Source organism: Phocoena sinus, chromosome 5, assembly GCF_008692025.1.
Source record: "Phocoena sinus isolate mPhoSin1 chromosome 5, mPhoSin1.pri, whole genome shotgun sequence".
NCBI classification, from domain to species: domain Eukaryota; kingdom Metazoa; phylum Chordata; class Mammalia; order Artiodactyla; family Phocoenidae; genus Phocoena; species Phocoena sinus.
The window spans coordinates 35361048-35433136 of record NC_045767.1 but is presented as its reverse complement, the minus strand read 5'-3'; the positions used below and the strand labels follow the sequence as shown (position 1 = coordinate 35433136).

Below are 72089 nucleotides of genomic sequence, written 5' to 3'. Positions count from 1 at the left end.
AACTAAAAGAAGAAAGTTGGTGCTGGTGATACACTACAGAGGACAGCACTACCCAGAGACCAGGGACTTGCTCCTGCCCCCAGGCTGAAGCCAGGAGCCTGTACTCACTACTGCTCTGACACTATTGGAACTGCACCACGTCTGAAGAAGGAGACTCAGGAGCATATGCTTGTCCTGATCTCTCTGGAGGTACTGCTGCTTCTGCTGTTAGAAAGGCATTACCTAAGCAGAACTTGTCCTCCCTGCTGCTAGCCACTGTGGGAGGCATCCCCTGCAGCTGGGACTGGCTAGGGGTAGGCTTCTTTCCTCCTTTTGTCTTCCAAACTCCTACTAATTCCTCCCATTGGCAGAACCTAACGAAAAGCCAGCTGATGAGGGAGTCCAGAAAAGTAGTTTGCAGGCTTTCAGCCTGCTGGGATACAAAGGAGAACAATGAAGGGTGGAAACGGAGCTGAGAGACAATAGGCAAACAAGCATCACAGTGGCTTTTCAAATAGCATTTGTTGAATGAACAATGGGGGTATATAAAATGTACAAACGTAATAGAGAAAGGACTGGTAACTCAGCCTAGAATCATGTTCAACTCCAGCGATCTCCTAATGTTTTTGGCAGCAAAACCAATATTTTTTCAAATGAAATTTTAAGAAGAAGCAATAATACACAGTAAATGACCAAAGCAGGCATGTAAATTATACGTTCACATGTATTATAATACAAATTACAAGTTACTAAAAAGTTGTTGAGAATAAATATAGCTGCTTTGGTAAATGAAAGCTTTTCGTTCTAGAGATTCTAGGTGATATTTGCAAGTCAGGATCTATAAAATTCCAAATGAATCTTAGGAGATTTCCTGAAGTACTTATGCAGAAGCCTAGAGTTTCAAGGAACATTTAAAAATTTCTGTTCTAATCAAAATACATTTGATAGATATTCCCAAATTATAACAGTCATTATAAAGTCCATAACAAGAGTCCCTTTGCCCAGAAGTGAGATTTCCTTCAGTACATTCTTACATTTAAGTAAGACTCAGAACAAACAAGCAGTCTCTTAATTTACCAGTTATTGTTTACTTGAAAATATTATGTCAGAAAAGTAAAAACAACTCCAAAATATACATTAAAGAGAAGTTAAGAGACTAAGCTAGCTTCCTTAGTAAAAGCAAAACTTGGAAGCATTTCACTTCTCTGAGATTATTGCAAGATCTGGAGCCACTGTTGTCCAACTGAGTCAAGATGATTTTTTCACATTTTTAAAGGGCTAGTATGTTCTAGAATAGGCAAGTAAATTTAGTCTTTAAAGTCACATGAAGGGTTAACTGGTCCTTGAGGGTTATTAGTAGTATTTAAAGTTTGATTCTAGTCATTTGGACTGCAAAGTGATGATGGGATTACAGGAATACATAATTAGAATGCTTTGGGATTGAACTTTTTTTTAAATAGACAAGTAGAAGATTTTGTAATTAGCTGTGCTTTAGATATCAGGTAACAAATATTAATTTTTCCATGAAGATAACACCTATTAGAACTATTCACAGATATAGTCCAATAATTATTGACTTATTAGGTCTGACAGAGTAGCTGATAAGTCACCAGCCTCTCAAGAGTTTCTCTACCTTGATTATTGACAAATCTGTTGTTCTACAGCTGACTGAAGTATGTATGTGTGGGGAGGGGGTGGGGAACTCATTCACAGTGTAATCTAAAGGAGTTAAGAGCATCTGTAGGGATAAATATCTAATGATGATACTATACAGGAAAACACAAGCCATTTTTATTCTCCTTCATCCCCTTTAACTTGAGGTTCTAAAGATGAAGTATTTGTTTGCACTATGACCTCCTGGAGTGACGTGCAGCTTGGTTCCTCTCTCACTTTTTGTTTCTGTTTAATGTGCAAATGAGTGCAGTGTGTTTGCATAAGCTAACTTAAAATGAATTTAAGTACAGTTTTCTGGAATATTTCTATTGGAATAAATTACTTAAAATTTAAAAATAACAGTATTTAACTATAGCAAATCTTAATTTTATATAAAAATATATATTGTTTTATATTTTATGTATACATACACACACACACATACCCAGGCGGTATTTAGTTGATCAAAACTTAATGACTCGGCTTCCCTGGTGGCGCAGTGGTTGAGAGTCCGCCTGCCGATGCAGGGTACACGGGTTCGTGCCCCGGTCCGGGAAGATCCCACATGCCGCGGAGCGGCTGGGCCCGTGAGCCATGGCCACTGAGCCTGCGCGTCCGGAGCCTGTGCTCTGCACAGGGAGAGGCCACAACAGTGAGAGGCCCACGTACCAAAAAAAAAAAAAATAGGTGCCCTGTTCCTCTTACCACACACGCAGCATTGGGCATGTCGTTTGATTCCATCTGTGTACAGAAAACCTGTCCAGATCTCCTTGTCTAACTGTGAACTTGGCCTCTCCACCCAACTTGGAGAGAGTTTTCTGTACAAGGCATTTCAAACTGTATGTACTGTCACTAGGAGAAATGAAATGTGGAGAAGACAACTCAGCTTATCATCTTGCAGTGACAGAGCTCGGTGCCTGGCTTCTTCTTTGTCACACTGGGTAATGCACTATATCAGCCATGCAGGAAATCTCGGAATAATTGTCAACTCATCACTGTCCTTTGTTCTATAGATCCATTTTCTTCAACTCTTGCTGTAATTATACTGATACTTCCCCAATATGGCCCTTTTTCACTATGTTTTCACTTTATCTGCTTCTTAAATGTTTCCTATTAAAATGCTCTCATCATTAGACTCTGCGTGTCCAGTTACAGTGTAACATAGAAAAATGAATGTGCTCTGGGGCCAGAAAAACCTGCATTGAAATTTCACTTTGTGGGGACCTATAGGGCAGATGATTCAACCTTGTCTGAATCACTATTTTCTCACATGCAAAATGGGAAGAGTAATGCTTACTGTGCACAATTGTTATGGAATTTGAATGACTACATATAAAATACATATGTCAAAAACTCTGAATAATCAGATGAAAACAAATGGACAAATATTTGCCCCCAAATTTAAAGGATTAATATTATATTTAAAAACGTTCTACAAACTGTTAAGAAATAAACTGAAAGTTCAGTAGAAAAATAGACAAAAGATGTCAGTTGATACCTAACAAACTAAATATGAGACTAAAATGAGGGAAAGATTTTAATCATGCTAGTAACCAGACAAATGCCAATTAAAATATCTGAGATATTATTTTATCATAAACTTAGTGAATGATACAATAATAAAACCCAGTACTGAGCTGAAGATGTATTGAACAGAGCCACTGACTGTTAGCAGTGTAATTGGTACACACTCTCTTGAAATCATTTCCCCCAATTTATCAGAGCCTTTGTTTTCCTAAAATTTTGACTTAGTAAATACCTTTCCAGAAAGCTCATACAATTGGCATTTTCAGAATTCTCCTTTCTTAGGAGAAAAAATAAAATATAGGACAATCTTTTCAAGAAATTATGATATATGAGATCATATGGCTAAAATAATTTCTTAGCTAGAGTTTTTTGAAAAGAGAACTTTTTTTTTTTTTTTCCGGTACACGGGCCTCTCACTGTTGTGGCCTCTCCTGCTGCGGAGCACAGGCTCCGGACGCGCAGGCTCAGCGGCCATGGCTCACGGGCCCGGCCGCTCCGTGGCATGTGGGTTCTTCCCAGACCGGGGCACAAACCCGTGTCTCCTGCATCGGCAGGAAGACTCTCAACCACTGTGCCACCAGGGAAGTCCGAAAAGAGAACATTTTAAACAGACACTTATTATACCTTGATCCCACTTTATGTGATAGGTTTACTATGTACAAATCAATTAGTATCTAACTGTGAGATGTTCATACATTTATATGCAAGAAACAAACTCACTTTGTTTAGCAGATAATCAAGAGAATACGGTTCAAATATGTACTTTAAGCTAGGTAACCAGATGTCCCTGATGTCTGTCCTCATACCTTTTTGCTGCAATATTCTCAAACTTTTAAGATCTAGAGTATTTACTATTCTTTTACATTTTTTAAAAAAAATCTCTCATTCAGTAATTTTAAAAATTTAAGATAATTATTTTTGAATGCATCTCATTCCCTAGGGTAGCCCCATTCTGACATTCGCCAGTTTAATCGATTGAATGTCCTCATTTTTACTACCCACAATCCCCTCATATTCTCTTTCCCTTTAACTATCTTAGATTCCGTGTTATGTCATAATCACCACATTACCTAAACGTAGCTCCCTTGTCCCTTCTATCTCTTCAGAGTTCTTTGTTGCTAAATCTAACTCTCTATTTACATTAGATTACATTCCTTTGGTGACCATAGATGGAGGAAAACTCACAGCCATGTTGACAGGTTTTACTTTTAATCAATGACCACAAACTCCAAGTGAGCCTTCACCCCAGCCTGATAAGCCTACTACTTTTCCCCAGTCAACTGATACTCCTGTTCTCCCAAACTTATCTGCATTTCCTCTCCTTTTTCTTCTTATCACCAACAGCTTCTCACTCACTGACTCTCAGATTGACTTTGTTTCCTGTTTCACTGAGGAAACAGAAGCAATTAGCAATTTGTAAAAGTGGTTCCTTATCCTCCTCCTACCAAATAAATCTGCACCTAATTTGATGATGGAGGCATTCCGTCAGATTTATTTATTCTCAGCTGAAGAATGAAGCAGGCCCATATGATGAGTCTCCTTTGATTCAATCTGTTTCTTTAAAGCTAACTTGTAAGACTTCAGCAAAATACGCAGAAATTGGCATTAGGATATGTATAAAGACTTTTCCGATGAACTTTTTTCCTTTAGTAAATCATGACTCCATCCCGTGCAAGTCAGCTGTAAATGATTGCACCACGGAATAAGAATATTCCAGTTTATGGGTCATGTTGCATAATGCAGAGCATTAACATTAATCTAAGGGCTCTTATCTGTGCATTTTCTTCACAAGGCATTTCCAATTCATAGCCTTAGATTATGATTCAGGAAACTAATATGGAAGTAAATGTGAAGCACGAACCTGGTATTAATGGCTTTTTCTGTTTCCAAATTAGTTTCAAGATCTATACCCTCTGTAATACTGAACTATAAGTGAAAATTGTGGCAGTTCTGAAAGAAGGCTATGCCAGTCTTTAGAGTCCTGGATTTTTTAACAAGGTTACAATGTGCCACATATGTGAGCTAGCAAGCAAATGCTATAGGGGCAGTCAGGGTGAGCAGAGAAAGGGTAAAGTGGGTTTAGGTTAAGAAAACTAGAGCATAAAAAAAGTTAAACAAATGAAATTTGAAGTGAACTTTCCAAAATGTAAAATAAAAAAGGTTGCGTTCCTCAAAATGATATGTTTTAAACAATGGCACGTTATAGAGTAAAGGCAGACGTTTCTATCACTAGAGCTATTTTTGATGGATCCCAAGAGTCCTTTGTCTATATTTTTTCCTATTCTTTATTCCTTGCCTTTTGTTCATAAATACAGCTAAAACAAAGCAGTAAGAAGACAATATGGTGTGCTGGAAAAGAGGTAAAAGGTTTGAATTCTAGCCTCATTTCTAGCCTCAATGTGTTGTGACTTTAGCTGAACTCTCTAAGCCAGAGTTTCTTCATTTGTGAAATTAGGAAAATAAGATGTCTACAACCTAGCTATATGGTACATCTTGAATAAGATACAGAAGAAAGTGACTATTGAAATGCTTAGCATACTCTGAATACTCTGTTTCTTTTTTTAATCATTACATAAATTTGGCCGGTACTATCCTTGTCCCTCTCTTACTACGAGAAACACCCTTCCCAGGCAATCTCAACCATTTCCACAGCGGCAGCTACATCTGTTTTTTGGTGATGCTCAAATCGATATCATTGGTCCAGAGCTCTCTTCTACACTCCAGTTTCTACATGTGAGTGTCCCACAGAAAAACTCAACCCCAAAGTGAACTGTCTTTTCTTATTATTTTATCCCCAAACGTATCCTTCCTGTGAACTACAAGTCTCCTGAATTAGTACTACCAACCACCAAGCCAGAAATCTGGGATCATCTTAGAGCTTTCTTTTTCCTTCACCTCCATTTCCAATAGATGGACAAGTTTTATTGGTTCTACCTTTTTAATATCACTTTATATTATGATTGCTTTATTCAGTCTCTTGCCTCTTCCACTGCTTCTTTGTTCTTCTCCATGTCTCCAGTCTTGTTCTCCTTCAAATGAGCTTCACTGTCACCAAAGTACTCTGTCTAAAGACAAAACTTATTTTTCTACTTTATAGGGTACAACTTATTTTTCTACTTTATAGGGCACTTTATAGGGTACAAACTTCTGGGGCTCCCCTATGACATACAGAATTAAATCCAAATTCATCAGTATGATATATTAAACCCTCTCAGATCTGCAGACTTGTCTGGACTTACATGCCCCTTCTCCCACTATAATTTCTGGCTATCATGAGTTTGAAGTTGTCTACACACAGAATGACGTCCCAGGCTTTCTTGTTTGACCAGGTCTGTTCCTTCATCTGAGAATGGCCTTTCTGCCCCAGTCCCAGCCCAATCCTTTCATCAAACCTTGATAACCGGTTCATTAGTCCAGGCATCACTCAAGCATTACTCCAAGAAGCCCTCTCTGATACCCTCTTCCTAGATGGAACAAATCACCTTCTCTTGTGTGACTTCTCTGTATGTTATATCTGCTTCTATCACATGTTCTATAACTCATAATTCACTTATGTGTTTACATGGTTGACTCTTTTTCTACAGTTCAACTTCCTTAAAGGTAACAGCTATACATAACTTCTCGTGGTGTACTCCCAAGTCTGTGTCAGTCAGTTCAGAAGACAGATGCCACACTCAGAGTTTGTAATTTGGGGGGTGTTTAATAATGAGACTCATTTCAAGGGGTGTGGTGGGAATTTGGGGGACCAATAATGGATAACTCAGGACTTGGAAGCTAACACAGAGGAAATCCATACTGAAGGGTAAGGGGAGGGAGTACTTACAGAACCCGGAGAGGGTCGTTATATGGAAAGGGCCTCCTGTGACCCAAAGCTGTGGCCTTTTCTACAGAGATGGCATCAGCCTGAAGACCCCAAAGGGAGAGAACTAAGGTAATAAATATTCCTGCTTCAGCGTCCTCCGTCTCTGCTAGTGTCTCCCATATTCTGAACCCAACCCACAAGCCAGAGGGAAGTGAACGTAGCCCACATGGTTAGCTTTTCGGGGTGGCAGTTGAGGGAAGAGCACCCTGGAACAACAAAGGAAAATGATATACTGTGCAGGGTCTAAAGGGGCTGACAGATCCTAATTGCTTAAAAGGTGTATGTTGAGTGAAAATTCACTGAAGGATTATTCATGTGCCTTGCAACTTGTACAAAATGGACAATAAAGCGTTAAACACAAATGCTCTGAAATAGCATTTCTGCCAGCTTTATACAGGATTATGTTGTGCAGCCACTTAGCTGCTTCAGCAGAGAAATGCTTTAAAGGGAAAGAACAGGAAGCATTGGAGAGAAAGGTTTTTGTCATATTTCCTGGGGGAGAGATGTATTCCTGGTGGTGTCACCCAGAAGGTGGTCCCTTCTAACAAAATGGTTATGTTTATGGAGGATAGATGCAAAAAAAAATTAGGAAGGCCTGCATACCACCACAAATAAGCAAGTAGATATAACAAGACTGATGTCTAAACAAGAATGCCAACAGCACAGGGATAAAGAGAAGTGAGCGGAGAGAAGTAGCAGCCGCATGGCTAGAAAGGAAGGAGAAAATGGAGAAATAAAGTGAGATAACAAGGATTTACTGCAAGGAAATCAAGCAGTAGTATCAGTAGGAAAATGAGATGTCTGCGGAAGGAATTTGTAAATCTCCCATGAAACTTATAACAACTGTGAGAGCCTTGGAATAGCATGTCTGCCAGCTTGGAAAGATTGTCCAAGAAATGACAGACTGCTCAGCCAGCAGGATCTGCAAGGACAATGTAGGCTCTTACGAAACACAAGGAAATAAGACCAAAAGAGGAGAAGATCTGGACCCAGGCCACCCGGATAGAAACAAATGCATTCCCAACAATTAGTTAGAGATTTCTTTCCTTAACTGTACATGCACAAATTAATTCTTTGCTAAGCTGATTATCATTTTTACACTCTGTTATAAGGAACTAGTTTCAAATGAATCATATAGTTGATTAAGGTTCTAATCATGTGGTGTCAAAATATCCTAACCAGGTACTGTTTTTGAAAGAAATGGGTGACCTCATCAATGACAACAAGGAAAAGTTATAGGAGGCAGTGTGACATCATGCTTAAGAATGTGAGCTCCGCATCAGACATATCTTTATGTCAATTCTTGCTCTACTAGCAAGCAGTTATGTTAACTTGGTTTCCATCTTAGGTTCTTCTTCTGTAAAATGAGGTTAATGCCAGTTCCTCCTTCAGAGGTTTCTTATGAGGATTAAAAGAGGTAAGACATTTTAAATTATACATAGTCAATGCATGTTAACACAATGTCTGACACGTGTTCAAATCCTAAACTACTGTTACTTCTAATGGAGGCTACTTTCTCACTTAATGTGCATGAGATTGAAAGGAACCTTTAAAAACTTATATTTTGAAGGTTATGAAATAGTGCACAAATTTATGATATCATCATTATTACATATAATTATTTATGATGTATCTGGTATGGAATTGATCTAAAAAGTAGTTTGAAAGTAGCAATTTGTAGCACATCAAAATGCCACACCTATATTGGATTGTTGGATCATCACATTGCATTATAGCGTCCCTCAGTATCCACAGAGGACTGGATCCAGGACTTGCTGCAGATACCAAAATCCAAGGATGCTCAAGTTCATAGCTGGTCCTCAGTATCCACAGTTCAGCACCCACAGATTTAACCAACCACAGATTGTGTAATACTGTAGTATTTATTGGGAATAAAACCTCACATGTTAAGTGGACCCGTGAAGTTCAAACTCGTGTTGTTCAAGGGTTAACTGTAATTATAGTGATGGATGAATGCAGAATATTATTTTATGAATTAACTATATGTTAGTCACTAAACTACAATGTCTTAAAGTGTCCCAGTTTTTTAAATTACATTTTTATTGAGTTACGTGGTTTTAACAAATAAAATAAAGCAGAGCATACTGTATTTTTAACATCTGAATCTTAGTTTCAAGAGTTATTTCACTTTACAAATAAAGCAACTACTTGTGCTTAACACATAGTGGGTTTTTCTGACCAAATAGGTAAGACTTGTTTTGATTAAAATTGTGGTATAAGTCGGGAATAAAACACATGGAAATAAAAGCTTAATGATTAAGCACTTTTAGCTAAATGAAAGTCTTTGTGAACATAATTGATGCATCTAACTGAAAACTGAACAGGCATTAAATACTGAATTAATACATTTGAGCCAAGAAAAACATTGAAACATGCTCCACATTCCCACACCACACTTCCCAACTACTTCCTCCAACAAATGAAAATTACAGGTAAGCCAAAATCCATTCTTGTATAAAGTAATATTTATCGTGTGGAATTTCTCTGCCATAACTTAAAATTTATGATTTTTGAGTCAAAACACTGATATTTTTTCTGTTCATTTCTAATTTATCTTGACTCATTGTAGAAGAATGTTCCAAACACATCTTTTCATCAGAAGAAAGCAAATAAATGGGTTGGTTATGGCATACTTACTAGAAGCCATTGAGGCTGCAGTATACCCAGAACAACTGTGCCTCCTTGGTATTTTCCTAGTTCTGGCAACAACGCAAACTGGTAAGAGAAGAGACTTGAGGTTAGATATTTCAGCTATTTTAATCTAGAACTGACTGTCTCTATTATGTATCTAGAATGTCTATAAAATAAAATTCAAAGTCGTTCTTTGGCCCCAACATCCCTGAATAAAACGTCACAGTGCACTCCCCACGTCCACTAACAGTGATTCACTAAAGCAGTGACAGTACTTCTGAAATTGGGGTGTAGAAGGGAAGCCAAATGGATCTTTGACTTTATATGACCCCTAAATGATTCTACTGAGTTTTCTAAGAGAGTGGAACATTCTTCCTACTGTGTCCCTACTGAGAATCTATGGGCAGAAAACAAGGATCTGAATAATGTTAAATGGGAACTACTTCTTACGAAAAGTTGAAAAGAAAAAGAAACTGATATTTAATCTTCATAAGCTAAAATTTATCTAGCACTTTTTAGACACTTCTTAAAATATCTTTATTGGACTATAACTGCTTTACAATGTTGTGTTCGTTTCTACTGTATAGCAAAGTGAATCAGCTATACGTATACATATATCCCCATATCTCCTCCCTCTTGCATCTCCCTCCCACCCTCCCTATCCCACCCCTCTAGGTGGTCACAAAGCACTGAGCTGATCTCCGTGTGCTATGCCCTGCTTCCCACTAGCTATCTATTTTACATTTGGTAGTGTATATATGTCCATGCCACTCTCTCACTTTGTCCCAGCTTACCCGTCTCCCTCCCCATGTCCTCAAGTCTATTCTCTACATCTGCGACTTTATTCCTGTCCTGCCCCTAGGTTCTTCAGAACCTTTTTTTTTTTTTTTTAGATTCCATATATATGTGTTAGCATACGGTATTTGTTTTTCTCTTTCTGACTTACTTCACTCTGTATGACAGACTCTAGGTCCACCCACTTCACTACAAATAACTCAATTTCGTTTCATTTTATGGCTGAGTAATATTCAATTGTATATATGTGCCACATCTTCTTTATCCATTCATCTGTTGATAGACACTTAGGTTGCTTCCATGTCCTGGCTATTGTAAATAGAGCTGCAATGAACATTGTGGTACATGACTCTTTTTGAATTATGGTCTTCTCAGGGTATATGCCCAGTAATGGGATTGCTGGGTCATATGGCAGTTCTATTTTCAGTTTTTTAAGGAACTTCCATACTGTTCTCCATCGTGGCTGTATCAATTTACATTCCCACCAACAGTGGGAAACAGCATTTATTGTTTGTAGAGTTTTTGATGATGGCCATTCTGACCAGTGTGAGGTGATATCTCATTGTAGTTTTTTTTTTTTAATAAATTTATTTATTTTTGGCTGTGTTGGGTCTTCGTTGCTGCACGCGGGCTTTCTCTAGTTGCAGAGAGTGGGGGCTATTCTTTGTTGCAGTGCGCAGGCTTCACATTGCGGTGGCTTCTCTTGCTGTGGAGCACGGGCTCTAGGTGCATGGGCTTCAGTAGTTGTAGCACGTGGGCTCAGTAGTTGTGGCTCGCGGGCTCTAGAGCACAGGCTCAGTAGCTGTGGTGCATGGGCTTAGCTGCTCCGCGGCACGTGGGATCTTCCCGGACCAGGGATCAAACTCGTGTTCCCTGCATTGGCAGGTGGATTCTTAACCACTGCACCACCAGGGGAGTCCCATCTCATTGTAGTTTTGATCTGCATTTCTCTAATGATTAGTGATGGTGTGACGGCAGAGGCTGGCGTGATGTTGTAACAGCCTGAGGCGTGCTGTGTGTTCCCCTGGGGAAGTTGTCCCTGGATCTCAGGACCTTGGCAGTGGCGGGCTGCACAGGCTGAGGGGTGTGGATAGTGACCTGTGCTTGCACACAGGATTCTTGGTGGCAGCAGCAGCACTTCATGCCTGTCTCTGGGGTCCGAGGTGATAGCTACGACTCGTGCCCATCTCTGGAGCTCGCTTAGGCAGTATTCTGCCTTCTGTGTTCATGCAGGGAAGGAATCCCCTCTCCTCGCACACCTCGTAACTATCGTCTCTTGCCTCTCCGGCAGGTCCAGACTTGTTCCCGGACTCCCTCCCGGCTAGTCGTGGCACACTAGCCGCTTCAGGCTGTGTTCATGCAGCCAACCCCAGTCCTCTCCCTGGGGTCTGACCTCCGAAGCCCGAGCCTCAGCTCTCAGCACCCTCCCGCCCCGGCCCCGGAGGGTGATCAGACAAGCATCTCGGGCTGGTGAGTGCCGGTCGGCACCAATCCTCTGTGCGGGAATCTCTCCTCTTTGCCCTCCGCACCCCTGTTGCTGTGCTCTCCTCCGTGGCTCCAAAGCTTCCCCCCTCCGCCACCCACAGTCTCCCCCCTGCGAAGGGGCTTCTAGTGTGTGGAAACCTTTCCTCTTTCACAGCTCCCTCCCACTGGTGCAGGTCCCGTTCCTATTCTTTTGTCTCTGTTTTTTCTTTTTTCTTTTGCCCTACCCAGGTACTTGGGGAGTTTCTTGTCTTTTGGGAAGTCTGAGGTCTTCTGCCAGTGTTCAGTAGGTGTTCTGTAGTTGTTGTTACACATGTAGATGTATTTCTGATGTACTTATGGGGAGGAAGGTGATCTCCACGTCTTACTCCTCTGACATCTTGAAGGTCCCCTCTCTTTTGACACTTTTGAAGGTTTTAAATATACTGTTTCATTTGAAGTTCATAACAACATTAAGAGGTCCGATTTCCAGTTTCACAGGTGGAGTGCCTAGGCACGGAGTGGATAAAATACTTAACTAAGAGTATAGAGCAAATTATAAGTGATAAAACCAAGATTTACACCTAGGCTGTCTAGCTCCAGAGTCCACACTGTAAACCATAATCTCACATTGCACAGAAAATGTATTTTTGCTAAAATATAAACCAATCTGATTTTTTTTTTTTTTACATAAAAATACATAATGTTAAAAAAAAAAATACATAATGTTGTTGCTTTTCACTGCCATGTTCTTGCTTATGTTGCCAAGTCTGTCCCTCTACTTTTTCTTTCCTTGCCTGATTGTTGTTCATCCTCTGAGACTCAGCTTGGTCACAGCCTCCTTCAAGACTTCCTTGGGAGTCTCCTCCGCAGCTCTGGACCCCATCCTCCCGCACCAGCCAAGTCCGGGGAGGCCACCAGCATGTCGCCCGCATTCCTGGTGTCCTCGCGTCCATCGGGCACCCCGAATCATTCTCCTCATCACTGAAACGTGACCGCGCCGGGGCTCTCAGTCCTGGACCACTCTCATGGGGACAGGTGCGTTTCTCCTGGGTGCCGGGGTCCGGGCCCAGCCCTACGCAGACTCCCACCGCCTGAGGCCGAGCCGCGAGGCTGGTCGGGCGCCGTCCTCAGGGCCGCCCACGGCGTCCGGCCACCCAGCTTGCGCTCGGGCTGGCCCCACAGCTGTCCGCCCAGGCACGGCCTCCTCCTCCCAGGCCCACGGATGGCCGGGCGGTCTCCGCACCCCGAGGCCAGGCGCCAGAGCAGGCCTCACCTTGATCCTCTCCACGCCGGCCTCCAGCTGGAGCTGCTCCACCAGGTGCTGCAGGGCGCTTACACTGGCCCCAGAAGACATGGCAGCGGCCTGGGCTCCGAGCGAGTGAGCCGGTGGGCGGGCGGAGACGCGAGGCCCCGAGGCCCTGCACCGCCCCGTGGTAGGGAAGCTGCTGCGCCTGCCCCACCGCCCGCCGGCCGCTCCCGGCCTCGCCTGGCAGCCGCTCCCCTCAGTGGCAGACGCAACAGATACGCCAGAAATACATCTACACGTGGAGCAACTCCTACAGAACACCTACTGAATGCTGGCAGAAGACCTCAGACCTCCCAAAAGCAGCCTCAGAAGCAGCGGATTAAAGCTCCACAATCAACATGATGTACCCTGCATCAGTGGAATACATGAATAGACAACGAATCATCCCAAACTGAGGAGACAACAAATCATCCCAAATTGAGGAGGTGGACTTTGAGAGCAAGATTTATGATTTTTTCTCCTTTTCCTCTTTTTGTGAGGGTGTATGTGTATGCTTCTGTGTGAGATTTTGTCTGTATAGCTTTGCTTCCACCATTTGTACTAAGGTTCTATCCATCCCTTTTTTTTTCTAAATAATTATTTTTAATTTAATAACTTTGTTATATTTTACTTTATTTTATTTTACTGTATCTTCTTTCTTTCTTTCTTCCTTCCTCCCTCTCTCCTTTCTTTCTTTCCTTCTTTTCTTCTTTCTTTCTTTCTTCCTTTCATCCTTCCTTCCTTCCCTCCTTTCTTCCCTCCTTTCTTTCCTTCTTTCTTTCTTTCTTCCTACTTCTACTAATTCTTTCTCTCTACTTTTTCTCCCTTTTATTCTGAGCCATGTGGATGAAAGGCTCTTGGTGCTCCAGCCAGGAGTCAGTGCTGTGCCTCTGAGGTGGGAGAGCCAACTTCAGGACACTGGTCAACAAGAGACCTCCCAGCTCCACATAATATCAAGTGGCGAAAATCTCCCAGAGATCTCCATCTCAACACCAACACCCAGCTTCACTCAACAACTAGCAAGCTACAGTGCTGCACACCATATGCCAAACAACTAGCAAAACAGGAACACAACCCCACCCATTACCAGAGAGGCTGCCTAAAATCGTAATAAGTCCACAGACACCCCAAAACACACCACCAGACGTGGACCTACCCACCCAGCCTCATCCACCAGAACACAGGCACTAGTCCCCTCCACCAAGAAGCCTACACAACCCACTGAACCAACCTGAGCCACTGGGGACAGGCACCAAAGACAACAGGAACTATGAACCTGCAGCCTGCAAAAAGGAGACCCCAAACAAAATAAGATAAGCAAAATGAGAAGACAGAAAAACACAGAGCAGATGAAGGAGCAAGATAAAAATCCCACCATACCTAACAAATGAAGATGAAATAGGCAGTCTACCTGAAAAAGAATTCAGAATAATGATAGTAAAGACGATCCAAAATCTTGGAAATAGAATAGACAAAATGCAAGAAACATTTAACAAGGACCTAGAAGAACTAAAGATGAAACAAACAATGATGAACAATACAATAAATGAAATGAAAAACACTCTAGATGGGATCAATAGTAGAATAACTGAGGCAGAAGAATGGATAAGTGACCTGGAAGATAAAATAGTGGAAATAACTACTGCAGAGCAGAATAAAGAAAAAAGAATGAAAAGAACTGAGGACAGTCTCAGAGACCTCTGGGACAACACTAAACGCACCAACATTCGAATTATAGGGGTTCCAGAAGAAGAAGAGAAAAAGAAAGGGACTGAGAAAATATTTGAAGAGGTTATAGTTGAAAACTTCCCTAATATGGGAAATGAAATAGTTATTCAAGTCCAGGAAGCACAGAGAGTCCCATACAGGATAGATCCAAGGAGAAATACGCCAAGACACATATTAATCAAACTGTCAAAAATTAAATACAAAGAAAGCATATTAAAAGCATCAAGGGAAAAACAACAAATAACACACAAGGGAATCCCCATAAGGTTAACAGCTGATCTCTCAGCAGAAACTCTGCAAGCCAGAAGGGAGTGGCAGGACATACTGAAAGTGATGAAGGAGAAAAACCTGCAACCAAGATTACTCTACCCAGCAAGGATCTCATTCAGATTTGATGGAGAAATTAAAACATTTACAGACAAGCAAAAGCTGAGAGTTCAGCACCACCAAACCAGCTTTACAACAAATGCTAAAGGAACTTCTCTAGGCAAGAAACACAAGAGAAGGAAAAGACCTATAATAACGAACCCAAAACAATTTAGAAAATGGGAATAGGAACATACATATCGATAATTACCTTAAATGTAAATGGACTAAATGCTCCCACCAAAAGACACAGATTGGCTGAATGGATACAAAAACAAGATCCATCTATATGCTGTCTACAAGAGACCCACTTCAGACCTAGAGACACATACAGACTGAAAGTAAGGGGATGGAAAAAGATATTCCATGCAAATGGAAACCAAAAGAAAGCTGGAGTAGCAATTCTCATATCAGACAAAATAGACTTTAAAATAAAGACTATTAGAAGAGACAAAGAAGGTCACTACATAATGATCAAGGGATCGATCCAAGAAGAACATATAACAATTGTAAATATTTATGCACCCGATATGGGAGCACCTCAATACATAAGGCAAATACTAACAGCCATGAAAGGGGAAGTCGACAGCAACACATTCATAGTAGGGGACTTTAACACCCCGCTTTCACCACTGGACAGATCATCCAAAATGAAAATAAATAAGGAAACACAAGCTTTAAATGACACATTAAACAAGATGGACTTAATTGATATTTATAGGACACTCCATCCAAAAACAACAGAATACACATTTTTCTCAAGCGCTCATGGAACATTCTCCAGGATAGATCATATCTTGGGTCACAAATCAAGCCTTGATAAATTTAAGAAAATTGAAATTGTATCAAGTATCTTCCGACCACAATGCCATGAGACTAGATATCAATTACAGGAAAAGATCTGTAAAAACTACAAACACATGGAGGCTAAACAATACACTACTTAATAACGAAGTGATCACTGAAGAAATCAAAGAGGAAATTTTTTAAAATGCCTAGAAACAAATGACAATGGAGACACGATGACCCAAAACCTATGGGATGCAGCAAAAGCAGTTATAAGAGGGAAGTTTATAGCAGTACAAGCTCACCTGAAGAAACAGGAAACATCTCAAATAAACAACCTAACCTTGCACCTAAAGCAATTAGATAAAGAAGAACAAAAAACCCCCAAAGTTAGCAGAAGGAAAGAAATCATAAAAATCAGATCAGAAATAAATGAAAAAGAAATGAAGGAAACAATAGCAAAGATCAATAAAACTAAAAGCTGGTTCTTTGAGAAGATAAACAAAATTGATAAACCATTAGCCAGACTCATCAAGAAAAAAAGGGAGAAGACTCAAATCAATAGAATTAGAAATGAAAAAGGAGAAGTAACAACTGACACTGCAGAAATACAAAAGATCATGAGCGATTACTACAAGCAACTCTATGCCAATAAAATGGACAACCTGGAAGAAATGGACAAATTCTTAGAAAGGCACAACCTGCCAAGACTGAATCAAGTATAAATAGAAAATATGAACAGACCAATCACAAGCACTGAAATTGAAACTGTGATTAAAAATCTTCCAACAAACAAAAGCCCAGGACCAGAAGGCTTCACAGGCGAATTCTATCAAACACTTAGAGGAGAGCTAACACACATCCTTCTCAAACTCTTCCGAAATATAGCAGAGGGAGGAACACTCCTAAATTCCTTCTATGAGGCCAACATCACCTTGATACCAAAACCAGACAAGGATGTCACAAAGAAAGAAAACTACAGGCCAATATCACTGATGAACATAGATGCAAAAATCCTCAACAAAATACTAGCAAACAGAATCCAACAGCACATTAAAAGGATCATACACCATGATCAAGTGGGGTTTATTCCAGGAATGCAAGGATTCTTCAGTGTACGCAAATCTGTCAATGTCAATGTGATAAACCATATTAACAAATTGAAGGAGAAAAACCATATGATTATCTCAATAGATGCAGAGAAAGCTTTTGACAAAATTCAACACCAATTTATGATAAAAACCCTGCAGAAAGTAGGCATAGAGGGAACTTTCCTCAACATAATAAAGGCCATATATGACAAACCCACAGCCAGCATCATCCTCAATGATGAAAAACTGAAAGCATTTCCACTAAGATCAGGAACAAGACAAGGTTGCCCACTCTCACCACTCTTATTCAATATAGTTTTGGAAGTTGTAGCCACAGCAATCAGAGAAGAAAAGGAAATAAAAGGAATCCAAATCAGAAAAGAAGAAGTAAAGCTGTCACTGTTTGCAGATGACATGATACTATACATACAGAATCCTAAAGATGCTACCAGAAAAATACTAAAGCTAATCAATGAATTTGGTAAAGTTGCAGGATACAAAATTAATGCACAGAAATCTCTTGCATTCCTATACACTAATGATGAAAAATCTGAAAGTGAAATCAAGAAAACATTCCCATTTATCATTGCAACAAAAAGAATAAAATATCTAGGAATAAACCTACCTAAGGAGACAAAAGACCTGTATGCAGAAAATTATAAGACACTGATGAAAGAAATTAAAGGTGATACAAACAGATGGAGAGATATACCATGATCTTTGATTGGAAGAATCGACATTGTGAAAATGACTATACTACCCAAAGCAATCTACAGATTCAATACAATCCCTATCAAACTACCACTGGTATTTTTCACAGAACTAGAATAAAAAATTTCACAATTTGTATGGAAACACAAAAGACCCCGAATAGCCAAAGCAATCTTGAGAATGAAAAATGGAGCTGGAGGAATCAGGCTCCCTGACTTCAGACTATACTACAAAGCTACAGTAATCAAGACAGTATGGTACTGGCACAAAAACAGAAAGATAGATCAATGGAACAGGATAGAAAGCCCAGAGATAAGCCCACGCACATATGGTCACCTTATCTTTGATAAAGGAGGCAGGAATGTACAGTGGAGAAAGGACAGCCTCTTCAATAAGTGGTGCTGGGAAAACTGGACAGGTACATGTAAAAGTATGAGATTAGATCACTCCCTAACATCATACACAAAAATAAGCTCAAAATGGATTAAAGACCTAAATGTAAGGCCAGAAACTATCAAACTCTTAGAGGAAAAAATAGGCAGAACACTCTATGATGAAAATCACAGCAAGATCCTTTTTGACCCACCTCCTAGAGAAATGGAAATAAAAACAAAAATAAAAAAATGGGACCTAATGAAACTTCAAAGCTTTTGCACAGCAAAGGAAACCATAAACAAGACCAAAAGACAACCCTCAGAATGGGAGAAAATATTTGCAAATGAAGCAACTGACAAAGGATTAATTTCCAAAATTTACAAGCAGCTCATACAGCTCAATAACAAAAAAAACAAACAACCCAATCCAAAAATGTGCAGAAGATCTAAATAGACATTTCTCCAAAGAAGATATACAGACTGCCAACAAGCACATGAAAGAATGCTCAACATCATTAATCATTAGAGAAATGCAAATCAAACTACAATGAGATATCATCTCATACCGGTCAGAATGGCCAGCATCAAAAAATCTAGAAACAATAAATGCTGGAGTGGGTGTGGAGGAAAGGGAACACTCTTGCACTGCTGGTGGGAATGTGAATTGGTACAGCCACTGTGGAGAACAGTATGGAGGTTCCTTAAAAAACTACAAATAGAACTCCCATATGACCCAGCAATCCCACGACTGCGCATATACCCTGAGAAAACCATAATTCAAAAACAGACATGTACCAAAATATTCATTGAAGCTCTATTTACAATAGCCTGGAGATGGAAACAACCTAAGTGCCCATCATCGGATGAATGGATAAAGAAGATGTGGCACATATATACAATGGAATATTACTCAGCCATAAAAAGAAACGAAATTGAGCTATTTGTAATGGGGTGGATGGACCTAGAGTCTGTCATACAGAGTGAAGTAAGTCAGAAAGAGAAAGACAAATACTGTATGCTAACACATATATATGGAATTTAAGAAAAAAAATAAATGTCATGAAGAACCTAGGGGTAAGACAGGAATAAAGACACAAACCTCCTGGAGAACAGACTTGAGGATATGGGGAGGGGGAAGGGTGAGCTGTGACAAAGCGAGAGAGAGGCATGGACATATATACACTACCAAACGTAGGGTAGATAGCTAGTGGGAAGCAGCCACAGAGCACAGGGAGATCAGCTCGGTGCTTTGTGACCGCCTGGAGGGGTGGGATAGGGAGGGTGGGAGGGAGGGAGACGCAAGAGGGAAGAGATATGGGAACATATGTACATGTATAACTGATTCACTTTGTTATAAAGCAGAAACTAACACACCATTGTAAAGCAATTATACCCCAATAAAGATGTTAAAAAAAAAAAAAAAAAGACTTCCTTGGGATGAACAAAAGTTATCTGCTGTGTGCTCCCAAGTAAACCCATGCCTAACTCCATCAGTTTTGTATTCATTCCCTCTCCAATAACGTTCTCAGAGCTACCATGTGTCAGGTTCTGTGCTAGGTATATGTGTCATTTAAATGTCTTGTTTTGAGAACCTCTTTGATGGCAAGTCTTATTTAATTTTTCATCTCCTGAGTCTGGTAAAATGGCTGGCACATAGTGCACTTAATATTTTTTTTAACTGAAATACAGATGAATACGTTATATCTAGTTTTGTTAGGGAACTCTTGACAAAAACCGCCTGCCTTGGCCAATCACGATAACAACCACTCGCCTGAGTTGTCTAAGAACAGGAGATCCTGAACACGGTGCTGCTGAGAAAAACTAACAGGGGGCATTCCGGAGGGGCCAAAAGGAGGGAGGAGACGCCAGCCCATAATATGTCTTCTAAGCTAATGGAGAAGAATTTGGGAGGGGCCAATAAGAGGAGGGAGGAGACACCGGCCCACCTATCCTGCCGACCTCCCAGAAACGCTCACACTGGAATCGATCTTGGCTGAGAGATGGGCCTGCCACCAGGAAGGACCCTGAGGTCAGACCAAATATGGGCCGAGCAAGATGATTGGCCAGAGACAACCCAGAACGCTAACCCCATTACCATAAAACCTGCGACTGGGAGTCAAGTGGCAGAGCAGTTCTCCTGGGTTCCTTCTCCCGGGTTCGCTCTCTGAGCGCCCCTTTCCAATGAAGTCTTTTGCTTTGTCAGCACGTGTCTCCTCGGACAGTTCGTTTCCCTGTGTAGACGAGACTCCACTCTGGGGCCCTGAAAGGGGTCCCCCTTCCTGCAACAGTTATATAGGTATCAATGATCCATAGCACGTAGGCCTGTTCAAAAGACCAAGAAAACATAGGTAGAGATTCAGGCAGGAATGTAAGCCCTTGCTATAAAAGCTTCTAATAATTTGTTTAATTGTATTAACATTTTTAAGTAGTTCTATGTGTCAAGCCCTATGTTAGGTACTAAAGAGAGTATAGGTATAAAAAATGAATAGGGTTTATTCCCAGATCACAAGTAGCACATAGTATAGTGGGGAAAATAGAGTATGTACCAGCCCATTTCAAATGTATGTGACAACGACTGCATTAATAAAATTATAAAAAGACAGCACTTTGGACTGGAGTGATTAAAGAGTGCTTCCAAGAAGAGAAGGCATCCAAATTGCAACTTGAATATATAGGATTCTAATTGGTAACAAAAAGGAATTTCAAGAACAGAGAGGAGCCTAAATAGAAACATTGTAGAGGAATAATATTTTGAGATATTAACTGAGATTTGCCTCTTGTAATGTGTTTCCTTTTACTCTTTGCCCTGTATTCCTCCTCTCTCATTAGGGGAAAGACAGAATATCACTATATACAAAGAAAAACCTTTTGATTTTCAAAAACTAAAGCTTTTAAATCTCAAAAGGCAAGGCTTTTGCAGTGAAAGAAACTAAGCCCTGAACCATTCAAGGTATAAAGTTTATGCCATAAACAAGGAATAAAGAACCATACCTCCCCATTCAGATTACATAAATATTCCACAGACTGAAAAAAAATGGAAGATAACCCAGGAGGAAGCTAGGGCTTAGATATTGTTAGATTCCTGAAAAGGACCCTGCCCTCTGCCCTACCTTAACTTTGGAAGGTATAATTAAACCTTTAGGCTTGAGATACCAAAAAACAGGATGGGACTAATTCAAACCCAAAAATAAGAACAATAAGGGCCAGCCTTGATCAAGCAGTTAATAGGGCCAGGCACTATTCTCACCAAATTTTGAGTCATAACCAGATAATGAGGGACTGACCATTATAGTATTCCCATTTTATAGATGATACAAGTAGGTTACAGAGAGGTTAAGTAATTTATCCAAAGTCATTCCATTAGAAATGGCAGAGTTGGTATTTAAATCTGTAGTCTGATTCTAAATAGGGCTCATAATCATTTTGTGCTATCTAAAGAAGACATACTGTGCTACCTAAGACTTAGATTCTAACCCCAGCTAGGTTTAGGGATCAACATGAAAACAAGTGCAGTTGTAGAAAAAGAAACTTACATTTTTTTGCATGACTGAATTGTGGACATAATCTCCATAATAATGAGAGCTTTTATGTGAATGATCTCCTTCAAATCTTCCAATAGCTCTATGAGCACAACTATAATTATAAATTTAAATATGAAAACCTGGAAGATCATATATATTAACTTGGCCAAGCTACCAGAGTAGGTGGCCCAGTTGTCTTTGAACTCAGGCAATCTGACTCCCAAATCCATGTTCCCAGTCACTATGCCATCCTTTTACAGGAAATGGCAACTGTGGTGTCCATGCTAATGCACTGCTTACATCTCCTGTGGGCAACATGATTGACTGATGCCCCAACATGACTACTGTCCTGTTAGGCCCACCTCTGCATTCATTTTAATGCTACACTTCTTACTAGTTGCTCCCATGAAATGACTGAGCATGGCAAGGCTACACATGGAGCTCCTCCAGTGGGGCTTTGGCTCAAGGATTCCCATTGGCCTAACCGAATCTTCATGTGAACTGTGTTACAGTCTGAGACTCTACTTAATTCCCCTTCCTTGCCTCTACCACAGCTGTCAAACCTATGTCGTGATCTGAACCTTGCCCTCACCTTCTGTTGCTTCTTCCCCCGATAAACCTCTTCCATGTCTAACCCTCTTTTGACATTTGCTTTTCTGTGAGCCCCAACTAAGGCACGTGGTACAAAGTACGGTCTGAGAAAACAAGTGGTAATATGGAAATTTGGTTATGTCTCACTAACCACCCATTCTGAGTAGGAGTGTTGCAGAAAGTCCCTGGCACAAGGCCCAAGTGCTAAAGATTTCACTGTGGATGATGATTTGCCTTTCAACTATAATGGTTCAGACATTTAAAATAGGGTGGAGTTGGCTGATTACTGCTAAATTGTACTGATATTGACACCCTACAGAGAGTGAGACACTAAGAGCCATTATAAGTAGTTAATAAGTATAAGAACTAGAGGGACTCTTAGTAACCTACAAAAAGACTTTGTCTCCTAGAATGGAAGAGCAGATAAGCTAAGTAGCAGACCAAAGATCTGTTAAGTCACAGAGTTCCACGGACTTTAGAATGCTCAGAAGAGGAAGAGCTGTTACACTAAACTCAGGACTCTTTGGGAAACCTGGGATCTTGAAATACGTGATACGGACATGCAGACAGTTGCCGCTGAGGATGTTTGCTCTGCACTGACCCCTCAGAACTTGCAAAGGTGGCCTACAGCTTCACTCCCTCCACCCCATGTTAGAAGATGCTGCAGAGACCACAATTCTGCATGGAAATGGGTATCCCCTAAAGGACCTACCCCTACCTCCTCTCCTGGCTTCCAGGACCTTAACTAAAGTTCAATCCCAGAATTATCCAGCTGGGTGTTTCTGGGCTTGATAAGGGAGCACAGAGATTATATTTCAATGTATTTGTAAGAATTAGCTAGCCTGTACCAGCAAGAGCCTGGAAAGTAGCCCTGGGGTTGCATCTAGAAAGTGCTTAATCAAGAGCGCCAGAATGTAAGACTGGATAAGGAAGAATTCATTGACTTGGAGGGAAGGGGCACTTTCTACAGATTCAACCTTCTCCAGGTTTAGCATCCTGACACAGGCCCTCAGGGAATGGGCAAATTCACTGCTTGCATGGATCAGCTTAAGCAGATCTTTCTTGAAACTGTGCTACATGCCAATACTCATGCTACCCAGTTTTTAATCCTGCAGTTTCCTTATACAAGTCACACATCCCTTGTGTTCTAAAGGTTCTCCCCACCTTCTCCTGATCCTTCCCGGAATAAATTTCTTGTGCTTCTCATCCTGTATTATTGTGTGCTTCTAGGTGAACCTATACTAACACAAAAAGTAAACACAGTCAGCCAAAGGTTTTATAGGAGCAAAAATAGGAAATGAGGCTGGAAACTAAGGCCCAGATCTGGTCATTCACCTTAAAAGCATGTCTTCACCCCTCAGTGATGTGTTTTAGTGAGAACTGGTTATTTATAGCAAGTGTTTAACATAAAGGTTGCTGGGAATACAATAATTGAGGAGTCAGGGTGAGAAAAGAAAAAGGGATTAGGGATCAGACATTTGAAAATCATATAAACTTTTTCAAAACTTGAAGTAGTAATGCATATACCTTGGCATAGATAAGTAATATAGTTATGTTTAAATGACTGACTAACCAGTGGGAAATAATAGGAGGTCAGTAATCCCCTTTTTCAATTTGCCTTGGAGCGGTCGCCAGACCCCAAGGTCCAGTTAGGAGGCCCTTTCATTCACCCTTAGCAGAGCTCTGATGAAGTAAGAGATGGGGCAGCATCCATTTGAGAAAGTATACCTGATTGTATATGAAAGGTTAATACATTTAAGAATGAATTATTTCATTTAAAAGTTAATCACCACACATGTGTTGATGTCTGATAGAAAAAAAATCATTAAGTAGTAATTAAGACAGGACTATTTGTCATTGGATGAAAGAGGGTTTTCAGGGCTGAAGGTGGGGTAGGAGAGAGACCTCAACAGAGGCAGCTTCTTTTAAAGTTGCTAAAGTTTGTTTAGTGATTTTTTTCAGTACTTTCCATTTCTTGAAATATGTTCTTGATTACAAAATAGAAAATGATATAGAAAGATATCAATCATTCCTTTAAAAAAGTAAAATAAACTAAAATTAATGTCATGCTGATATGGACATCAAATGTAGATGAGGCTTATTAAAATGTATGTCTGTTTGGTATCTAGTTTAACTGTATACTTGTTTTAGTGGAAGCTTTTGAGAAATATAATATTCATGTAATTATATAAGTTCGTGAGCTATTTGTGACATTAACTCTAAGAAGCTACCTTTTTAGGACTGAACAGAGCACTGGATCCACTTAGTTGACTTCCTCATCCTGAAGAAGAGACATGCAAATAAGTAATTGAACAATAACTTGTGTGAAACATTACAGAGAAATAAAAGTAGCAGTAATTATATACGAATTGTCTAATATCAAATTATATAAGAATTCTTTATGTCAACTATCATTTAAGCTTTTATATATGTGAATTTATCAATGTTATCAATGTTATAAGCATAAATGTCTTGTTTTTAGAATGACTACCATCTGCTTTTTAAAAATCACTGTTAATACGTATGTGTATACATTCTACTAATGACTCAGGAATGACAAATAAATTGAAAATTCATAAATATGGATAGAGAGTCATTATGAAGTCTAACCATTTATTTTAAATAAGGTATTCCAATTCGATTGAAAGCATTCATTGTCATAAATAAAAGCAAGCATTTTCTTATGAGCACAATTAAACTTCCTATAAGCATACTTAAATGTCATACTTCTTAGATTTCACAGCAGTGTCCCTGGATCAGACTTTTCATGTTGATATCTGTAATAAAGGTCTATTTCAATCAAAAAGTTGTCTCTTACTATTCAAATATAAAGAGAATCTTAACTCCGGATTTTACAAATTATTCTTTCTTAGCATTACCCATTTTAGGTGTTTTACTTTTATACATATGTATTTTAATCTGGTTTGGCTTGTACTCATCCCTGAATCACTGGTCCACACATTTATTGATCTAAATGGGCTCGTGGGCTCCCTCCTCCCCCTTAATGTTAAGGGTGTGAAATCAGTCTACCTGAACCACAGGGACAGAGAGGAGAGAAGGGTCTCTCTCATGTTGGCCCCAAATTGAGTACAGATTCAAACACTTGGGAATACTACCATGTCTCTCCAACAATATCCCAGGCCCCACTTCTTCTTTCTTCTCTAGCTAAGAGATTTAAATGCTGGCAATGATGAGGGTGTCCATTTCCCTATGCACTGGACAGTTACTGCGTTTGCCTGCACTGCATTTACTCCCCCTTACCGTGGTTTTTGACTCCTCTTTTCCTCCTACACTGATCCTCCACTCCCCTCAGTACAGTTGAGAGTGATACATTTTCTAGCTCTTTATATTTCTAAGTGGAAGTCCAGTGTACAGGAATTAGACTTTCCTTTTCAACAAACATACTAAGCATCACTACCACCCATGGTTCAGCTTCTTCAATTGTGCCATCTTTGTCTTCAGAGTAATGTTGTTATAATCATTTAAGTATTTTATTACATGTAGTTTTATTATTTGATAAGATAATACCATAAAGTGGGAAATATGACTTTGCTGTTCCTAAAAATAACAAATAAGAATTTTCTCGTGAGCATAAAGTAATTGAGTCCAAGATGAAAACATTAAGTGTGCTGAAACTAGTAAACCTTTGGCTTCAGTCCTTCTCATTGGGTCCAATCCAGTGAAATGAAGGTTCAACAATGAGGCAGCAAATACAACTTGAAGAATCTGTGCAAAACGCACGTTAGAGTTGGTGGCAAAAATCTGGATCGTATTTTGAAATTTTGTGATCTTGTCTTAGTTCTCTGAAACAAATCCTCTCATGTATAATCCTATAGCTAATCTTCTGCATGATCAACATTTGTACCCTATTTGTACATTTGTACATTTGTACATTTATTTCTATAAAGTAATGGGGTAATTATAAGGAATGGAATTTTGCTGGTAAGTCTATCAAACTCATTGTAAAGTGTCTTCTTTACCCCAGGAGCAGTGTTGTGCTCACGTAGATCCAATCAGAGACATGATGGTATTGTGTGCACCTGTGTGTTGTGTGTGTGTTTACGCATCTACATGACTAATTAATAAAAATGGACCTTTCAAGTTAACCAAATAGAGTTATCATACAATTACACAGAAATTAATTATCCTATTGGAATTCCAGTGAAGATGTTTCTGTCTCCTCCCTCCTGCTGCTTCCTAGCTCATTAACCCTTCAATAAAACATAGTGTAGTAGGTATTTATCGTCAGATCCCCTTCCTTCTTTCTTCCCTCTTCCCTCCTTCTCTCTCTCTCTCCCTCCCTTCTTCCCTCTCTTCCTTCCTTCCTTCTCTTATCCCTCCTTTCTCTCTCTTACTTTCTCTCCTTCTTCTCTTTTCCCTTCTTCAATCCTTTCTTGCTTCTTTTCCTTCCTGTCATTCTTTTTTTTTCCTGCCCAGTATCAATTTCCTTTTTTGATTCTATCATATCCTGATTTTCCCTGGATTACTATTCTTTCATTCTCAGTAAATGTGGTAGGGAGAGGCTTATCTCCACCCCGATTTTAAGGGTAGGTTAAGATTAAACAAAATTTTGCATTTTGCATTTGTATAAGATAAACCAAAGCTTCCCTCTTTACACTGACTAGTTAATGTGTTGGGCACATAATCCAATATAGGCCAAGGATTTGTTCTGTGATTTTTGCTGAACTTGTCAGGAAAGAAAAATTTTCCCTATAAAAGCATTCCTAGCAACGGAAAATAAATATTTAGAGGCGCTAGTGGCCACAACATAAACAAATAAGGCCTCAGAATAAAGCCAACTGAAAGTACTATAGAGACAGAGAGAATAACATAAAATAGTGTGATCCTTGCTTTAGTCTTTCCTCAGGACTTTTCAGTTATCTGAAATAATAAATTCCTTTCATTGTTTACACCATTGTGAGTAGTTACACTTTTTACCTTCTTTAAGGTGTGAATGACTTAGTGACATAAAAAGTTCTGACTAGAGCCATTTTTATAGAAACCAGCACTTCATTTACTCTTCTAGAAAACAGGAATACTAATGATATTGAATCTAACCATCTGATCTGTGGTTCCAACTTAGCAACTCAGAAAAAGCCTGAGAAAGTTGGGACACACTAGATTTTTTATATTATCTGATATTTATTTTTTCATCCTTTCTCTATACAACTCTGCTGTAAGTCCTAATTTGACTACAAGCATAAAGTAAGGAGTGACACACTTTACTTCCTTCTAAATGCTTTAGGACTTCTAGTGAAATGCCTTTTTCAAACTATAACCCATCATTTAAAAACCTGTTTACCCATTAGTCTCTGAATAAACCAGTAAGTAGTCTGTTAAATGAGGCTCACCTAGAAGTCGTTGTTTACTTAATTCTCTTTTCAAAAGTAAGTAGATGAGAGAGTCACCTACAATATAAGGATCAAAAGAGCTATTCAGAGATACTCCAGAGGCAGTGAATAGCCTCACTGTTTCAAAGTTCACAAAGTAAGACATATTAACTTTATGTCATGAATAAAATGCAAATTTATCTTCCAATTACAATTGATATTTTAGAGTTTACTATTGGTGGCAGCTGTAGGGACAATTAAAGAATTCTAATTAAAGCTACTTAAAGTGGATAAAGCCTATGCCAGATTCCTCCATCTAATGCAGTTTCTGTCTTTTAAAGACAGAAAAGGATCCACAGTGATTTTTAATCTAAGTCTAGAACAGGTTTATTTACCTATTACATGTTACTTCCACTAATAACATAAGGAATGCATACATACATTATGTAATAGAGGATATAAATGTTCAACATTGGCAGCGTGTGTGATGATTACCGACAAGAATTAATCAGCATTCCTCAGGCCATACACAATGCAGTTAGAATAGAAACAGCAAATCTGTTCAAGTAATGCAAACATGCTGCATAAAAGGCTAAACAAGTAAAAGTATATCATCAGCCGTGACTCAAATTACATCTTTAACTTGTGTGCCAGCTTCCTTTAAATTAGCCATTTAAGAAAGTCTCTGCCAGAATTTATAAAACTGGAAAGTACTACATCTTCTCAGGTTCACAATTTTGTCATGGTGTGAGAATGCATTTAATAATTCAGTGTGTAAATTAACCCTTCCTTGATGCAACAGATAGAGTACAGTGGATGCTTACGTGATGTTTTTCTTAATGATTAATCTGTTGATAAACTTCAGAAGTTCTATAGCCATCCATGGGGACAATGTGCCCAAGTTCCCAAAGAACGTGTAGATTGTAGTTTTATTGCTAAATTCTTTTCAACTCAATTTTTTTATTCTTGACATTTCATAAGAGTCTCAACATTTTCTATCAAACTGTGAAATCAAGCATTTCAGTTTTTGTTGTAGTCACTGCTTGTTTTCTTGTTCTGGATATATTGCGGGTCCTTGGGATTTTAATGGACTGAAATAATTACCATTTATTTCTTTCAGATTTGGAACTACTCATTGTTTAGTCCTCAGAACTCTGGTGGTAAGGACTCAATGGGGGAACTTGTGGTATGTAGAGATTTCTGTCAAATGGTAGGTTTGAAACTGAAACTCGGGTCTCAGGAAATTCTGGTACAAAATGCTTTCTCTTGTATGCAATAATGAAGAAACACTTCTAACCATGCTCTCTGGAATGCATTTAGGCTATTAATGAAAATGCGCATGGCTATCTCTGTAAAGAATCAAGTGTAAAGAAGAAAAACAATAAATATTAAGAAATTTGTACTCTCATATTTTTATAGTCGTGAGTCAACTTGTTCCTCATGAAGGAAAGTTTAGACAAATCTGAAAACCTTATTATTCCTTTTGTGACTGGGAGTCAACTAAACAATCTCAATTCTTGATTTGCAATTTTAACATCTATCCATTTTCTGCTCAAACATTTCAGTTCCCAGAGATGTTAAATAAGAGAGAATGATTTTATCTCCTTTGATGAAATTGCTCACAAAGAATATAAAAATGGACAGATACATTGTGTTATAGCAGGTACAGAATTATGCTTAATATTTTTAGTGCACTAATTCTGGTCAGCATCAAACTTTGAACTTAATGTATTTATATTTGTGTTAGGAGAAAAGATTGCCATATGTAATTGCTGCATTAGAATGTTTATGATAAACATAAATAATAAGTGTAAGTTTTTGCATGCAATGAAGATGGGATAAATTGAGGGGGATGAATAGTCAATCACCTGTGGATGAAAGGTAGGGGCTGGGGTAAATAAAGGCCAAAAAGAATATGGGTCACTGGGAAGAGGGGAAAATGGAAGAATTCACCTGTAAAAGTTTTGCTTGGGTTTCCATTTCTTCTTTACCCTGGTCAGTGTGGGAGATGGGTACTAATCAAATAATGCTTAGAATGAAGGTGAAAATACAACTGTTGTAGATGAGTCCCAGATCTCAGTCCTTGCCCTTCCTCTCCTTTATCTATCCACACTCACTCTTTTGGTAATCTCATCCAGGCTCGTTTAAAAAAAATACAATGTATATCCCCAGCCTATAAATCTCCCTTGAACTCCAAGTCCATATACCCAATTGTGTGCTTGACATCTTCACTTGAATGTCTGAGAAGCAGCTTAAACTTAGTACATCTAAACCCAAAATTCAGTCTTCCCTTTCTCAGTTAAGGAAAGGACAACTTCACTTCTCCAGTTATTCACATCAAAGGCCCTGGGGTTATTATTAATTTCTCTCTTTCTTACATACCTAAAGCCCTACCTATCCATGCAAATTCTGTTTCCTTTATTTCCAACTATGTGCTGAATTCAACCTCTTTTTTTTTTTAACTTCTTTATTGGAGTATAATTGCTTTACAATGGTGTGTTAGTTTTTGCTTTACAACAAAATGAATCAGTTATACATATATATATGTTCCCATATCTCTTCCCTCTTGCATCTCCCTCCCTCCCACCCTCCCTATCCCACCCCTCCAGGCGGTCACAAAGCACCGAGCTGACCTCCCTGTGCTATGCAGCCGCTTCCCACTAGCTATCTACCTTATGTTTGGTAGTGTATATATGTCCATGCCTCTCTCTCGCAACCTCCACTGCTACCATTCTGTTTCCACCATCTTCTTTCATTTGGATATGGCAATGGCCTCCCCAGACTGGTCTCCCTTCCTCCATTGTTGACTTTCTGTAGTCTTTTCTCAACACGGTAGCCAAAGTAGTCCTTTTATAATATAAGTTGGATCATGTCCCCCTCCAGTCAAACACTCCAAATATTTCCCTTCTCACTCTGAGTAAAGGTCAAAGTCCTTAACATGACATGGCACAGTCGTATCTCTCTTCCTTCTCTAACCATATTGCCTACTCTTCTCTCTCTTACCCGTTGCTCTCCAGACACAGTGGGCTTCCTGCTGGTCCTTGAAAACTGCAGACCCACTCTTGTCACAAGGTCTTTGTACTTGCTCCCTTTGCCAGGTAGGCTGGTTCCAACATAGCCACATCGCTTACTTACTTGCCTCCTTCAGGCCATACCTCAAATGTTACCTTCTCCGTCAGGCTTTCCCTAAATACCCATTTAAAATTCCAACTCTTTTCCTCATCCTCTCACCCCACTTGGCATTTGTAATCTCATTTTCCCTCCTTCATTTTACCCATATTATATATTACCATGTGACATTTTTATTTATTTACTTCTTTGTTTATGACTTTTTTCTTTCCCCTAGAATGTGAACTGTATGAGGGCAGGGATTTTTGTCTTATTTGCTTGTGAATATATTCTGGTTGCCTAGATGAATGAAGAGCACATGATAAACGTGTAACATCTTTTTATTGAATAAATTAATTCATTAATAAATGCTATGAAGAGGTACAAGTTACTCTGAGAGCCCATAATAGGTGAATTTGACAAAGTTGTAGAAGTCCTTTAAAATGTGAAGCATTAGCTAAGTTCTGAAGAATAAAGAGGAATTTTCCAAGAAAATAGAGAAGGCAAGAAGATTCCAAGTATTAATAGCAAAATGAACAAGATGTCCTAAGGTGAGAGGCAAAACCCATCCTGCAAGTGTAAGGACTGGAAGAAAGTCTAAAAGTGGCTGGAGCAGAGAGAAAGGGATGACATGATATGAGATGGGACTGTAGAGCCAGACCACAAGATCCTCGTAACCACATTTAGGGTTTTATTCTAAGAGTGATGGGAAAACACTGACAATAAGCATGGAATCACATGAGCTTTGTGTGTGTGTGTGTGTGTGTTTTAAAAGAACTGCTCAGGCTGCAGCATAGAAAATGTTTGAAGATAGATAGGAATGGATGGAAAGAGAATACTGTGGTAGCTAAAGTGACTCCCATGAGAAATGACAGCAACTTGGACTAGGGTGGTGGCATGTCTCAGGTCTTTTGAACCTTCCTGTTTTTCTCTTCTGCCATTCCAGTCTTTTTGGTTCACTACTTTACCCTCAGATTTTACAACCCAGGGGTGCAAGAGTCTTGCCCTCTTCTCTCAGCTGGGAAGACGTTGACATTAAAGAGCTTCACTCAACCATCTCTTGCCACTCCTTCACATGATGCCTGCTCCATTCACAACAAACATTTTCCACTGTTTTTATTTATTTGTGTATTTATTTCAACTACTTGATTGAGTTCCATGGTGATGGTAAATGTGTCAGGAACAATGTTTTATTCATTTTGATATCCCCAGCAGTTGGCACATTGAAAATAACAATAATACTTATTGAATAAATGAGAAATTAAAGCAATTGCTGGTTTGCCAACACAAGTTATTCATGATGTTCTTCCTGCTGCTGCTCTGTAGACATCACAAATTTTGGAGAGATAAAGGCCTTTTCCATATGGTCAAAGTATATAAGCTATAGATCAAGTCATCTATTAGTGCTTGGATGTACACTTGAAGCTCAAATATACATACGTATAAATAGACATCTCAATAATATGTAAATATAGCTAAAATGTTCAAATTATATGAAGAAAATTAATACATTTGGGGAGCAAATTGTATGCATAATTTTCAAAACAGTCCTTTAAATGACTGCAAGTAAGACAGAGTGAAGTGTTATTAACTTATTAAAAGAGCCCCTAAAATGCTCAAAAGATTCCATGTAGCTTCCCCAAATTCCCTGATTCCCAGAGAAGAGGTTAAGTATTAGAAGATGCTGAGTCACTAAATTCAATTGCAACTGTACAATGGTGGCAGAATCTTTTACATGAAAGATGTTTAATAACCTACAGTGATCCTTAGCTACTGGGGGCATGAATTAAACTCTATCAACTAAAAGCAACACACACATATGCACACACAGGTTAATCTATCTGTCTCCACCCCCCCCACATGTTTATTCAATATTAATAGAATTATAAATATAAAAAAAATTATAAATAAAATTATATGGTAATTCATGGAAAGGTGAGAAAAGTTCTTGAAGGCTACAATGAATAAGAATTTTCAGCTACATATGTTTTATGATGGCATCAAAGGTTAAACAGAGCCATTTAAATGTTCTTTGCCAACCTCCCTTCCAACTGTGCAGTTTTCCTGAAGCCATATAATTTTAAATAGAAGATCGTTTTTCAGAAAAGTCATAAGCAGAAGATCATAATTCAAAGCAGGCAACCAGATTCTCCTAACTTCTAACTATCAAAGAAGTCAGTAACTCAGTCCTGTATTAAAAATGCTTTACATGTAGTCTTTACCTGATTAGAATAGCTTTTAAAAGTGTTGTTCTTGGAAAGAGACATGGACACTACTTCCAATTTGTGAAATTACAACACCTGTTGACCAGAATGATTTTTGTCATAAGGAACATACTATAAACAAAGCACAGACTTAGACTTAAAAGATAGTTGACATTTCATTTTATATAAATACATGGAAAATAAGAAATATTGACTTAAAAACTGGCCCAAAAAACTGAATTGCATAGGTCACAAAGATAGATCTTAAGCCAAGATATTAGAATAAAAGATTAGAAACAAAATTTCCAAATAAGCAAAAATGTCCTACATAGCTATGATACTTATGGAGTGTACACAAATAAAACCTTCAATTTGTGTTCACTGTGTTTACTGCAAATAACATTTTTTCTCCATTAAAAAAAGAGTGGAAACAAAATGGGGAATAACCTCTGCATAAAACATGTCAACTAAAACAACTGCTACCAATAAACATACTTGAAAAAAATGCATGATTTTCCAGAAACCATATGAAATTATTATCTGGTTCAATGTCTAAATAAGTTATAGAACTCCCCTCTCCTCCCTTTTTGGTTAATTCAAACTATTTTGAAGAATTATTCTCTTATCATTACATATAAACCTCCAAGTATTTGTGTCCTTGAAGATGTCAAGTAAGGAAAGTATTATCTTTGAAAATCCAGTTTTATATTTTTGCCATATTGTTGTTTACACCAAAATATAACAAAGAAGCATAGCAACTCACCTGCAAAATTGCTGAGTATCCAGGAACTCTCAAGTTTCAAGTTTCCTAATTCATCTTTCTCACACTATGTAATCCAATTCTGTTGCCATGGCCAAGATATTTTATATTAGTGATATTATTCTGACAGAGCACATCCTGAAATTTATAAAATTTACAAAAATCTTCTAATGTGGTCTTTTTTCTGTGAACACGAACTCTTTCAATTGTTTAATGTTCCATGTTTGCAACCATATTAATGATTTCCAAGATATAATACTGTGTTCTATGTTTCCTGTAGTTTATGAAGCATCAAAAAAGTGTTAATAAGCAGCATGGGTGGACCGCAATATTCCACAATAAAAAAAAGTAACAATCTCAGAGTATTTCTGGGAGTGTCTGAAGATAGAATTCCAGTGTTGCACATTTCTTCATGCGTCTTAATGCTTTCAAGTATTATCACCAGGACTTTTCATTCACAGCACAAGGAATTCATGGGATGCTTTCTCCTGGCACGCTTATGAAGAAGGAAGGAAAAAAGTTTAGATACGTTCATTTCTTCTTCTATTAAGGGGACTTTTTAAAGCTTTCAACAAAAATATATCATTTAGAAATATGAAAAGCATCATGTTCTTTTTTTCCTTTTTTAAAAATATATAAGAAAGACAAAATATATAAAGAAAAAAGATGAACAAAACCGGACTATTTTATGAAAAATTTATATACAGTATTCATTCTGCTGACATAAGGGCAAGTGTAGAATTAAAAATGGTTTTATCATAAAAAAATTAGACTTTCAGGATCTCAGGATCAAATGCCGATTACTTAAAATCTCACAAATAAAAATTTGTTCATGGAAAAAGAGATCTTTTGAATACTAAAGTCCTTTATTCAACAACACAGAAATTTCACAAAAACAACTTTACTGGGCAAATTGAATGTGTTTTTTTTTTTTAAGTTTTTTTTTTTTTTTTTTACAGTTTTGTACATGCCCCGTAAGTAATTTTCTTTAATAAATACACTGTTTTCCAAAACTGCTTTTTTAATAATTGCACAAGCATACATACACCTTACACAAATATCTATTAGAAAATTTAATAGATAACTGCACAGTTCAGAATAGGAGAACACTGTGAAAGGAGTACATTTTGTGGCCCATGTTCCTGAAATATCTGACTTCCTCACAGTTGTGAAAATGGAATCCCTCCTAACAAAGTAGCTGTCTTTTATTCACTAGGAATACAGATCTCAGTGTGAAACTGCCGAATTTAATAAAAACAAAATCTGAAACATTTAGCTGTACATGAGAACCAACTGTTTGATATCACTGTGAATCTAGCCATGATCAAAGACCCACTACAGCTTTTTGCTGAACATATTTGACCCTGAATAGTGTGCTCATTTAACTGCTTTCCTTTTTTCATTATTTGATTACAGATACTACCAGCTTAAAGACTTTATTTGCTTTAGTATTAATTATATAACTTACATGCCAGGGGTTCTGAATGAAAGGAAGGGAATATTCCTTTCTTTTAGTGATTGCTTAATATTAATTCATAGGAAGCCTACCATCTCTTGCTCCCTATAAATGTATTTAGAAGAAGAAATTTGGGTGTTGCGAATTAAGCAACCAGGAGACATTTTTATACACTCTTACCCTGGGGGAAGACTATTACTGTTTTTTCTCCCAAGGATGGACACATTTCTACTTGTAAATATGCCTCTACTTATGCACAGACAGGCAGAATCCATCAGAAAGCCACTTTGGGTTGAAGGCCTGGAAGGAGAAAGATTTGCACTCTGATGTTCTTGTGATGTTAGGGTGCTGAGTGACAGCTGACAAAGGAATGGGTCCACTGTACTACCTGCCAACACCCCAAATACTTTCCATGGTCTCCCCAAATCCTGATAGAATATGGCATCTCCTCATCTACACCCAGAGAAGGCAAGACTCCTGTGTACACAGATAGACCTCTCGTACATAGTTTTTTTATTTGGCTTATCTGATATGTAATTGGTAAGATGTAATTTTTAATCAGATCTACATCTGATTGCTATCTTCTGAATTTTCTTGATACTGAATATGAAACATATAGTGAGGAACTTTTAAAAGTTACATTTCATTGGTATTTTAGAATCATGAAAAATGTAAATCTTTCAATCCCTCAGGGCTGTAATGATACGCTTTACAAGTTCTCGATACATTGACTTACAGGGGAGATAACTGAGGGGAGGCTGGAAGAGTAATATCTTTCAACATCACCAAAGAGAACCATATATGCATCCTACGTTATATAAATACAGTTTAACCAAAAGCATAAAAAAATGGGCGGTTTAAAAAAGAACAATGTCAAGAATAAAAACACATAAGAGAATTCAAGAAAAGCTGCACTTCTCCATATCAATACTCAACAGATTTTCTTTCATTAAAAAATTGAATTGACACGTAAAAACACGACATTTTACAATATACAGATTCATTAATTCTTTAAGAAAACAAACAAAAACACATCAGACATGCAATACTAGCATGTATTTTAGACTCACAGTACATTGCTATGAGACCTTTATATGTTACCGTATGCCTAATGCAGCCTGAATAAAAGCTTGTTTCAATTCTGTAATAACAATCATCATTTTCCAAAAAGCCAGGCAACCTTACCATTCAAATGTGAAAGTAAGTTTCCACTTACTTGCAATTCATTAGCAAATTGGTTAAAAAAAAAAGTCAAATAAAATAAAACATGGAACAAGAAAGAACTCATACAGCTCTCATTGGTCCCACAGCAGAAATAGAAATTCCAACTAGAACCTTCAAAGGAATATACATCAGGTAGAAAGCTATCTCAAAATTAATATACATCACGTTTTAATTTGTGATAATTCTCTTATCTAAACATGGATAAGTGTAATACATAATGAATTTTCTTCAACAAGTCTACTTGACAGTAACTGTAGACCTTGCATTCAGATCGTAGGCAAGTTAAGTCACATTGTTTTTCACACTGGCGTTTGTAAGTGCCTTCTCCACACCCAACGATGAAGTGCTCTTTCTGAGTTTAAAAAAGTCTCCTCTGTCCGTATTATTTCCCATTCAAAACTACAACTAGCCTTTTAAAATTATTCATCTGTTAGTTTTTCTAAAACTTTACAGTCCTTTTCATCACCCTTTCTCTTCTCAAGTTATTTTTCTTCACATAATCCATGTTGCTAACTTTTCAGCAGGTTTATGGATGTCACGGGCTACAATAGCTGGCTAGTGACTAGAGGACAAAAGTTACAGTAACATGGTAACTTGGATACTCTATGTGTTTTTGCTAAACTCCGTTTTATTCCTGACGCTGAAAATAGTCTTTCTAATCTGGCAGAAGCAAAAAAAAAAAAGAACGAAAGGAAGAAAGCTCTTAGGGATCATGTCATCACAAACATTTGTCCTAATGGGACAGCCTTAAGAACCCTGACTGCCAGAAGAAAACCAAATGCTACCTGAAAAGGTAGCACGGGTCCTATGAAGCATTAGCTCCTTTTGTTTAGGGGCTGTTTGCATTTATGGAATTCCACAGACTGTGGTCCTGCCTTCTCAGGAATGAAAGCATCCAGTGACAAAAATGGGAATGGAAGCAATGGAACATTCCACTGAGGGCCTAGGGGAAGGCCACCACTGCAACCAGGAGGCTGTGAGAAAGGAAGATAAAAAGAGATTTAAAAGCCTCACTTTCATGAATGTATTTCATTCTTTTGAATTTAAAAATGTACCTAGCCATGCCTCAGGCAGGAGGCCTTTACGTATTCAAATTTTAAAACAAAACTACCCTTTTAATATCATACATGGAATTTAAACATTTGGGTACATTTTATTAAGTGTTTATTTATTTTCTACCAAAAAAAAAAAAAGAGCAAAAAATAGACAAACAAAAAAATACATACAACCCATGTTGGGCTGGGGAAAAATAAAGTCAGTCATAAATTTCTCCCCTAAGATATGATACTTTATCCTGTATCCTAGAAAACAGTTTAAAGAAAAAAAAAATTATACAACTGATTCTGCATGTTCCAACTACTCTGAGTACTCCGCCTTACAGTGCCACCCGAGACAAGTCAACTACACTAAGGATTTGGGAGGTATACCCTTCTGTACAGCTCGTTTGTAAGCAATGCAAGTGCATAACCACTACTCTAATATAGTGCTCAAAAGATTAATTGAAACTTTCCTAACATCTTCCCCTCTTAGAACAATACAACTGAAGGTAATTGCTGGATGCATCATCATCTTTTAGTCTTATAAAACTTGGCATCAAGTCTCTACGGAAAGATGCATGGCAAAACATGCCACTGCTGTTGCTGCTCCTAGAAACAACTGGCAAAAAATATTTAAAGCTAAAATTTATTGCTCCAGATTTAACTCGCAGAACCAGACTGTTGTGTACAAACTGTTAATCTCCATAGATGCTCAGAGATGATTGTCTCCTTGTGTCTAAACACACAAAATACAAGCTGCTATCTGTACAGTTTACAGTACTGAAACACATATATTTGAAAATGAAGTATAGATATGTACTTTGCAAAGATACATGATTTTACAGCAGGGGCTTACCCAAACTTATTTTTTACAGCCACTTTCAAAATAGACAACAACTTCACTAGGATAGCTAAATTACATCAAAGAAAGAATCAGGGTATTGAAAGTAAATAGACTGGCCAATTCCCCAAGCTCCCAGATTATTTTTATATGTCTTTTTTCTTTTCTTTTCCTTTTTTTTTTTGAAGAAACCCCTATACATAAAATGAAAATAATATCTGGATATTTTCTTCAGTGGTGGACTAAGCAGTTTCTTAAAACAAGACATTTAGTTTGCCTTTCACTTCCAAATGCCTTGAAAATAAGATATACTACTGCTTTAAAAGAACCATCGGAATGCTTCAGCGCTGGGAACAGGTGTTCTCTATAAAAAAAGAGCAAGAAAACAAGTTAAGCTTTCTTTCTATGTCAATATAAAATTAGATTTTTCTCCTTTACACTTCAGTAATATTTTCAGTCAGCTATACACAACATAATGACTTGTATATTTCAACATTTAATAAAAAACAAATGTTTAATCTTAGAATATTACAAAAATTAGAATATTGACTTTAATGATAATTTACTAAATATAGTGATTAAAACATATTGGTCTAAAAAATATAGGACACACAGCCTAGAACATGGATGGCAATCAGAAGAAAGGGGGAGGTTCAAACTATTAGCCAATAGTAGGAAGACCAGATACAGTATATACTTACATCAGCCTTACATAGGCTGCATTTTAAGTATGCTTGCTAGAGCCAGCAAGCATACTTAAAATCTGTATCTGCTACATACATATGCAGCCTATGTAAGGCTGATGTTCAGAATTCAGTGAAGTAATTTCTTTATTCTGGAGAGTTTCTTTTACGACAGGACAACAAATATAACATCAATATTACGTCTGTATTTAATAACTACTAATGCTAAACATTCCTACATATAATGGAATGAGAACTATACGGACAAAATATACCACTATTTTAAAATGTCTGCATTTGCAACAAATTAATGTCATATATATGAGACAAACTTATAACTAACCAATGATACTCAATGGAGCATAACGATCCTTTTGCACCAGAAAAATACTATAGTTTTCCAAAGGAGTAATAAGCCAGCACTAAATGTATGAGCAATCCTTTTAACGAGAAGCTTACAGTTACTGTGGGGTTTTTCGCTGGATAACAGTAGTTAAGCTATCAAATTTTCCTTTATTTATTAACGTTACAGTAATTCATCATGCCATACTCCTCTTTATAAAACAGAATCACATGAGTACATATTGATGATACATGAGGAAAAACAAGCTAAGAGTAAATTTTCCCGTAGGGCAAAAAGCAGTTGATTTTCTTCCTTAGACCTGTCCAACAAGCCTGTGTAGCCTATAAGACAGCTGCTATAGACTAGTAAGTATGTAAATTGGTATGTTGAATATTACCAAAACACTGAGTAGGTATAAAAGAACACACACACACACACACACACACACACACACACACACACAAAACCCTTGTAAACACATCTTAAGACAGTGTTAACAGCACTTGAATTTTCTGAAAATACATGAAAAATTCTACTACAAACACTCTTTAATAATTGAGCTTAGCTTTTATTTACTTTCTCATATATGACTTATTTGGTTGACAAAGTCCTACCGCAGCAATGTCATCTAAAAATAAAACTGTGTTAATTGAGATGTCAAACGAAATTTAAATGAATAAAATAACCATTTTGGCTTATCTGTATTAAATAGAAGTTTAAAAAAACTGTGCTCATAGTCAACATGATATATTTCACAATGAACGTGTTAAGAACAAACTAACGCTGTCTAATTCAAGTTTACATACAGGTATACAAAAAATATTAAAACTTGTGAATATTTTCTAAAATCACAAACAGAAAGGTCCATTATTCCCAGAAAAATAGTACTGACTAACATTGTACTCCCTACTCCTCATGGGTTAATCTGTCTTCTTCTCGCCAGTTCACTACGCATACCTGGATCCCCATCATTTGACTTGGTTGGTGAGAAAAACCCCTTTACTACTTTTAAAAAAGTAACTTTTAAATGATATATGTAATTATATATGCTCATTACACTTATTTAATCATTATTAAAAGTACTGTATGAAATAATAAGAAAATACATTCATTCATCTTAATATTCGTGCTTTACACACACACATATATATATAAGCAGTAAATGAAAACCTAGTTTACACCAGATGCTAACTTGCTGCCTGATGCCAACTAAGAATAAATTTTATATAAGTATGCATACTTATATAAATGTAGTCATTTTTAACAAGATAAGTTAGATCTAAGCATATCCATGCATTGCAGAATCACACATGAAAAATAAACATGTGCATATATATCCATATATATTCACATTTATGTGTACAGTATGTGACAAAGAGATGCCAACTTACTCTCAGATGCCAACTGGAAATAAGACTGTAAGTATATACTTATATATCTTGTATCCTGATAAACATATATGTTTATGAAGATAAACAGAAGAAATATATGGAGCACATTTTTTAAATGAGATGAACTCCTTATGTCTTAGTTTCATTTTTAAATCTCTCTTCCAATTCTTGGCTCTTCCTGTGCCCCTTTCCACCACTCAATTTCATCTGCAATATTTAGGAAAAGCAAGCTTTATAAAATGCCACCCGAGATCAAAGGTCATTGTTGTGAGGAAAAAGATAATCGCTTCTCAGTGCTTGTTAGCACTAAATAGTAATTAGATAATGCCGATATGAGAAAAGCAGAGAGCTAGTTTTCTTTACTGACATGACCTGTCACAAAATTGCACTGTGATGTGTACATATTAGTATGTATACAATTTTGAGACCAGTATGTATCTCCAAAAATAAGGATACAGACAATTCATTGCTACAGGGAAAGGGAGAAGGTAAGCAGGGATGCACCTATTAAAAATTATTTCTCCCTTATATTAAGATCTTTGAGGTTGAACCCTAAAAATGATTAGTTGGGAAATCACCTAAAATATGTGAGAAAATTTAGGAAAACCACTGGTGCATTAATTGGAACAAATCTTCAAGGCATTCACCAGAAACTTGAAGTGAGGATTCTCTAAGTTCTGTTTCAGGGTTAAAAAAAAAAAACAAAACTCTTCAGCATCCCACAGGCCACACAAAACAGATGTATATCCAATCTCCTGCCCAATTTTCACTGGGCTCACTGGAAATTTCCTTAAGGCCTGGATTGATTCTTTTAAGCCAGAATGGGGGTAGCAACATTGTTTTCATATGTAAACCATTGGGTTAAATTATGGGTTCTAATTAAGTCTGTCCTAATTTGGGGACATATCTTCTCTAATGAGGTCGTCTTTGTAAGAGGACTTCTATTTTAAATGGTTGGGGGGCTTCACCACACCAATGTGGTGGATTAAGCACCCTAACCAGATACTTTCAGGTTATATAAATTCAAGAGTCCCAGCTGGGGAATCACATTCTTGATGAGATTACAGTGACTTTCTGGATCTCAGTGATGCTTGCAGGAAATTGTTATCCTGAGTGACAGGGAAGCCAGATTCTCCAGGAAGAGAAAGGGGTGGGGAGGTAAAGAATAGAATTGAGTTGATCAGCATTGTTTAAGGCAGTCTTCACCGCTCACACCGGTGCAAACACTGGCAAACAGCAGCCTTGCTCCCAGGAGGCCTGGGGAGAAACCTGCAGCCCCCAGTTCTCCTTCTGGTACTGCTGTAAAGTATGGTGTTCCAGGGAATTCACCCCTACAAGAGCCAGACCCAGAATGACCTTCAAGTTTAAAGGAATGCCTTCTGTTTTCCTCCTAAATAACTTTAAAAGGCAAATTATTGAATAAAATAATTATATAATCCAAACCTAAGTACGTTTTACATTTACTTCTTTAAAAAAATGAATACAAAAATTATCAATATGTCTCTGGCAGAAATGTATTTCAGCTTGATTTTCATTAAATCAGCAATGAAGAAATAATTAAATGACCTAAAATCAGTAAACATCCCCAAATCCACTACCTTAAGAATTTGAGCATAACTTTCTCTTTTGGTGCTTGGTAGGCAGTCACGTGAACTGTGGTATCTTTAGGTCGGGCATGCACCTACATACTCTTGTTTAAAATATGTCAAGCCTAATAAAAACTCATCTCCTAAAAACTGAAATTGGGTATCTATACTTTCCTACATATGAATTTATATGGGATTGGCTATTCACGTCTAGCTAGATACAATATGTAAAATGTTGCAGTATTCAGTTGCAGTATTCAGTATTCATTTTTAATAAAGCTAGACATGAGTTTTTAAAGAGCAAATAAAAGACAACTCGATGCTGAAATTCACTTCAGAATGCATAAACGTTATAAATTGAGATAATAATTAAGACATTAGCAAATTCTGTAACTAAAGTTAACTATATCTTTCCAATATTTATTCATGTAGTTTCTAATCCAAAAGTCTCAGTGATTCACATAGGCCTTCAGAATTCTATTGTAAAACAGGATGGCTCTAATACAATACTTCCCAAGCTGAAGTCAGTATTTTGGGGTACCATTATTCTTAGATTAATCAAAAAATAATTTCCTGTTTCCCCATTTATTATTAATTAAAGAAACATAAACACCCAATCATTTTCCGATCCCCATATAATTATGGGAAGTATGCTTTTTCCAACCAAAAGCAAAGCAATTTCGAATTGTAGTTAGCCAATACAGCTTCTTATAAACTCTTTTGTAATACATACATTTCAAATAAAAACTTTTGTTTTCACTGTGAGAAGCTCCACTATAAGTTTCTTAGACTTCTGAGCATCTAAGTCCTTGAAATTGGAACCCCTCACCGCATTTGATTTACCTCTTTGCACTAGAACTTGAAAACCTTAATGAATCACTGAAATTCTGCAACAGGAAGTACATGAATAAATATGACAAAAAAAGAATAGCAGGAATCATTGTTTGCCTTTAGACATTTGATTACATTTTGTTTTGGCTTCATATGAAACTTTCAAACTTTGGGGCATTGTACCTGAACAAAAGGAAAAGGATTCCTCATGGTTAAAAAAGAAACTACTTTTTTTCTGATTTGATTCACAAAAAATGCTAAAATATCAAGTTATATAGGTTCTTAATTTTTGTACCAACAAAATTTCAAAACCTAATTGGAGAAATGGAAAATTGTATTACATATACTGTACAATACTGTGAATGTGAAGACACACACACATGCACATTATTACAAATTTGGATGATCAGTAGTTATGGTCTAAAATGATACCTAGTAAATGTTAGAGACTCCCCAAGATGTTTTAAGCAAAAATATTTTTCTATATCCTATTTACAAATAGTATATTTTAAAAACCATAATCCAATAACTATAGTAGAATTATTAGCAAGCACAGGTATAGCATAGTTCAGTAAGTTTGAGAGAACAATTAATTTATGATAAATGATAAACTCACAGCCCAATAATTTACTGTTATTATAATAAAAAATAACTTTATATTTTAACAATTCCAATATTTTAAAATATATGGATTAATGTAAGTATACACTGTTTCCCCTTTTCAAAGTACACCTAACTTACTTTCTCATTCTGTCCTGTTGTAATTTACATGTATCATATATGTGCTGTCTACCAGATTAATTCTTCTCATAATTCAGATTCATTCATCATATAACTGTACAAGTCTTTGGTATGCTCACACCTTATTTTGGCCGTGATCCAGATGTAAACTTAAAACACCTATCAAATACCACTAATGGGAATATTAGACCCCTCTTTTAAAGGGAGAAAGCACCAAATAAGTAACTGCATAACTTTTATGACTCACATTTTTGGAGGTCTTAAATATGATTATAAGGAGCATTCCACTTTTCTGGTTTCCAAACTGACATTTGGGGCCAGGATTTCTCTGATTAATGGTGGAACTAGAGATGGCTTTTTCATTAGGATTGATTCCCTGTGGGCTATTGCTCCTGCTACTTCTTCTGCCTTGCAAATATGAGGGCTCTTCCTCTTCCGCCCTCCTATGAGAACACCACCACCCTCCCCATCACCACTGTGACGGCATGACTTTAAACTTAACTAACTTTTGTAAATGGAAAGATGAGATTATATACTATGTTGGAAAGGTGCTAAATCAAGTCAATATGGTGGTAGAGCCAGTAAGGAAAACAACTGTCCAAAGGTGTGTGTGTGTGTATATAGGGAAGGAGTGGGTTGGTAGGAAGAGAAGTAACAGTTTGACACCAAGGTTCCCACTGGCCCAGAAGTGGCCAAAAAAGGCACCCACTTTTGGCCTCAGTATCTAATGTAACTACTTGATTTAGGCAAGTGTCTTGATTAATGCTATATAGGACTATATTTCAATTGCTTTTGGTAAAAACACTTCAAACCACATCCTTCCAACAATAAGCAAATTTATTGTGTTACACATGGGTAGTTTAGTGATTAAAATATTCTTGGATTTATAAAAATAAACTATAATAGGGATGGTACCAGGATAAGCAGAAAGAGAAAAAATTTTCAACAATCCATAAATTTAAAAGATGCTTTTGAAAAAATATTTTATATATTATTTTTAACCTATGTATAAGAGGAAGTGTGAAAGGAAATTAAAAGTAAAATTGATATTAAAAAAGCAAAAATCAGGTTAATAAAATCAATACTGTCAAGAATGATTAAAATATCTAGAGTTAATTTTATTTATATATGCCAATATGTTTAAATCTTTATGAAAAAATATATGGTTATATGATAATGAATCTGAATAGACATACGTATATATGAATGTATGAATTCATATATATATGAATGTTAAATAATTAAATAATTCTATCTCCCCTCAAAGTCACTCTACTGATTCCTGTTGACTACAACAATACCTTTAGGTGAGATCATTGCTAATTAGCTATTGAAAACACCACCAGCATTCTTTTCATGACCAAGTTGTTGGACAATTTTTTAAAATTTTGGTTATTTTTTTAAAGCAGACAGTGAACTGTCACCTTTTATTGAAGAGAAGAAATATTCACATAAAATGTGAAGAAATGGGAGGTCAGTTAAAAAACTTGAGGTAATTTTTAAAAAAATTTTTTTGAGGTGATTTTTAAAACCATCAAAGCCATGATTTGGACAGCCTCTAACTTCTATTCAAATAAAATACAATAGTTACACCTAATCTCTATAAGAAATTCAAATTATGGTGCTTCTTTTTGATTATTAGAGATGTGGGAATTTGAGAAATATTCATTTTTTTCTATATTACATAAAAAGTGAAAATAAGTTTAATAGAAAATTCCTCTTGGGCTGAGTTCTATAATATTTTGAATGTAGTCACTGAACTTCATTTGGTTCAGTACCTTCTATGACAAAAAGCCAACCACTGAGATAGACCCAGTCTAGAAACCAAAGCATGTTTTATGTCCATTAATTGCTTGGAGGAATTTAGAGAAAATTCCAAGCATTTCACAGTCATTAGATATTATCAGCAAAATAATGTACTTGATTAAAACTATACTTCTGAGAATCACATGTTGCTTGGAGTATTTCTTTAAAAACAAAAAACTTTTTAATAACCGCAATTGCCAATACACTGAATGTTTAAATTCACAGTCATGCTGACTTCTTGGTTTCTTCCCTTAATTTTCTGTTTAAATAATAAAATTAAAAGGTATATAGTCAACAATTTTAATTTAATCAAGTTATTACATGTTACTTGGCTCTTTAGAAATGTATTTTGGTTAATCTCCCTCATTAAGAGGGCATACACTCTGAAGCAGTCTACATTAACATGGTATCACCATATCTTGTTCTAGAGCAAGTCCTTAATTTAAGAGTCAAATTTCTCCTCAGGGAATTTCCATGTACTACTTCTTTTTCTATGTGTATCATGTACTCCATCTTCATGCAAACAGAGTCACAATCGCATAGTTAACTAACTAGTAGAGTAAATTAATAAGCCTAACCTTTTTCAGGCACAGGATTTATAAGCTGTAGTGATTAATATTCTTTTCATCATTTTTCTGGACTCTTTTCTATATGTGCAATTCTGTATTTTCCAGGAAATTCTCTGTATAATCCCTTAAAAATTACATTGATATTTTTGAACAGTTAGTTGTTTATAGATGCTGATGGCCTCTATCTCCCTAAACACCATCATCAATTTTTAGCATCAGTTTTCCCATCTTGGCATTTCTATGTTTCTAATTACAGACTTGAGCAAATTACTCTTAAAGAGAAATTAGGAGGAAAAAAAATCTAGTTAGTTTACATGAAACTATTTTATCCACTATGGTAAATGAAAAGAAAAAATGCTGAGTGGTTCTAGTGAATCTAAACCCAGACTCATGGCATCTTTAAAATAAAATTTGAGGCATTAACCATTTCTACTAATTTCTTATTTAAACCAGACTCAAAACGATGACCTTGAACATGACAATCCTTTCTGCCAACATGCTCCTTTCTCATTTCTCTTTAATCTATAACACTACAGTCTGCCTGTCTTCCCTCTCTCCCTCCCTCCCTTTCTTCTTTTCTTCCTTCCTTTATTTCTTTCTTTCAATATAGCTCTTTCTCTTATTCAGGTCATACAAGGGTTTCCAGTACTCTGTAAAATATGCTTGATATAACAAGACATACTGTAGATTCTCAGTATGTTCAAGGCAAGAATTCCTTTTTCTTTTCTTATTCCTTGAAAAATTCTGGAGTACTAATAGAAAACTTAATACTACACAACATAACCACATGAGGTAGCCAAGTAGAAACCACAGATAGCAGTATGTGTTTCTTATCTAGATCTGGGAACAACTAGGCCAAGGATGAATTAAGGAATCCCAAGGCTTTTAAATAGGTGTGAGATTGCTTTCAGAGTTTTCTAAAGTTACAATTATATCACTCGAAATGCGTCCATTATTTGGGGCTGAGAATTAAGAATGTAAGTAGGGAGCTAATTATCTTGGATGAAAGATTAAGATGTAGAATTAGGGAATGACATAGGTATTTTAAAAAGGCAGTTAGGAATAAAGAAAAGTTTGAGTTCCTTAAGCGAAGATGTGTGTATGTGTATGTGTATGTATCCACAGCACTTACTACAAATCTCAGAAAATAACAGTTCCTACCTAAAGATATGTTGAATTGAATTGAATTTATCAAGGGTTTGCCATGTGTTTAGTATATACCATGAATTCATGAATATACCTTATAGGTACAGACCTGCCTAGGAGAAGTAAAGACACACTGCTTATAGAAACACATTTACATTTTACTTTTTATCTTGGTAACATTGTTCCATTTACAAATGTAATTTCTTTCCTCACTACAGATTTGTTCAATAGTGTTGTGGCTGTCACTAAACTAGTGTTTTTCAAGCTTTTTTGACTGCAATCAACAGTTGGAAATACATTCTACATAGCAGCCTAGTACATGCATACACATACATTTATGTGTACATACATAACTGAAACAAAAGTTTAACAATATGTACTCTTACTACATGTGATACACATATATTTTCTGCTCCATTCCATTCTATTCTATGTTCTAAAAATCCTAGCGATAAGCCAACACATTGGTTTTCATGGACCACTAATGTGTTGTCACCTGTAGTTTGCAAAACACAGCTTCACACCATACAAATAACATGTACATGTGAAAAGCATCACATGAGGAAAATCCAAAACCACTCCACTTCATAACGCATTTAACTCTATGGATAGCAGCCTTACATAGAAGAACCAATATGTATATCCTTTGGCATTTTAAAGGCTAGTGTTCTCTATTTTGTTTTTCATGACTGACAATTAGAGCACACTGAGTGTTTCTGAGAAGATGCCACATCTCACTTTGCATTCATCTACATACAACTGAGAATTTTATCTCTTTTCCTTATTCTCAACTCCATTAAAACCGTCCTTGATCTCATTTAACCTATAAACAAGAACATTTCCCATAGAGAAGTCTTTGCCCAGCAGTTATTTTTCTGCCACTGATTCACCATCACTCATAATCATCATTTCCAACTAAATCTATATAGTCTATTATCTTTTAAAAATTTACTTCATCTCTTTTCACTCTGTAAAGTTTTAAAGAAAATACATCTTCTCCAGAATTTGCCAGATTTGCTGAAATACAGAAATGCCCATGACTCTTCCTGCTCTATAAACATTTATCCCTTTCTTCTCTCATCCTACTTGATCTCTATCCTTTTGATACTATCAATCATCCACAGGCTTTTTTTAAGTCCTTGAGCAAGAAGCAGCACTTTCACCACAGTTTCCCCCATAGTTTGACACTTTTCTTCACTTGCTCCAGAACGTCCTCTGAAATATGAGTTTAGATGAATATGACACCTAAATGGAATCCCATCTTCCACCCATCTTGGAAGTATTCAGCTACACTCGGGAGTTATTCTACCAAATGTTTCAAAGGCATAAGTAAACATAATAACATCAGCTAAAACACAATCTGTTTTTCCTTGTCTCTAATTCAGCGGCCACTCCACTGAACTTTAGACTCAGCTCTGACTCCCTAACCAAATGTATTGAGTCAAGCATGAAAACATTATCTCCCCCCTTTATTGTTTCCATTCTCTGCAAAACTTCTATAACTGCTTCAGCAGTTATAGTCAGCAAAGCAGACTTCCATACCCTATCCTGACAGAACTTCTTCTAGATACTGCATTGCACCCTGGCTTGAATATCTCTTTCTCCTTCGTTTTTAAAGCTTTCTTGGTTAGTATTCCAAATCTTTTAGGGCTTATCACTATTTTCTCCCAGAAAACCAACAGCATTTTCTATTATTGCTCACTAACTTTCTTCATTTCATAAATACTCTCTACTTATTAAAAAGAAAAAAGAAAAAGCTCTGCATAGTCACTTCACTTTTTAATCTCAAAATGTGTATCTACCTGTTTAACTTCCTACACACTCACTCACACACACACACACCCCATCTTCAAAAACAAGAGTAACTCTACAGTTTTCCAGTGTTTATAAATATGTTCTCCAACCAGAATCTGTGACAAGCATTTAATCATTTCTTACAATGATTTTCTAAAACTCACAAATGCACATTTAGAACAACTCCTGTGTCTGTCCAAATAAAGGAAATAGTAGCCAAAAAAAGGTATTGAGTTGAAACGCACATACACACACACACACACACACACACACACACACACACAAAATCTATTAAAAGATACAGAAATTTATGGTAGTGGTGTGCCTTTGGTGAGGAAGGAGGATTTGTTTATCAGGTTTATCTCTTTCCAAGTGAAATCATGCCAGATCTTTGGTGAACTGGATGATTAAGACAAATATTCAGAAAACTCAAAGCCACAAAATAGTCTACATGGGCTTTAATTTCTGATAACTATAAGTAACTTGTTGGTATACTGAATTATCTGTAAATGTAATTGTCTTCTCCTCTACTTTTTATTGATGACTTTAAATTAGGAACGAGAAATCGTATAGCATCTTTCAGTATACAAAGAACATGAACCTACACACAATATTAAAAGTTGTAGTGAAGGTTGGTATTACTATGTCCATTTCACAGTTGAGGAAATAAAGTTCAGAGAAGTAATGCTGATGTAGCTAATATTGTTCAACTGGTAAGTTACTTGAAACGAGTGGCTCTTCCCACAATCTATCACCTAAATGTAGCCACAAGGGCCCAAATATTATTTTTAATTATAAAATAAGTGAAAAGCCAAGAAACTAGTAGTTTATTTTTTCTAAATATAATTTATATTTGGTTTTATATCAGCCAAAGAAATGCATCTTTAGCTATTAGTTCTTTGGAAAAGCAGTTGTTTGCTTTGCCACTGTCTTCTGAGTAAGAAATGTAACGTGATATTGATAGGTTAAAGATCAAAAAAATAGAAAAACAAAAAAATTTCACAGGTTCGCTCTCATACCTGGCTATGGATTCTTATGCTCTTGAAATAAATTAAGAGAAAGCCTTGAAGTTTCACAGAGAAAAAAATATTTCTCATAATGTTTTAGAGTAGAAGTTAACAAGCCTGCTGGGATCCTTTTAGCCCCTGCAGAGCTAAGTCTTCAACATTATTAAATGTCTGTCGCATCTGAAGTATGCTGCAACATAACTCAATAAACAACAGAAAACATGTGATGCTGAATAGAGGGAGGCTTTTCGATTACCCTGCAGAATAATTCAATTTCAGGACAGGTGTTTGCATGTGATGGAACAAGATATGACTGAAGGATAAAACCACCTGTGTGTCCCTCCCTCAATATTTTGAAACTACTAAGGATAATAGCATAAATGCTAGATGAAAAAGTATGTTAAGAATGAGCAGAAGCATTGCAGCACAAATGAAGGAATACAATTATGCACAAAATCCTCAAAATTTACACTGATCCCACCAAAGAAAGTACTGTCTTGAAAACAGGTTTTTGTTAAAAAAAAAAAAAAAAAAGATATTATCTAGAGTGCTCTACTTCCCCAGCCAAGATCATCTGATGTTCTAATTGGTAACTGAAAAATCACACTTATAAAGGTGAAAGATTTTACCATTATTTTGGGCTCATTTTTGCTTTTAAAAAACTAATCCAAAAATAAGAGGAAGGGCTTCCCTGGTGGCGCAGTGGCTGAGAGTCCGCCTGCCGATGCAGGGAACACGGGTTCATGCCCCGGTCCGGGAAGATCCCACATGCCGCGGAGCGGCTGGGCCCGTGAGCCATGGCCGCTGAGCCTGCGCGTCCGGAGCCTGTGCTCCACAGTGGGAGAGGCCACAACAGTGAGAGGCCCGCGTACCGCAAAAAAATAAAAATATAAAAAAATAAAAAATAAAATAAAATAAAGAGGAAAACTGAAAGAGTAGTCCTTTCTCCAACTTGCATATTTACATGGGCCTTTCAATAAATCTTGAATTTAACCTACTAATTTAAGTAGATATTTTTATATGATGAATGAGCTCATTTTTAATATTTGTAAAATATGAATAAAAATAAATGTAAGAGACTGAAGCATATCCAGGCTTGTGAAACTTATTGGATAGTAGGACATTTTGTTACATTTTTCAAAAGCAAAATTAAAAAGTGAATTGTTTTCTGGTAAAAGTAAACTACATATTCAATCTGACCAATTGAGATTGAACAGTAAGTTCTAAGAGCACCAACTACTTCAGATGAGTTTTTTTTTAAGATACACTTCAACCTGTTCCTGGGGAACACTCCAGTAGTTTTTTGGTTTACGTTTATATCCAGAGGGAATATTCTACCAGTGTCTCCAGGATCACCCTGACATAGTTCTTCAGTCTCCAACCTTGTACTCTAGAACAAATATGGATGAAATGCCCATGTCTTTTTACACACCTTTCAGTTTTTAGTCTTACAGACTATTTTACTAAATTGTCCTGTATTTGTCAATCTGTAAGTCTGCACTGTGCAAAATTCTTAATTATTCACCCAGGAGAACAGTTGACTAAAACTAACGAAAATATGCAGCAATGCTTCAGTAATCAATTCATTAAAAAGTTTAAAAATCAAGTAACTTTTGTTTCCTTCATCACTAGATATACTTTCCATTCTCACTTAAAATATCCAAATACTTTTATATGATTAAAGTCTAAAGTTTGTTGTTGTTATTGGCTTTTTGATTATTTTTATTTTGTTTAATGACAGCTGAACTTCAAACAAACATTCTTATAGGATAATTTACAAATGCTTTTAATTGCTTTTATTCTACTATTCTTAATTGCCATCCAAAAGATTGGTTAGAATTTGCATGATGTTTGGATGAGAAGGGGTATGATTTTCATTTAGGAATTATTTTAAAATGTGTGGTTCTTTTAAAAACAACTTTGACTAACTTGTATTAAATCTAGTGATGGAAAGAATCTCACTGGACTTGCATTACACTTTGATGTCTTGGCAACAAGTCAAAGCTGAACTTTTCTGAGCTTTTTTCCTTAGCATTTATGAAATTCAGACTCTTTTCCCTATGTTATTTCTATATTATATTCTAGTGTTAATCTACTATCATTTGGTTTGAATTTCTTGAAAAGTTTCCTCTTTCCTTTTGATTAAAACAAAAATGTGTATTTTTATACCGGGATGTTTTTGATTCTTAAAACTGAAAACTGAAAACCCATTTTTGAACTATGATATAAAATGACAAACTGTTGTATGTTGCAGTTTAAGATACGAAACATTTGTATTTTACCTGTAGGTTTTTTTTGTCACAAACTTCCAAATCTTATATGACATGTTCAATTGTTGACCGGTTTTGTTATTTAACCATACAGAGTCTGAGTTTGAGTGACACACCTATTTTATGTGTGGTCTACAAATGAAAAGGTGGGGAAGCAGGTGCCACCTTCCTGCAAAAATCGCAGACAATGCTCTGTCCAGAATTTTACAATTGCCATTTGTGTGGTTGAAGCTCTTAGAACTTAACGTCGTATATAGGAAATGTGTCCCTCCTCCCTTAGAACACTCTTCGAAATCCAGTTACCAAGCATGGGGCAATATCTGGATGCTTTCCACGAGACCTCTTAGGACCTCAACCTAACTTGCGGAAAATTATTTGGGGCCCGTTCATTCAGCAGATAAATTTTTAAAAGAGAGAAAAGAAAAGAAAGAAGATGAGATTATCCTTTTTCCTGACTTTCCAGTTTCTCAGTCTCTTTACTCTAATGTTCTTCCAACTCCTGCCTCTAGCTCACAGAAAGCCTGGGTGGCAGCGGTATGTACACTCAGCAGAGAGCCAAGAGCGGGGGCAGGGAAGTCTCCTGAGGCACTGCTTACTAATGTAATTCCATAAATCAGCTAATGGGAGAGAAACCAGATCTGTGTGGTCTCTAATGCTGTCCCACAGAGATCAATCATGTCACCTGAACAATGTTCAGGGACTACGAGGCTGGGGTTACCCACGGGACAATTTTCTCCCTTGTCATATCAGGTTGGGAGATTTAAAAAAAGTTAGATCTTAGTATCAGAAATGTAACTGCTGTGAATATAAAAACTACAGGATTCCCTTTGTATGAGATTACCTTTGTGTGAGACAAAGGTCGGTCATATAATGTATTATCATACTATGTAATCACGTTTCTTAAAATATATGGGAACTTAATATTGATCATTGAGGATACAAGTTTTTAAGATAAGTTTTGCTGCACAGGGGCATACAAAATTTGTAATGACTGCTTTGAATAATCAGTGATAATTTTTTTAGTAGAGTAATTGACTAAATGAATAGTCTTATATGCAACTATACAGTGCACAGTATCATAGGAAAACTAAGTTTGTTTTATGTGCATTGTTATATGGAATACTATAAAGTGGTGATTTTATTAATATATTTTAAAGGAGTTAAGATGCTCTTAACATGAGGCTAAGCAGGAAAACGTGGAAATAAGTAAAGCAGTTTTAAAAGGAACGCCAGAGGGGAGGCTTTAAAAAATGTGGGCAAGAATCCCAACACATCTATGTGAATCTGTCTTAATTTCAGTTTACTGACCCTGAGAATCTGATTACGCCTCCAGTATTTGGCATGAGAATAAGTCAAAGGGAAAGAAGAGCACATGGGGCTTGAAGTGATAAATAAGAATAGTAGTGATGACTATAATCCAGATATTAATTGATGTCCATAATTTAAAGTCAACAAATATTAGCTACTGAACTTACACCTGAAATCCACAGGTAATATCCATAATGAATCCCCAAATCACCATCCTTAGCCAGGGAGGCTACCTGACATCTAAAACATCTCCACAGATGATGATAAGTTACAGAAACCAAATTAGAGAGGGAAGCAGGTCATCAGGGGTACTTTTCACCATCCCACAACCACTGCTCCAGCTTTGGTTCTGTCATGTAAACCCTGTCACTCTGACATGCATCCAGCTGGTTTCCTACAACCATAACTGTGTGGTTACACATGTGCTTAAGGCAATCATGCTGCCTTTGCCGCTTTAAAATGACCTAGTAGAATGTTAGCCAATTAAAATTTTTAAAAAAACAAAACTTTTTCTTTCTTTCTGCCAAATTGCATTCCATTAAGAATCTCAGCTTTGAACCAAGATCAATTCTCTGGTAGGAAGGGGTGTATAGCTAGGAGAACATCTTCAGAGAGCTCTACAAAGAGAGAAATGTGTTTCCCCTCCCATCCACACCCCAGTTTCTGAAGATCAACAGAATTTTAAAAGAGAAGAAAAAGTAATACTATGGAATTTTGTGATCAAAAAGCCTAAGAAACTTAAGGATCATGATAAGTTTGTGGGAAAACTATCAAAAGGAAGAAAAAAGGAAACTTATGAAATTTGTTTAGACTAATAAATCAGCATAGAAACTCGTGCAGAAAACCTCTTGGTACTCACATTAAACTCGTTCAGAGAGGTTACTTACTAAATAAATGAGAATTATTCAGTGGTCCTATCTACTACATACCCTAAATTGGGATGAAGGCAGAGCATGAGTCTAGCAAAAGATGAAGGCCACTTAGCAACACCAAATCTATAATTCTAGATTTTATAATCCTAGATACTATAGTTCGAGAGGAAAAAAAGAAAAAGCTATGTAGTGCTATCAACTGGGCAATAACAGGAGGCTTTAGTATGAACTGAATTTTAACTGCCCATGGGCCTTAGAGACCTAGAGAAGTTATATTAATCCAGAGAAGATCATTGAAAGCTAAAAACTAATTTTTGCCACCTAAGAAAACACATGGACCTACGCCTTTATAATTGCTATTATCTTTGCTTAAGCAGAGTTGCCAAAGGAAATGTAATAAACCACCCTGGAGTAAAGTCAAACTTTCAACAGAGATGGGTTCTTTTATAAAGAGGAATCAATGCAATATTTTGATGGAATTGATCATAATCAATAATGATATCAATATAAATTGATTTTGAGGGAATTCCAAAGTGTTATTTGTTTTGACTTATATTAATAAAACTTAAAAAAAAAACTGTATCTTACTTGTGTTCAAACATGCAAAGATCTTTAACTGTTTTCCCTTCTCCTTTTAAAGACCAGTCCTTCTTGGAGAAAACTCCTTTAAGCCATGTCCACAATTTTTTAAAAAAATGTGCAGATTTCCCTCTGATGATAACTTGTGAGTACCACTCTCAGCCTACAATCCAGCCCATTGAATATTCCCTAATGCTAAATCCACCACCTATATATGAACACTTAGCCATCTACTCTGTAAATTATATCAAGAGGCTAAATATGATTACCTGTTCATATTTCTTTACTAAATATGCCACCAAACCCATTTACCTCTGATTTTCCATTTTTTCCCCTTTTGTTTTGATCAGGTCACCATATGAAATTTCCACCAAACACATCAATCTTTGTATTTAACATAATTAAAAGCCTAATTTAACAAGTAATTTAGTGATAATCTGTACGTTGTCTGTTTTAAGGGCATATAGGAAAAAGAAACTATTATTGACCAAATAGGGTGTCCAACAAAACAGTGCTTGGTGTATAGAACAATTTTGTGACTACAAAATGGTTAATCTGCTAAATGCAGAACCTCAAATTTATATTTTTTGTAACTGAGTTTTAGGAATCATTCGTTTCTAAGCTATGTAAGACATTCTTAAATAAAATTACCATCACTTGCTACAAATTGTATCTATTCTAAGTCATCTCTCCTTAAAAACTGCAAATGGTGTTCAGCTTTCTATACTATATCCACTTTCCGGAAAAATACCAAGTATGCAGAAAATAAAATGAGGAAACAAACATTTTGTCATGGTAAGGAGAAAAATTATCCTAGAAGAGGGTAGAAAATCCCCTTTTGAATTAATGTATTTCCGTTTCAATGATTACTGTGTGTGTGTGTGTGTGTGTGTGTGTGTGTTAATGGGAATGTAGGCTTGTGTGCCACAAACTGTGTCCTCACTATTACAACTGGGCCACTAATAAGTCTCGCCCAATAAAAGTATATAGAATGTTATGTGTCCCACCCTTTGGGCAGAGATGCTTTTAAAAATAATAATAAGGGGGGAGGGGTCATTTTGAACCACCAAGGGAAATTTCTGACCATATTGAATGTGAAACTTCTGATTTTTCAAACCAATTACATTAGTTTTCCTCCCGGAGCTAAAAAGGAGGGGCGCCCTCCCCATATGGAGGGCGGTTCCAGGCGAAGTGCAGCTGGGGAGGGTGGCGGAGAGGCCATGACCTCCGCAAACCACCTACAACCGTATCTTTCAACCTGAATGAAGCTTAAGGAAAGGGGTACTGCATCTTGAAGCCAGACACGAAGCCCTGAAGGGGTGAGGACAGGGGAGTGAGGAGGGAGGGGGGGAGACTGGGAAACAAGAAATCATCTCCTCTGACCTCTAGCGAAGTGCCAGGTTTTTTCTTTAGCTCTTCACATTTTCTAAATTTGCAGATCTGGTGTCCCGTTTTGCGGTTCCTGCAACTGCTGCAGACGCCACAGTTGATGAGCCTCTTGCAGGGCACGCAGACCCCACACCTTTTCCTCTTCTTCTTGGCCGGGTTGGTTCCGCCAGCTCCCCCCGAGGAGGACGAAGAGGAGGAGGAATGATTCTGCGGGCAGTCTGCCAGATTGGCAATTTGAAACGCACTGTCTGTGACGGCTGCTGAGGCTGCAGCGGGGGAGTGAAGGGCTGTCATGACGATGACCCCTGGAGGTAATGAGATGCCCCCTAAAGCCGGGATAGCGGAAAAAGTCCCCACGCGCTCGGGGAGATTCATTATCTCTGCTTCAGCAGCGCCGCATTTGAGCTTGTTCATGCATTCCCCCGCCAAAGGTCTGCAGTGTTCGGGGGATAAGGTGGAGAGGAAATTAGTATTTGCCATTTGCAACGACGGCTCTGGCGGGCAGCCAGCTTTCCCCAGCCTCTGGGAGTCGTTTCGGTGGTGCATGCTGGTCCTGCTGCTGCTGCCGCCGCCGCCGCCGCCGCCGCCGCCGCCGCCGCCGCCGCCGCCGCCGCCGCCGCCCCGCCGCCGCCGCCGCCGCCGCCGCCACCGCCGGTGGGGAGGATCGCCGAGGAGGCGGCGGAGGAGGAGGCGGCGGCGGCGGAGGATTTCCTGCTGCCCCCGCCGCCCCCGCCGCCGCCCCCGCCGCCGCCGCCTCCGCCTCCGCCGCCCCCGCCACTGCCCCAGAGCATGGCGGTGGCGGCGGCGGCGGTGGCCGCGTTGTCGCAGTTCCAGGGGGACATGCCGATGCGCGCGGCGGCCGCGGCGGCGGCGGCGCTGCTGGGGAAGATGGGGGTGGTGATGCGCGCGATCTTGGCCGCCTGCGGGAAGGCGCCCCCGTTGGTCTTGTAGAAGGAGGTGGCAAAGGAGCGGTAGCGCTCCATCTCCGAGTTGTAATCCACAAGGCTGTTCAGGGCCCCCTCGGGCAGGTGGCTTTCCTTGGGCAAGCCCGGGGCCTCCGGGCTCGGCCCGGGCTCCACGCAGACATTGGTGTTCATGGTACAGGGGGGGAAGAAGGGGTGCAGGGTGGAAGTGGGGACCGTCTGGTCCGACACCTGGGTGGGAAAGGGGGAAAGGTGGGGGGGAGGGAAGGGGGTGATGGTGGTGCCGGGGTGGGGGCCGAGGCGGGAGGGGAAAGTGGGTCCGGGTGGGGAGAGCAAGGTGAGGACTGCTTTATTCCTCTCTGGGGCGCATTTCCACAGACGGTGAATTCCCAGGTAGCGTCTTCCTTTGCATTATCCTCCAACTGTTACAACTAAAATAAAGAAAGTCATTCCAACAAGCATCACGAGGAAAAAGATGGACAAATAAATAAACAGCCTCCCTCACTACCCCACCGCAGACGCTGAAAGCTCCCACATTCTTCGTCAGGTCGTTTGCATAACAATCATCAAGACGTGACCCCCCCCCCCCATTCCCATCCTTCCCCCACGCTCCCAGGCCCGCTCTCTCCCTCCCCACAGCACACCACGGCTCCTCCCCCCATTCTTATAACCCTCCTGAGAAAATGTATTAATAGCCAGGATACCCAGGGAAAGAGGAAAGACAGGGGTGACAAATGCCGAGGGAAAAGGGCAATTGGAGTGCTTAAAGACATGCAAATCAGGGGTGGGAGGGCGATACTACCTATAAGCAGAGGGCATTTAAACATTTTGAAATGTATGAACAAGTGCTGCCTGGGCATGCAAATGCTCTGAACAGGAAATTAGCAAATGAAGTACTGAGAAAGTCTGCAATACATCCGAGTATAAACTGTAAGCAAACACAATACAACTGAGAGCTAAGAGACTGCCCACATACAATCTGAACTAAAGAGGCAGGGAGAAAAGAACTACCAGCTGCCACAGTGTCCTTGTGTGTCTGCGGTCATTAGTTTGAATCCCAGCACAGCTGGCTCTGTTAGGGTCTTAATTCAATGGACCAAGGACGGGTCTCAATTGTACAAGCCATTTGGTGGTGGGGCTTGGAGGGGGTAAGAGGGTGGTGTTCTACTTGTTTAAAAGAAAGAAAAGAAAGATGGACTAGACTAAAAAAAATTTTTAATAATACAAAAAAATGTCAAAGGTTTTAAACCAAGTGCCTGCAGTCTCTGTAAGAATATTCCCAATAATTCCTAATGGAGACTCCAGTCTATTCCCAAGACAAGAGGAAAGCATGGACTTTTTGAGGATCTCTCACAGTCACTGATTTTTTTACATTGAGTAAAAGTAGGGGGGAATCATTTAAGGTGTTCCATGAAGAAATAATCATTAAAATGATTTTTTTTCTTTTGCTCTGTTTTACAGGAAAGTTTAATGTTAACTGGGTATTTGCATTCATCTCTTTGCTTACAGGCCATTATTATGCTTAGGAAGAGGTATTTTAGTTGTTTATCACAGAGGGAGAGGTACATCACAGCCTTTTGAGAAGTAAAGCAAAAACATAAAGTGTATATTAACCTAAAAAACCAGTTTCTTTGTTTCCAGATTTTTTTGGGGGGGGCAGAATATCTTTTTGTGACATCTTCTGAAGCCCACATATTGGTCTAGAATGTGGAGTTCAGGGAATTTTAAATGGGGGCCCAGTAGTCTGTCTCAAATATTCAGTTCAAAATGGATAGCAATTATAGCAATTATGCTTATAATTAGATTAATGAACCATTTATGCCCAAACTCCAAGTGCAAAAACTTCAAGACCTGATGATGAGGTGCCCTAAAAAGAGGGGTTTATGTAAACAAATCCCTATTAAGCAAAGTAAATCAAGATAAGGAACCTCACCCCAGGCTGGATTAGAAGCTAGCAGGCATCTTTCAATCACAGCCAGTCCCTAATCATTCAGGAACCACCTCTGTGGTTTCGCATTAGGGAAAACTGCTCCCTTCAGAGGTCTGAAGGCAATACAAAGGGTGCCCCCAAAATGCTCCTGGCTAAATATTCTTGATGCTGGGAAGGGGGTGGGGGAAGACACAGCAAGAATATGCATATAGCTTCAGTTTCTGTGAATCACATTGTAACTGCAAGACCATAATAACTACTACTCAGTAAAAACTAGTTATGCCAACCATGCATTAGATACCAGCACACTGAGTGGAGGGAAAAATGTCAACATTTTAGTCTTTTGACCTTGCTCCAAATAAAGAAATAATTTAATGTCCCTTTTTCCGAGTATCAGAGTGGTGTCTCCAAAAAGAAGCTTTCCTTATTACCATCACCTCCCCCTTCCCTCCTCAAGGTTTAATGCCACCAGAAACTGTAGAAAATGATTGTGCCCAGCATCCAGGTCATTATTGTTTAATCAATGCATCTTGGAGCATGAAAAAGGTACCTAAACCACAGCTATTGTTTGGATTTTCTTTAAAAAACGAAATAAAACACACACAAATAACTATAGTCCTATTCCAAAGCTAAATTAGACATCCATACTTCATGATCCTGTTTTGCCTTTAAACAATGTGACTGTACATGCCTAATATTGTATGTCTGGTCTACCAGAGACATAGAGATCAAAGGTCGTATTTAACATTCAGGAGGAGGGGCGGGTGCAGATTAATTAATAAATTAATACAGCGACGCCTTTTATCGCTGGAGTCCAGCATTAATAATCTACTTTTACAATCCCAACGGACAGCAAACATTTAAGAGCAAAAAGCCAGAGAAAGAGAAAGAACAATCACTTACCAGTCTCTTTTTATTTGGGGAGCCTTAGAATTTGCAGACGCTGCCAGTCTGCCTTTAATTAGTTGCACATCACCCCCTAACACAAAGAAACACAAATCCAGATGTGTCTTGGCAGCTCCCAATTACAACTTTAATACTTGTAAACAAACTGTTGGGGACGGGGGAATAAATAAATATGCGGATCAAAAAAAAAATACCTGTAAATGGCTTTTTTTTTTCTTGTTGCAGAGAGAAGGAGGAGGAGATGGTGTTAGTGGTGGGGGTGGAAGGAGGAGGAGGTGGGGGGAGAGGAAAGAGCCGAGTGTGAGTGTATGTGTGAGAGCGCGGGGCTGTTCTCGGTGGTCTCTCCTCTCCCAGCGCGTTGCTCTCCGTCCGTCTCCAGTCGCTGTGTGCGAGGGTGGGAGGGAGCCGGGGAGTCTCTCCTCTCTCTCTCTCTCCCCCTCTCCTCTCCTCTCTCTCTCGGTCTCTTCTCTCTCCCTCTGCCCCCCTTCTCTCTCTCTCTCTCTCTCTCTCTCTCTCTCTCTCTGTTTGTGTGTGTGCGTGTGTGCGGCTGCGGGGGGAGGGGAGCGGGAGAGACAGAAAGGCGAGGGAGGAGGTGGGAGGCTGGGGGCGGGGGCGGGGGCGGGTGGGTGATCGGCGCCGAGGTGAGGAGGACGCAGCGACGCGGACACCTACTGATGATTGGCTGCAAATTACACGGGGAACAAGAGGCGCACGCGGGCCGGCGCTCCCCTTCACAAATCCTCTCCTCGCCGGAGGAGCCACGTTTCCCGGCTCGCCTGCCGATCGCCCTCCCTCCTGGCGCCCCGCTCTACGGCTCAGCCGACCAGCCCAGCGCAGAGGGCTGTTGATTATTTTCTTTTGCTCTCGGAGATAATTGTTTGGAAGGGATGGAAAGAGGGCGTTTCCGCCTCTCTCTCTCTCTCTCTCTTTACGTGTGGGGTGTGTGTGTGTGTGCGTGTGCGGGTGTGTGTGTAAATAAACTTGTCTGGGTTTTTTGGCTGGGTTGAGAAGAGCAGTACAAGAAACAGAAAAGGTCGTGTTTGTTTGAAGAATACTCCTATTTCACACCCTACCGCATGGCTTTTTAGTAATACTCCTGATGTACCCAGGAAGACTTTTAAAAATTATGATCATTTAGATCTTTAAAGTAAGGGAAAACGGATTGGTGTTCTGCTTGTCCGGATCTTTTAAATATTATTATGCCAGAATGCAAAAAAAATTGGTGATGTGTGTAGCCTGACCGATCTCAAAATCATTCTCTCTCCTCTCTCTCCTCCCCCTGCTTCCCCAACCCCATTCTTTTACTATTCCATCTGGTAGTTCCAATGATTAAATATTATTTTTAACTTACTACCCTGTTTTTAATTACAAACTTACTTAAACAAAAACTACTTTTATAGCTACATTAATCTATTTTATACTAGTATGACTTCTTGACACTTGGGAAAAATAGTTTCATAATTGAAAGATAAATCTTTTTACCACAGGTCAAAAATAAATAAAACTCACTCATAAATGCAGCTATGAATTAACTTCTTCACTGCTGCCTTAAAGAAAATGAGATATTCCTGGCTACATGCTATCCTACTATTGAAATGAAGTGTGCTCATATTTATCTGAAATATTTAAAAATATGAATCTTTTGGATAATTTTAAAGAAAAAAACTGATTCATAATAAGCTACAGAAGTAGGAAGGAAAAAAATTCAGATTGTTTAAATTGATCTTATAAAGCAAAGTAAAAGTTCTGTATTAAAATTAAAATTGTACTCTAGAATAATACAATAATATAGTTTCAGAGAGGGAAGAAAAGTATAATAATGAGTTGTTTCTTTTATAATAAGAACATGCTGAAAAGACATTTTGAATCATTTTGTTTTTGAATTTTCAAAAGACCGACCTTGACCATATCAAGATTCTGCCAACTCTGGAGGACTGATTATTGATAAGATGTTAGGAACTGTGGTGTGCATAAATGCAGGTGCTGTACCAAGAGTGGGCAACTATTGAAATAGGGGGCAAATTGTTTTGTGACTCATTGATTAAGATGCATGTTTTGTAATTTAAAAAAATAGAATAAGTTGGTTATAAAATCAATCAAATCAGTTATTTGGCATTTATAGCCAAAAATCTGGGTGGTTAATAATTACTTAAGTTCATTGGTAAGATATGTTTATACTTTTGTCAATGCTTTGTGAAAACAAAGAAAGGAATTTTCTATTGGATTTTTTTTTTTTGAGCTGAACGTCATAAGAAATTTATCAGCAAAATGTAGGCACCTTTTAATGAGTGCCTACACTCATTATACTGGAAAGATGGTAGATTCTAAAACATCTTTTCAAAATATTTGAAGTAGTCCAAGTTAGAGGTTTTGAATTTGTAAATAAACAATTTTTAAAATCAAATAAAAATATCATGATTTCTTATGCCAAACTTTCTTTTCTTTTCAGAATGCTTCAAGCTCACTTTCAAGATGAAACTTTAAACAAATGAGAGAAAATAAGCTCTAAATTCCAAAGAATTTTATTTTCCAGTTGATAAAGGGAAAACTCAGAACACTCAGTCTTAATGATTAATAAGAGCAACTATGAATGACCCATCTGTGTCAGATACTGTAGTAAGTAATTTGCAGGTAGTTTATTTTGTCCTTGAAATAACCCTATGAAGTAGTTAGTACTATTTCCACTGGAAATAATAGGTCCATAGATATCAGATAACTTAGATGGGTCAAAAAGTTAGTATGTAATAGGGCTGAAGTCTGTACCCAATCCAGTATCTCCAAAACTTTATGCTTATAACCTCTACTCTAGTCTTACTATCAACAATTAATTAATCAATAAACCTCTCTGCATACTAGAACCTTAGCTTTAATTATGATCATAAGCCCCTCATTTATATGACATACAGAATATATTTTAGACAATATACTGCATACCTCGGATATAATGTCCATTGCCTTTCTGCTAGGGAGTTGATTACATCCTTAGCCAAATGTGATAAAGGGAAACATCTCTCTTCTGGTCTGGGATACCTCATATCCTTAATTTTTTTATATATACTAGTTTTACCACTTGCATATCTACCATGTCTCACATTACTCCACGTTCTCCATTGTGTCCTCCAGAATGATGTGTCAGGTTGTTTAGGTAAATCGTTGAGGACACTTAGTCCTGTATTAACTCTACTTCGGAATTCGTAGTTCTATAAAGTACTAAAACTTAAGGTTCATTCTCTTTGCAAAATGCCTGCTACGGCTTCCAGTTCCCTGGAAGTGGTTTGTGCTTTACTCTGTATATTTTGTGACCTGAAGTAGGAGCACAGGGGCTTCATTGATATCTTCATGGGAAAGATCAACTTGAGTATCACTTGAAGAAGTGTCCCTACTCTGCAGAAATTTTGTGTTGTGCTGTGAAATATCTCTAAAGCATGGCTGCTTTCATCATGATCATGATCAATATTGTCATCATTATCCAGAATCTCTAAAAAGGTAGTTTATCTGTTGTAACAGATAGACTTCAAAATGTGTCAGTGCAAAAAATAGAAGTATATTTGCTGTTCATGTCACAGTCCAGGGTGGGAATTTCAGATCAGAAGATGGCTCTCCTCTATGAGTGATTCATGGATCCATTTTGGGACCTTGCCATCCCTGAGGGACTGCTCATCAACTACATCAAATGACCAGAAGGGCATGAATGGGGCATGATCCCTTCTTAATGACTTGGTCTTGAAGTGACCCACAGCACCACGGCTCACTGACAATTGTCAAGAACCAGTCATGTGCCATGACTAGCTGCAAAGATGGCGGGGCAGTTACTTCCTAGATGCAAACTCTACTACTGTGGAGTAGTAGAGAGTTTTGGTGGACAGCTGGTATTTTCCCCCAAGAGTAACACTGGAAGGAGAATAACCTGCTGGAGAGGTTAAGTTGGCCCACACAGCCATGAATCGACTGTAAGAGTCCTCTTCCCTTGAGAACACTTTTGCTGATTACCACCCTTAGAGATTACCACTAAAAGCAGTCTTAATGACTTTGGGGAAAGTTTGGCAACTCTGAACAAACTATGTTTCCTTAAATACCTGTAGGACAGCCAAGCTATGGATAAAATAGTCAAACAAGAATTTACTAAAGAATAAAGAAAGCAGAAGTAACACAAGCAGAGGAAATACCGTAAATCTAAAATAAACTGACTTAGAGATAAATCTTAGGCATTAGCAGCTTGTCTGCTGGTGTTTTCAAAACCCAGAGGTAAGCTTTAATCCCTCCACCAATAATGTGTACCCTGTTAGTCATAAAAACTACTCACTGTCCAGGTTAGGAAAGGTGTGTGAAGCTCTCTCACCTAACATCCTAGAATCCAGCTTCCCAATTCCTGTTCACAGCATCTGAGGACTGCCTCTTTCCATAGTAATTCATGCTGTAGATAATAATACAATAACCACCCTCTTCGCAGGAGGAATATGCCAATAAGACAAATGCAGAATAATGTCTTCAATTCTTCGCTAACTATAGCTCTCTGGGATTTTTTATTTGTCTTCTTTACCAGAACTGGAGATCCTTGATATCAGGGATTGTGTCTTATTCAGCTTCGTGTCCCACCTCATACATTGCCTGACACATGGAAGGTTCTAACATTCTGTGCCATGCTTATTGAAGAAGGTAGCATACACAAAATGTAGAAGTAAGTTCCCCATTGTCCCTAAGATAAAAATGGAAAATTCGTAAAATGTCATTCAAAGCTCTTCTCCAATTGGCCCCATGTTTTGAATCTCGTCTCCTATTACACCTGGCAAGAACTCTACTCCAGCATATCCACTTTATCGAGAAAATGTCCATCACCTTACCATCACCAGATAAAAAAAAAACTAATTAATAAAGAACCATAAGCTAAGATGAAGGTATTATTATTTACATAAAAGAGACTTTTTGCTTATAATGAATTATTCTTTTATAATGTAATAATATTTTTAAATCCCTTAAGTGAACATTTTAGGGAAATTTTCAGAGATTTTCTTAGTGACTCAACAAAGTGAAATTAGATTAAATTAGTCCTTAAAATCAGTATTCTTCACACCCGTTATTTTCTTTCACTTTTAATTAAATATCGATACATCATTATCACAGTGTTGACCTTCATATTTGAAGCTGGTACTCTTAACCTGCCAACAGCAGGTCATGTGCTTTGAGCTGTTTTCTAGCAAAAACAAATTTGTCTTAAGCTATGTACACTCTCTTGCCTTGACTTTCTAATGACTACCAGCATGCGTTTATGGAATGGCTGACCACTCTTAGGGATAAAATCTGTAACTGTTGAGGATAATGAAAATAATAGGTTCACAGGGTTAAACCCATTACCTTGGCCTCATTAGCACCATATTCAAATCAACTACGCTCATCAAGTACATACATTCATCTGTTTTTACATACAATTTGGACACTAGACCAAATGCTAACCTGAACATTAATTTTTAGAATTGTTCTTTGGAAGATCTAATTTGGTCTAGGCCATTTCTTATTTCTTCACGGCACTCCTTCTTATTATACAAATTCTCATTTCTATAAAATTACATCTTTAATACTCCATGGCAGTATAATAGGAGTTGTCCCCAAATGCGGAAATCCATACAAATGAAATAACAACAGGCTAGAAATGAAAAGTCTCCAGAAGAACACTTCTTCTATAGGCTCCCTAATTTGGCTTGATTTTGATAAGATATGGGATTCCTTGTATTTTACCATAAATATTCGATATATTTTGTTCATTGGATTATTAGGAAACCCAAGCAATAACATTCCAGATTTCTTTCAAAGTATTTACTCATGAAGGAAATAATGCGCCAATTTTGGTCAAAACAAAACAAAACAAAACCACCAAGTCACGGTGAGTAGCTTCCAGACACTCACAGATATAAACACAAATTTGCAGTTTGAGCTCCAAGTTCCTTTCGGTCTCTCTTTCCTCTGCCTGGCAGTATCAAGGCACCCTTCATTGACCTTTCTCACAGGAAAATTTGCCTTAGGCATATAATCACCTGTATGCTTTCTTGAAAGTATATCTCTTAAGATAGATCAATAATGATAAAGTAATACAAAGCTTGGGAATCTTATGAAATTGACAATTAAGAGCTGACCAGAAAACACTTCCTATAGCTCTGTCAACATGCATTCAGTGTCACAGCATCCCTGTTTCCAAGAGAGCAGTCCAGAATGTGGCAGCATCATTCCTTGTGCTTTCAGCCATTCTTCCTGCACACAAGTTGTATCTGACAGGATTTACAGAGCACTGGAAAGCGAGTGACAGAGTCTCCCCTCTCAATCCCTCTCCTTATTTTCAGTCAAAACTTCAAACCCAGTAACTCAAGTAACTAATGTTCTCCTTAGCTCAAAGGTGGAAACTGAATCTATATGCAGAAACTGGACATTTTATAAATAGGCTACTGAATCTTCAAATTACCGGATAGGACTTGCCCAATTATTCAAAACAAACAAACAAAAAAACTCAAAGAATTTTAATAATAAAGTTATTTCTAAAATTTACTTTTTAGAGACATAAAATTTGTCTTATAAAAGTCATACTTTTTAAGCTCTGTCAAACAACTCTGAAATTAAATTTACCATAAACTATTTTCTATTAAATAATGTTAATTGAAATTTTTTGATTTGCCATTTTAAATACAAGAAAGATTTTTCATAAAATGTTTGTGATTTTTATTTTTTTCTCCTGTGCTTAGATTTTGATTTCCAAAGTAACCAGGATGCCCCTATTTGCAAAAGCACAGTTTTCTAATATTACTCCCAAGATTTCAAATCAAAGCCAATTTTTTATGCTTGATTTTTAAAAATGTAGGTTACCATTGTTTGGTTTATCTTCAATTAACCGTTCTCAGTATAAAAGATTATTATCTTTCTCTATTGGGAGGAAAAATTCAGGATAATATCCCTCAGTAGTTAACGTTCAATCCAGGAAGGTGTTTTTTTTTTTTTTTTAATTTTCCCCAGTGCTGACCTTTGTTATGCTGTAGTTATAGCAACAAGAAGAGTTCCTTCTGTCTGTCTGTTATGTTCTCTTTTCAAACTAATGACAGTCTTTTCTAAACTGTTGTATAGTATAAAGAAAGCTTTACATGCACTGATTTCTTGATTTATTGATACATTTAGCTAAACCAGCAATTTAAATGGAAATATTTTAAATAAATGTAATTAATTGGAATTTGCATATTATAAATGTTTAGAACTATGGATTGTTCGTTTAGCTATATTTCCATATTGTCTTTAAGCTCCCCTAATTAACTTGCAGTTTAACTTCTCAGTGATCAATTTATTTATCCTATCATTATATCTTCTTAATCTAAACATGGAGAGAGAGAGATTGAAAGAGAGAGCTAGAAAAGCTCTCTCCAGAGGAGTAATACATTGTAAGAACATGTAGTTTGTCTGCCAAACTAGGCCACACAATCTTGGCTATGACCTTGGGCACTCTAAATTTCATTGTACGGATCCAGAATATCAGTTTAATTATAGTCATTACCTATCTCAAGGGTTTGTGAGGTTTAATTAATGTTAGCAAAATGTTGGAGCTATTTAGTAGCATAGTACTATAAAAGGCAAACTACCTGAAAATCACAACTTCCTCCTCCCTACATAGTACTTAATTTTATACACTCCTTTTCTTTCTTCTTCAGTTAATATCACATTTATTACCTTTTCCCCTGCCCTCCATATCTATATCTATGGTCTCTCATACTTGAGACTTACCTTGGAAGACAAATGGCTTCTGCCCCACATCCCTCACTTGCACCATCACCTCCAGGAGCTCAAACATTCCTGAGCCCAACAGGATCAGGATAAACATGGTATCTGAGTAAGCAGCTATGGCTTTGCACTTCCTTTAAGCCCGAGTCACAAGCATCCAGTCCACAATTTAAATTTGGGCCTCACACTCCTTTTGCTTGTGTCCATGGTGTTAAATAAAGTGCATTAGACTTCCAGCCTCTTTCAAAAATTGGGAGATGTGAAAACACTGTGTCTACATTCCCTCCTGAAAACAGTAGCTGGAGCCATGATTAGATGGGGTCTCTAGCTTGCCCATTCTCAGCGCTCCCTATTATCTAACGCTTGTCCACCTAAACACTGGAATTTGCAACCCAGGGCCTCTGAGTACATTTGTGCTGGCTGTTCACAACAAAACAATGCCTGGCCAAATGGACAAGAAGGGGCTGGAATCCAGCCTATTGCTCTGCTTGCCAAGCCATGTTCTGGTGGGTCTCATTTGCATAAAGGCATTCTAGGGACCAAAAATGGCCTGGTCGGTATCCCAGCTATAAGTCAATTAAATAGAGCAGTGAATGTCACAGCTACCTTAATTAGTATTGAAAACTTGGCATCCAATTTTTGAAATTTTATCCTACAACACTATATCTAGACTGAGCTTAAAAATCATATTCAAGTTTATCCTTACCCACTTTTTGTCGTGGACCCTTTTTCACCTAAAACACATTCCAGTATGAACTACTTTACAAATAGGATGAACATAATATGAAAATTTTAATTGTTTTAACTCATTGCAGCTGAAACGGAGCTGTATTTAATTGAAAATTAAAATGACTAAAACAGTAATGTATATTGGATAGTCATAATAATGTTATATTTCTTTGTCTGGGAAAAACCACTCTTTAAAAGAGGAGGCCACTGTTCACACCCTAGTCTCTTGCTAACTGCTAACATTTTATAATGGCAGCACTGCTTAAAAAAGCAGTTGTTTTTACCTATTTGTAACTTAGCTCTTTTAGAATGCATGATGATTTGATAGCATTGCCTTTTGAGTGTTTCTGTTTTGAAAGCTATTCTATTCCTTTAATTTCGGCTACCTTATATTAGTGAAAAAGAAACAATTCTGTTACTCAATGGCAGCACTAATTGATTTACACTTCTTTCTTTACCAAATTTCAAGCGTCCAAAATTTGAACATTGTCCACTGAAAGCTAATCTCTAGCTATGTAACTGCCACTAATGTACTTCCAAAAGAAATCCAGGTATCTTTATCTTTTCGTTATACAAAACATAATATAAATTTATTCTTTAACCATAGCGAGAAGGAAAGTTGTCTGACTTCTACCGACTACAAGTAAGATAAAATGACTCAAACTGGCTTAAATGAGGAGGTCCCAGGTAGGGCAGGCTCCAGGCAGGAACAATCTGAAGCTTCAATGTGTCATGGGTGGTGCAGGTTCTTCCCACTCTTTTGCTCTGTCATCCCCATCATCTTGGCTCTTCCCTCAGGCAGGCTTCCCTCACAGGTACTGTTGCAGCAGTTCCAGCCAACATATGCAGGCACCAAAAGCATTCAAGGAAAGAAAGTGACTATCGTTTTTTGTGTCTACATCTCTAGAGATAAAATTTCCTAGAAGCACTAAGGTTGACTTCAACGAAGATCTCATTAGCCAAAATTAGGTCACATGCCCACACCTAAACCAACCACTCTCAAAGAGAATAAGATTGACTTAGTTTTATAAGTATGTACTATTCCTGGAGCTAGAGATGAGATCATCTTAAAGCACATGCCAGTGTGGAGGATAGGAAATACCTGAACATAATGGTGGTTCAGTTAAGAGAGAGGAAGAAGCAGATAGGGGGATTAGATGGATGTTTGTGAGACAAGTATCAGTGTCTATTGTTGCCTTATTCAACTCCATCTTCTCATTTCTGCTCTCTGAGAAAAGCTAACCAGCTCTAAATCTCATGACTCATGCCAAATTACACATGATAAAAGGGAGTCAGTTTATGGACACCAACTCTTTATCATGAATGAATTAGTGAATTATAATTTCAGCCATGAATGTCTGTAAGTAGAGCTTGTTTTTAGCAACATGACTTTCTGGGCAAAGTTTTGATATATCAACATACCCTTATAGAATCCTTCAGGTTCTTCTTAAAATTGTATATTATGCTACACAAATCAGGTAACAGCTGACCTTAAGATATAAGAGATGGGGCTAAAAACTCTGGATAAGAGGAGGAAACAAAAAGAATGAGGAAGTTAAAATAAATTAAGAGGAATGGTAAAAATTTTGTAGTATGACACATCTATTTCCATAATTAAGTCCATCATGAATAATTTCCTCTTATAACTTCTGCTGGCCCTTAAAACTGTTACTTTAATATATTTGCAAGGTATCAGAAGCAAAGTACATAGCCAGTCTTTAAAATTTCAAGTTGATCCCCAAACTGACTCAAATTTGCAGAAATCTGGCATAATTTAAAAGTAAATAAATAGAAGCAACACTTAGCAGAAGGTTCCTAACATAAACAAAGCTGTGCACGTTTTGTTTATTTATGGATCCATGCAAAAGTGCCATATTCATTTAAAAATATCCAGCACAAGAGTGATTGATTTAAAAAATTGAATAGAATTAAGGAGCATTCCTTAAACCTAAAAGTTTGGTAAAAAGAACAATTCTTTTATTGTAATATTATGCTTGGGAAAACATTTTTCTCCTTTATGTATATTCAGATTTTTTTTTTTTTTGAGTTTGACTGTAAGAAAAGTAGACATCATTTCTGAAAAGTGCACTTGAATCGGGATGTAGCAAACCTCACCCTTCATTTAACTCCTGTATGTTGTTCAAGGTTAAGTGTTGAGATATAAGTGTGAAATCTCCTATATTAGTCTTTTTCATTCAATGAATTTTTACAGCACTCCCAAAAGACAAAGCAGTTTAAAATCCCTATCTTTGTGGAACTCACATTCTACTGACACCTCCTTATTCAGCTGATGGCCATTCACTCTTCCTTGCCAGCCTCGATTATTCCCTGTCATATTTTAATTGAATAAACATTTCTTTAACACCAGTTATATGCACAGCACAGTATAAAGTACTGAGGGAATGAGAAACTGCCCTGGAGAAACTAATAATCTAACAGAGAGTACTCAGACTGGGAGAACACACACACACACACACACACACACACACACACACAGATTTAATGACAATTATCTCACTTCTTTTTAACAAGAAGAATTTAAATGAATAGCTAAAGTGTAACAAAAAGCAGACTCTGCAAACATCTATATTGCAAGTGTAAGTAGAGTGTCATGGTAGCAAACAGGAGGTATTGGGCAATTCGGAAAGTTGAGATGCTCCTCCGAAAGACCTCACAACAGAAGTCTTCTCTGAACTGGATTGACTGACAAATGGAGAAGAGGGGAAAGAATATTGGGGGTAAAGGAAATAGTGTCAGAAAAACTGAAGGAACACAAGTGTATAGCAGAACCCACAATTTGTGTGTTCATAAATGTGACAGTTAAGGGACCCCTAAGAAGAGAAAAAGTGATGGAAAATGAGACCCAGGAAGAACAGAGTCAAATTTGCATATAACCTTCAACATTAAGCTAAGGAAAAAAGACTTGCTTAGTAGTAAATAGAGGCCATTAAATGTTTTGAGTACTGGATGTTTACTATCAGTTTTTGGTTTTTGAAAAAGTCACTCTGATTTACATTGGAGAGGATGATTTGGCGGACGGAGAGACATTCTGTCCCTTGAGGGCATTTAAGATTCAGATCCCTGCCACAGAATAAAATAGGAAGGGGAACAAGTAGAAAATTTTAGGAATGCCGACAGTTTATTTAAGGGACAGATGAGGTTCAGAAGACAAGGAAGGTGACTCCAGAAAGA

At 37.7% G+C, this 72089-nt stretch overlaps 1 protein-coding gene across 1 annotated transcript; it reads right to left on the bottom strand.

Moving 5' to 3' along the window:
- Nucleotides 1-38664: 38664 nt before the first annotated feature.
- On the bottom strand, nt 38665-57757 carry CXXC4 (CXXC finger protein 4). The gene is given in 3 exon segments (XM_032631963.1): nt 38665-38709; nt 56655-57275; nt 57278-57757. Coding segments are annotated over 3 exon segments (1146 nt in total).
- Nucleotides 57758-72089: the final 14332 nt, after the last annotated feature.